At 46.1% G+C, this 67,026-nt stretch overlaps 8 protein-coding genes and 3 pseudogenes across 22 annotated transcripts; 4 read left to right on the top strand and 7 right to left on the bottom strand.

Annotated features, from left to right (window-relative positions):
* Positions 1–5,635: 5,635 nt before the first annotated feature.
* Positions 5,636–12,272, bottom strand: LOC136478348 (uncharacterized). Of its 8 annotated transcripts, none has more exons than XM_066476775.1 (7): positions 11,587–12,264; positions 9,947–10,040; positions 9,045–9,141; positions 7,609–7,718; positions 7,299–7,359; positions 6,025–6,068; positions 5,636–5,680 (listed from the first exon to the last, which is right to left on the bottom strand). In XM_066476775.1, exons 3-7 carry the CDS (start codon positions 9,055–9,057, stop codon positions 5,648–5,650), a joined length of 261 nt encoding a protein of 86 aa, XP_066332872.1. In that variant the 5' UTR covers positions 9,058–9,141; positions 9,947–10,040; positions 11,587–12,264; the 3' UTR covers positions 5,636–5,647. The 8 variants fall into 8 exon arrangements, 6 of the variants coding, with proteins under 6 accessions (XP_066332872.1, XP_066332873.1, XP_066332868.1 ...); XM_066476776.1 differs by having other exon boundaries at positions 9,963–10,040; XR_010764247.1 differs by lacking the exon at positions 9,045–9,141 and having other exon boundaries at positions 9,963–10,040; positions 11,587–12,261.
* A 4,092-nt stretch (positions 12,273–16,364) lies between these two features.
* On the top strand, positions 16,365–22,859 carry LOC136478344 (receptor-like serine/threonine-protein kinase ALE2). 2 transcript variants are annotated; one of them, XM_066476765.1, is made up of 8 exons: positions 16,365–16,927; positions 18,390–18,503; positions 18,592–18,681; positions 18,837–19,211; positions 19,294–19,554; positions 20,082–20,471; positions 20,845–21,085; positions 21,476–22,859. In XM_066476765.1, exons 1-8 carry the CDS (start codon positions 16,837–16,839, stop codon positions 22,143–22,145), a joined length of 2,232 nt encoding a protein of 743 aa, XP_066332862.1. In that variant the 5' UTR covers positions 16,365–16,836; the 3' UTR covers positions 22,146–22,859. The 2 variants fall into 2 exon arrangements, with proteins under 2 accessions (XP_066332862.1, XP_066332863.1); XM_066476766.1 differs by having other exon boundaries at positions 16,368–16,927; positions 18,840–19,211.
* A 1,576-nt stretch (positions 22,860–24,435) lies between these two features.
* LOC136478349 (uncharacterized) lies at positions 24,436–26,612 on the top strand (annotated as a pseudogene).
* A 284-nt stretch (positions 26,613–26,896) lies between these two features.
* LOC136478346 (carboxyl-terminal-processing peptidase 2, chloroplastic-like) lies at positions 26,897–31,960 on the bottom strand. 2 transcript variants are annotated; one of them, XM_066476767.1, is made up of 13 exons: positions 31,737–31,944; positions 31,183–31,525; positions 30,923–31,075; positions 30,423–30,505; positions 30,117–30,325; positions 29,863–29,931; positions 29,641–29,756; positions 29,457–29,532; positions 29,331–29,372; positions 27,866–27,974; positions 27,617–27,714; positions 27,435–27,528; positions 26,897–27,286 (listed from the first exon to the last, which is right to left on the bottom strand). In XM_066476767.1, the coding sequence occupies exons 1-13, from the start codon at positions 31,821–31,823 to the stop codon at positions 27,158–27,160; spliced, it is 1,608 nt and encodes a 535-aa protein (XP_066332864.1). In that variant the 5' UTR covers positions 31,824–31,944; the 3' UTR covers positions 26,897–27,157. The 2 variants fall into 2 exon arrangements, with proteins under 2 accessions (XP_066332864.1, XP_066332865.1); XM_066476768.1 differs by lacking the exons at positions 26,897–27,286; positions 27,435–27,528; positions 27,617–27,714; positions 27,866–27,974 and adding an exon at positions 28,731–29,090 and having other exon boundaries at positions 31,737–31,960.
* A 134-nt stretch (positions 31,961–32,094) lies between these two features.
* LOC136478347 (uncharacterized) lies at positions 32,095–34,837 on the top strand. 2 transcript variants are annotated; one of them, XM_066476770.1, is made up of 2 exons: positions 32,095–33,702; positions 34,576–34,837. In XM_066476770.1, exons 1-2 carry the CDS (start codon positions 32,316–32,318, stop codon positions 34,623–34,625), a joined length of 1,437 nt encoding a protein of 478 aa, XP_066332867.1. In that variant the 5' UTR covers positions 32,095–32,315; the 3' UTR covers positions 34,626–34,837. The 2 variants fall into 2 exon arrangements, with proteins under 2 accessions (XP_066332867.1, XP_066332866.1); XM_066476769.1 differs by having other exon boundaries at positions 34,573–34,837.
* An 890-nt stretch (positions 34,838–35,727) lies between these two features.
* Positions 35,728–40,577, bottom strand: LOC136478341 (alcohol dehydrogenase class-3). 5 transcript variants are annotated; one of them, XM_066476761.1, is made up of 10 exons: positions 40,521–40,569; positions 40,149–40,407; positions 39,872–40,008; positions 39,147–39,193; positions 38,729–39,054; positions 37,852–37,934; positions 37,700–37,775; positions 36,468–36,625; positions 36,179–36,340; positions 35,728–36,092 (listed from the first exon to the last, which is right to left on the bottom strand). In XM_066476761.1, the coding sequence occupies exons 1-10, from the start codon at positions 40,566–40,568 to the stop codon at positions 35,976–35,978; spliced, it is 1,413 nt and encodes a 470-aa protein (XP_066332858.1). In that variant the 5' UTR covers position 40,569; the 3' UTR covers positions 35,728–35,975. The 5 variants fall into 5 exon arrangements, 3 of the variants coding, with proteins under 3 accessions (XP_066332858.1, XP_066332859.1, XP_066332860.1); XM_066476762.1 differs by lacking the exon at positions 40,521–40,569 and having other exon boundaries at positions 40,149–40,334; XR_010764244.1 differs by lacking the exons at positions 35,728–36,092; positions 36,179–36,340 and adding an exon at positions 37,402–37,558 and having other exon boundaries at positions 36,487–36,625; positions 40,521–40,577.
* A 129-nt stretch (positions 40,578–40,706) lies between these two features.
* Positions 40,707–43,533, bottom strand: LOC136478342 (uncharacterized; annotated as a pseudogene).
* A 2,452-nt stretch (positions 43,534–45,985) lies between these two features.
* Positions 45,986–46,839, bottom strand: LOC136475188 (uncharacterized). The gene has a single exon (XM_066472739.1). It carries the CDS (start codon positions 46,625–46,627, stop codon positions 46,139–46,141), a length of 489 nt encoding a protein of 162 aa, XP_066328836.1. The 5' UTR covers positions 46,628–46,839; the 3' UTR covers positions 45,986–46,138.
* A 644-nt stretch (positions 46,840–47,483) lies between these two features.
* Positions 47,484–49,405, bottom strand: LOC136475187 (28 kDa ribonucleoprotein, chloroplastic-like). The gene is made up of 4 exons (XM_066472738.1): positions 48,842–49,405; positions 48,549–48,650; positions 48,167–48,439; positions 47,484–47,809 (listed from the first exon to the last, which is right to left on the bottom strand). The coding sequence occupies exons 1-4, from the start codon at positions 49,304–49,306 to the stop codon at positions 47,759–47,761; spliced, it is 891 nt and encodes a 296-aa protein (XP_066328835.1). The 5' UTR covers positions 49,307–49,405; the 3' UTR covers positions 47,484–47,758.
* A 9,398-nt stretch (positions 49,406–58,803) lies between these two features.
* Positions 58,804–60,647, bottom strand: LOC136470730 (NAC domain-containing protein 35-like). The gene is made up of 2 exons (XM_066468472.1): positions 60,338–60,647; positions 58,804–59,408 (listed from the first exon to the last, which is right to left on the bottom strand). Exons 1-2 carry the CDS (start codon positions 60,645–60,647, stop codon positions 58,804–58,806), a joined length of 915 nt encoding a protein of 304 aa, XP_066324569.1.
* A 13-nt stretch (positions 60,648–60,660) lies between these two features.
* On the top strand, positions 60,661–61,878 carry LOC136470729 (uncharacterized; annotated as a pseudogene).
* The last annotated feature ends 5,148 nt before the right edge of the window (positions 61,879–67,026 follow it).

Raw genomic sequence — 67,026 nt, 5'->3', positions numbered from 1 at the left:
AAGCAATAATCCATTATCCCTATTCTATGGGCTTCTTGGGGATTCTAGGATGGGAAAAGACAATTTAGCTCTTTGCAATATTCCTTCTACATTATCCACATAACCATTTGAAAGGGTGCTTTAGACTTTTATGGTGTACAATCTACTATTAGAAGTGTAATGTAGGAATCCTAATAGATTAGATTATTTACCTCTAAATCTAAAATCACACTACCTGCTATCTAGATTCCTATGATCCCTATAGGAACATGTTTATTTTAGATAGGTACTCCCTTTGTCCCAAATTGTAAGCCGTTAAGGATTTTATAGGTTCGTAACTTTTGCTACGTACGTAGAAAGAACTAACATATATCTAGCTGTGCATAAAGAATTACTTCCTTTGTTTCATAAAAAAAACATTCTCACTTCTCGAGAAGTCAAATATTTTTAACGTCAACCAAATATATATAATATCAATATTTATGATGTATAATTAGTATCATTAGACAAATCATTGAATACATTTTTATAATAAACTTTTTTTGAAGATACAAATGATGTTAATATTTTCTACAAATATAGTTGGACTTAATCGGTGATATATCTAGAAAAGCGACTTCCAGGGCCCCTGTTTGGAACACACGAATATAAAACAAATGAATGTAAAAAATGCAAGAATAGAACATAGCAAAACATAGAAAACTATAGGATTTAAAAAATATAGGAATATAATCTTTAGGGTGTTTGGATTGCAGGAAAACACGAATGTCGCATGTACCCAAGAAGCAAAGTTCCATTCTTCAAAACTTGAGAAAACAATGTAGGAATTTTTCCTTTAGGTTTTTTTGGATGCTTTTTTTTCTTTGTTTTGTAAAGCCAGGCTAGCCTTTCATCTCGAAAGGAATACTGATTTCCTTTTATTCAAACAATAACTTCAGAAAGCTTTCCTAAAGAATCTATTCCTTTGTTTTTTCTTCGGAAGTCCTCAATTCTAAGGCTCCGTTCGGCTTACCCCATATTCGACTTATTTAACTTATTTTTTCTGCTGAAATAGTATTTTTCTCTTATAATAATTTAATCAAAATCGTATTTTTCAGCTAGTTTCAGCTAAGATTCAGCGAGGTAGACCCTCAGTTTGGAATGGAGGAAATAGTAATCAATTTTGAAGACCCAGGTTAGGTAGTCAACCTAGCCTAGGCTTAAATCGAAGGCACGTTGGGGTAGTAGGAACTGGTGGTGCATGCGTGCGGCAGTCGTGAAGGCTCGTTGGGGTAGTAGGAATTTGGCGCGAGAAGCGAGGGGTGGAGACCGCCGGGCCGGACCGGCCGGAATTCCTCCCTGCCTGGCTCCCTGCTTGCGCCGTGGCCCGTGGCTGTGCCGTCGTGTCCCGGGGCCTTGGGATTGGATAGACACACTCCTGCCAGGAGTAGGAGGAGTAGGCCTGCTGCACCTTGTCGGACTGGATTGGCTTTGCCTAGGTCCTGTTTAGTTGCCAAAAAATTTTGTATAGTAACTATCACATCGAATCTTACGGCGGAGTACTAAATGTAAAAAAAAAAACTAATTATACAGTTAGTCGAGAAATCGCGAGACGAAACTTTTAAACCTAATTAATCCATAATTAGACACTAATTACCAAATACAAACGAAATGCTACAGTGAGCCAAAATCCAAAATGTTTTGGATCTAAACGCACCCCTACTCGCACTCTCGGGGCTTGTGCCGTGCGCAAGCGCAAGTAGGAAGAGTACGGAGTAGTAGGAGTACACCGCCGTTAATTAACACAAAAACAGCTCGAAAACATTTTCCACGGACAGGAGTCCAGACCTGTTGATCCCCAGCTAAAGGGCATTTCCTCCGTCCTAAAAAGCATTTAATTCTAAAAAAACAGTATTATATTAAAGTTTGTTAAAATTAGCTAAATTTGAAAAAGTTATTAATATTTATCCTACTATATAAGCTGATATGGTTAGATTCGTCACGGAATATATTTTTATAGTATATTTTTTTTTGAGTCTTACATGTTAATACTATTTTGACCGGCGTTTCAAGACAGAAATAGTATTTATAGTCTATGCAGATAAGAGGATTAAACGGGTGAGTAACTCTTAACTAAATCTCAAGTTGTTGGTTGTTAAACCCAGCTAACAGAGCCAAGTGTTACTGCACGTTTGGTAGGGATTTAGATTTTCAAAATATTTCGGACCCAAATTCTTTGAGGAAATGTTTCGAACGATGAATCAGAATCACTTTATGAAATCACTTAGCTACGTAGGCTAGATTTTAATTTCAAAAAAATATTTTTTTAATAAAAAAGTCATATCAATGAAAATACATTTTGCGGGCGAATCCACTCCTAGGCCATTTCACATGCATAGATAAGAAAAGGAGAATCATTTTAGCTGTTTTTGGACAGAAACATTTAATCTTTTTCTATGTTTGGAAGTGGTTCTGCCATTTCTGGATAGAATCTAAAACGGTTCAACCTTCCAAATGGCCCCTTAGAATGCTGATTTTTTTTATGTTTGGAATTAACACAAGTTAGAGGTGAAACTAGAGCTAGCGCCTTACCTAGCTTGAGTTCTGGTTCGGCCTATGATAAAAAACCACCTATCTTCTATGCCTCGACCTTCTCTCCTCCCCCTCTCTCTCTTCCTCTCACACACACGGAGTCAAAACCACAAGCCCCGTTGCGACCTAGTACACCTTATATGGTCACGTCGTCGTGCCATCATGCTTGCTTCCACTATGGAAGAAAGGAGCGATCGCGAGCTCATGTCGCCCGAGGGAGGATGTAGCCATGAGACTCGTCGTTTTTGTTGGAGCCACACTATCCACGTACATGAGCGAGGACAGCTTTGACCTGCAAGAAACTCGTATCGTAATTTTTAAGGTAAGAGTGTGTTCAGGACATGAAGAGATATTCTCCTTAGAGCATGCCTAATAACAAGGCTCATTGCTAGTTGTATGCGCAACCCCTTGTTAACAGCCCCATGTAGTAGTTGCTCCTATAAAACATGCTTCTTCATTAATATGTAACCCACTTTTAACTTCTCATGAAGTTTCTAAGAGCTTGTATATCAACTGGATATAAACTTAAGCTCGCTTTTCTTCTCTCTGTTTATTTATCTTCCACCTTAGCATAAAGTTTATTTATAGAACCTTAGGTTGTGTTTGGATCATAGGATTTTCAAAGGAATTAGGGTTCCTATAGTTTCAACTCCTGTAGCACGTGTACGTTTTGGAGGAAACAAAAAATGTGCTGCAATCTCATAGTTTCATTTTCCTTTGCGAAGTCCGAGTGAAATTTCATGCGTCAGCAATTTGGCTGCAAGGTCATGAGGTTCTTGGTGCCATGGATGTCCAACCTACAGTATATCTACGAGGGATAAATGTCAAACTAGCCACTGTATTCTTGTGTCTGAAACACTCACTCTTATAAACTTTCTGTGTGTTTTTTTTTCTATTCATATGTTTTGCTATCGTATTCCTATGTGCTTCGTGTATTTTCTTTTGTTATTACGTTTTTTTGTTCCTCTGTTTTGAGCATGTCCTTATTACACACGCGCTTGCTCTCAAGGATCGTCTCTTCCTGCTAACATCGATAATCCCTTAACCAAACACATGTTAAGCTACTCTTAAGCATCTCCAATGGTGAATTATAAGCTAGCTGTAAGCATGTTATTCCATATTTTAATAAAAAAATGATAGAAGAATTATCTTTTGGTAAAAAACTTATCTCATATGCACGCTCTAAGATTGCATGAGATTTGTTATATGAATCCATTTATATTATAAGTTATGTACTAAAAGTTTTCATAAAAAAAGTTATGTACTAAAAAGTTAATTAGCGAAGTTGTTAACTAATCCATACTGTTAAGTGCGCCCTTGGTCCCAGGCTCCCAGGCTCCCAGCCACGTTGCCGCGAACCATCCAAAGTTTCAAACAGGGCCTGAAGAATCCTCGTGTAGCCACCATGAGTCCACGAGCGGCGACACCCCCGTAGCGCACGCACGCCGAGCCCGTCTCGCTGCACGCGCACGCGGGGACCTTTTTTTTTTGTTTGTTTCGTCGTGGGGCTCGATGGAGCCCGCCCCAGCCGGCTGGTCGTGGTCCGTCGGGTCGGCGGCACAGACAGAGGTTGCTTTTCGGCGTGCGGACGCGGACGGACGAGACGACCATGCTGGCGTGGCGCGGCGCGGAGCCTCCCTGGCACTGGGATGGGAACACAGCTACACAAGGGCGGGCCGCAGCCGCAAGCGCGCGCTTTGTTCGACCCGGAGCCCCAACCAAGGCCACAACAAACACCACCCTCTGCCGACGTGCCGCCGGAAACACGGAGGTCGTCCGTCCGCGTGTCGGGGTGAGCGACCGCCTGGCCTGCCGTGACGGCGGCGGCTGCTCTTTTTTTTACTACTGCATCCATCGCCGGCCAGTGCCGTGGCAGAGTCCCCCCCCCCCCCCCCCCCCCCCCCAGTCCCCCCCCCCCCCCCCCCCCCCCCCCCCCCGAACTCTTGTAGTATTCGGCTAACCATATACTCGTACAGTACTACTCCTGTAATAACCACCGTTGCCTATGCGCGGGAACGTGTCTGTTTAGTTTAAATCCAGTGTCAGCTCGCGTTTAGTTTAGAGGCGAACGTAACGTTAGTAGCACGTGTGGGAATTGGGATGGACCTGAAGCAAGAGCGACGGCCCGGATGTTTTTTCCGCATCGAGATCCGTCCGTCCGTGGGTTGGCTCGGCGTGCGCGCGTGTGGCCACGGCCCGTTGGGCCCTCGGGGGACCACGCGACGGTCGCAGGCTGCCCGGCGTGGAAAGGCACGTCATGGCCGCTGCCGCCTCGTGAGCACCCACAGTGCCGACGCGTGCTCGGCCGGATGGCCCCTCCCCCGCCGGCGCCGGGGTCAAGCAGTCTGGGCCGGCGTGCGGCAGCTGCCATGGCCCGATCGGATGGTCCTGTTGTGGTCCCGGGCAAGCAACTGCCCATTTCTCATCGTCATCGTCGTCGTCCTCGTCCTCGTCCTCGTCGCTTGCATGCCATGCATACGACACGTACTGTGGACAAAATCTTTTGCGTGCGCCCTGCGGACCGCGACGCCATGCATGCCGTGGCCGACCGCAAAAGCCCTCTCCGCCAGTCGTCTGCTCGCCTCCGTCACTGCATCGTTTGCCGACGTGCCTGCCCTGTCACTCGCGCGATGGACGGCGCCGCACGCAGAGGCGGCAGGAGCAGGCGTCGGCGTCGGCGCCACGCGCCACGCGCCACGCGCCACGAGACCACATGGCCTCTACGACTCTTTTTTTTTTATAACAACCTCTACGACTTGTCGACTTTTGTACCACCATGGCTGCTGCCAGAGAAGGCAGGCAGCTCCGTATCCGTGGCGTGCAGGTGCAGCTTTTGCTCCGCTCCGCTCCATGTTTTTGTTGATCGACGTGGTCGGGCAGGTCGAGCATACTGCACCGCCCTCGCCGTGCATTGCCAAATCGCCAATCGCATCGCATGCAGACGGATAGGAGAGGAGACGAGACCGACCATGTCCATGTGGGCCTCGCCCTCGCGCGGACCGCGGAGAGGGAGAGCGCTTTTGCGCCTTTTGCCTTTTGCCTGCCTGCCTTGGCAGTCAGACAGTCTCTTCGTATAGAATTATAAATTACTAGTACATCATGCGCGCCATTGCGCGCGCCGGCAAATCACCTGGTTAAGATGCAGGTAAAAAGGATGTTTCATATTTGCATAAAAACAATATTAGGAGTTTAATGTAGATATGTCATGCACAAGAACAGAATGATTGGAGCTATTTTTATATTTAACATGGTAAAACTATTGAGAATTGTAAACATGAAATGATTGATGTGGTAGATGACATTTCGTAGCAAAAAAATAGAAGGCAATGCAATAAACTATTTGAGGTGTTCACACTGCATGAGCAATATTCTAAAGCTTCTGTTTTCACACCGACTATTAAGCATGAGTTTTTTTTTTTCTCTAGAGTCACATAGAGATTAGAAACTGGAAGAAGGACATGGCATTTACCTTACCTGTGTATTTGCGTCTTCGTGGCCTACACCCATGAATTCTGCACCTAAGCAATCAGCCATGAATTTATTGTTAAGTTTTGGTACAGCAGGTGTGGGACAAAACACTTTTTGAATAAAAGTAGCCGATTTGTGAATTGTGCTGAGGCATCTGAAGTTGCTTGGAAACTTTAAATGCTTACAGAAGCAACTAATTAACTATTTCCAGATCTTAACATCCTACCTTCTTCATTTATACAGAACGCTTAATCTCTTGTTAAAATAAATACAATTGTTTCATAATCCACAAGATCGTGCTACCTTCCTGGTAGAAGCTCAGTAACTTCAGAAATCAGGTCAACATACTATAAACAGCGCAAACCACCTTTCTGGCTTGGTTGACAAGGAGAAAGGCTTGGAAAATTGGCTAATCTACTAAAAAAACATGCTAAAATCCCTGGAAAAAATATAAATAAAGGCACATCATCTCTGTTGGAACCATACTCTCTTGTACTGAATGACTTCTGTCATCTAGAATGGTTTTTTTCGCTGTACTAAATGACTTCTATCATCTAATGCTATTTGAGTGGATTCATAAAAGATTGCAATTGGTATCACTCCAGTAAATTTGTTATACATAGGACTGTGGGGTGTTTGGGTACAAAGAATGACTGACTGGCTGCTATAGAATACTACCCAAAAAAACGAGGATTCAGCAATACTACACAAATGGTGCTACGTTACCATAGATCTTTATCGACTAAAACATCTTTTTTTGTGACCTCCAATGCTCAGCGCCCAGATTAGGCCGCGAAAGAAGTTTTTTTTAGTCTGGAAACCAAGTAGGAGACAGGAAAACAAACAAGACAATGCACAACCTGAAATCGATAAGCTGATAGTTTATCTCAACACAAGGTAAGAAATAGTGCTTATGTTGAAACATGGGTAGGAGTCATAATAATCTTAGCCTGTATTTGTGTCAATCAGGTACAAAGCAGGAACACAAATGTGCTTTGATCTGACCGTCTGTACCGAATGTGGAGGTAATGTTAAAATGCTTGTTTATTTCCAAATTTTGCACAATGCTTATGAGAATAGTGCTGTCCAGATATGCAGTTAATTAGGGGGTTGAATATGGCATTGGAAGAGGTACGTATTCTTGGGTAGCAAGCATTTGACAGCAGGCTACGGAACCATACAGGAAACCAAAGACATTATTCTACCTGAAAATAATAACGATATGGGTGCTGAAAATAATAACCATGCAACCACGAAACTAACGATGCTCAGATTATTACCTTGCTGCAGGCAGCCTTGAAACTGAAGCATGACTGAGCTGGTTTTTTCAGCAAGCATGGTCTGATCATGCACCCAAAAAAAGAGTGTGTCTCTGAAGATTAGCTATGTGGGAAATTAATAGCTGTAGTGCATCAAACTATGTCGACGAGATTATTTAAAACACGGATAGATCGATAAGATTGTTTATTGCAGCAAAAAAAAACCGTTAAATATTTATGTCGCTCTGAAAGGTATAAACTGAATATATATCATCAACGGGGGATGATGTATATGTAGAGGCAAAACGTCTTAAGGCACAGGTGGTGGTACCTTGTCATCAAATGTATGGTCCATGAGCCTTATGGTTCTGGCAGGCTGCACCATGTCACCAAAACATATGTACATGTAGATGGCAGTCGTCCACGCATGCAGATGGCAGCCTGCAAAACAATAATAAATGCAATCGGTGCTTAGCATGTAAAACCAAATTCGTGTACTCTGTCGCAGCAGGCCGATGGTAAGAAAATAAGCACAAAAGTAAGCCATGCACGTGTTCGAAAGCAAGACACCAAATTGCATAGTGTGTAAACCTTTAGAATCACATAGTGGGAAAAATTAAGGATGTAATTTATGCACTAAACTTATGCAGCAGGAATGTTTCGATGCAGGATGATTGTTTGTCGAGATTGGGGATTAACCTAAACATGAGGGAGATTGAAAGGAACCTGCGAACTAACGGTATCATCATGCTGAAAGTATTTGTACCTGTAAAAATTATCGCCTCAAAAATTGAAGTAATTTTTGAGAAATTGTACTGTCTCTGCATTATATATGGGAGACGTTGCCTATCAGGAGCAATCTGAATTTTAGATGCTGGCGCCTAATGTGTATATTTTAGGTGGTGGTATGTATAAGTTTAATAAATCAATTTATCACCTAAAGGAAATGAGATATGTGCTTATTTTGTCGATTTTAGATGGCACTTCATATTGGGCAAACCAAAAAATATCTTCTATGATCGGTCTTGGCAATAGTTTAATTCTTTGTACTGTAAAGGTCATATGGTATTTTCAGCAAAGAACAATAAATCATTATATCACCAAAAGCATGAGATCAACTATCTCTGCCGGTGTACATTTCATATGGGAGTTTATATTGGCCAAAGAAATAATATCTTATAAGCACATGTTTGTATGCTGTTTGTTGGCATACGATCATTGGGCCAGAGTGAGTGAATAGCTATGTCTGTATTGTGATTCGAAGAAAAGAAAGACATTAGTCTTGGTATTGTGGGCGTATCACCCCATTACCGAGGTTTTGTCCAGAGTCATAACAACTAGGAAGGTAATGAGTAAGTCATACTAGGAAGGTACGCGCAGGGGAGGGGAAATGGGGAAAAGAAAAACAAAGGGGAAAATGGGAAGGAAAAAACAAAGAAATAAAGATATTAAAATAATTAAAATAATTAAAATTTTAAATTTTGAAAAAATAAAAATAAACAGTGTTGAATAGTAGCTGGAGGCTTGAGAGGCCGGGAATTCCCGGAGCGTTAAAGAGAGCATATATAGTTATCTCAATAATCAAGAAGAGAAAAGAAAGGAAATGCATGGTGTAGCCGAACCAACTATGGCAATGCCCAAAAGCAAGGCCCTGATCCTGTCTACAGTAGGAAATCTGAGTGCAAATTAAACAACCAAGAACAATTTAACACAAAAACCAAAAGATGTACACAGTGTTTTGGGGAGACGATTGTTTGCTCTCTTAACTTTTTGAGGTCATGAGTGATATCTTTTTTGATCTATCATTCTCTCTCTTTGTCGTGCTGTGGTAGTGTGTAGAGCGAGGCCAGTACGTCTGACAGGCCTGATGAGGTCCCTCGCATACATCCATTATGTTTGAAGTAAAATAGCAGATCTTATTATCCAAAGGAAAGAGTTGACAGAGATGAAGAAATACAAACACAACAGCTTCCTGCATTTGGGTTAATGTAATAGGACCAATGCAGGAAGCACATATGGGAAAATATAAAGCCATGTAGGTGTGTAAGCCAAAAAGAATGGATCATGTGGAAGATTTTTTGAAGAAGAGATAATTAAGCCTATGGCAGGCCACATTGGCTCACGACAGTTTGCAGCAATTTAATACAGGACGTTGGAACAAAGATCATGATATTAGAAACCAAAAGCAGCACATTAAAATGTGAAAAAAGCAAGAACGATAAAACAGGCAAGCATGATGCTAACTCAATCGCAATAGAGGCAGAGGTGTGTACTGGTAGATTAAGCCCTAGGATAAACAAAGAACCTGGATGTTGAAATTTTTTTAAAAAAACTCCATGAAGGAAAAGAGGGAAAAAACTAAAATTAGATGGAAATGAAAAGGGAATGAGAGAGGGGGTGGATCAGCCTGTCTGACATATTTTGGTAAGGCAATAACTGTAATAAGTACATAGGTAAACACACGCTTGTATCATGTACCTTGGACAAACCATAGTAACCATACTCATTCATTTGATCTAATACTTTAGTATGGTATAAGGCATAGAAGCACAGTACATCTACATATAACCATATATGATTATTTAATCTTAACATTTATGAAAACAGCACCTCGCTGTAGTCCACAGGATGTATCAGCATTTAGAAACAAAGCAAATAAAAATACATACAGAGGTAAGAGGTTACAAATCTGGCAGGAGATGACACCGTTTTGCTGATAGTGCACGTGGATCAGGCAGGACCTTACATCATCATCATATCAACCTGCCAGGAATAACAATAGACAAAAGGACGTCATGTCGTAATCATTGTAGCATGGAAAAAAACTTATAAGCTAGGGAGCACTGTATTTTGTTGCTTCCTAATCTATTAGCCACACGAAGATTTAGCATATATGGTGTCAACTGCATCCCGAGCCAGAACGCGTAAACATTGCTGACAAATATAATTAACGAAGCTAAGTATTTAGGAAGATTTTGTCACTGTTTTTTTTTTCGCCATAATATGAGGCTTACCAATTGGACTACCTTTTTTTATCTTTAGTTCTAATTTGAAACCATGTGTTAACGTGCAACTTCATGGACTAATTTTCAGTTCACAAAGGAGGTAGCAGCTGTCCTTCTCCATTAGTGCAGCATGCTTTTTATCTGCCTCGATTTCGTTTCAAACAACATGATAGGAAGGTCTAGGTGAGGCCACTGCATCGGCAGTAAGGACTGAATACTAATTAGAGGCAGACGACACGCACTAACATAATAGATGGAAAACAAAGACATGGCCAGCGGCTAAGACCTAAGAAACTGTATATATGTGCAAACCTAACTTACCAATATATGATGCGGTAGACACCAAACATTCCAACCAGTGAAGGTAGACGAAGAAATCTAACGTTGGAGAGGATTAAGGCTGCCATTGACATGGTTACAATATAATGGGTAGACCAAAGTAGCAGATAACCATGGAACCACCATTCTGTCAACTATCCTCTAGGCAGCGCTCAACCATTAAATATGCTTAATGTCTATACTAATTGCAAGTATATGACATATGTATCTATATATAAATGGATCGCAAAAAATATGGCACAAAACTGTATTTTGTAGCTGAAGGACACCTATCACCAGAGAAACAGTTGCAGTGCAAGCCTAGAGATGGCATGTAATCATTGCAATAAAATCTGACATGATTTCCAATTGGGTCAACTACGAATAATCCCAATTATTTTTCTAGCAGGACAGTAAATTTGAACCAACAAAGTAAACTATATTTCACAAACTACCCGATGCTAATAGGGATGGGAGTTTTACCATCAATTTAATATTTTCACTTGCTTCAGCACTCTCTTTGGCAAATTGAAAGGTGATATGGAAGTATTAGTTTGGACTATTTTAGAAATTAGGGATTAAAGCGTATGGTTAGACATTGCAGTAGCTATCTCGAGAACACATGCTGAAGCTGGTCAGGGACCTGGACCAGAGAACCGACATATGTAGCATCTCTTCAAATTTGACTATGAGGATGGAACGCCGAATTCTGAAACTATGACAAAGAGAAAACAAAGAGCACTTGTTTGTCTTGCTTAAGCAGAACAGTTGATGTGATATTTGTAAACTGAAGGACATTTTAGTACTTAAGGTTGATATTTGACATGATCCTAATTAGGCGAGATGGAGAGGAAATCGCAGCGCAAACCTAGAACTAATCAATGCACCACAGGATCACTGCACCACAGGTTATATTTTAGGGCTGAGTAAATTCAGGCAGCGCGGGAAGGAGGGTGAGAAAAAAACCCCTTTATGTCCTTTCCTACCTTTCCTGGCATCGGTGGAGGCCATGTAGCCGGATGTAGTGGAGACGGGGAGGGTCCGCGCTTGATCCGCCTGCTGGCCGCAGATCCATGGCCTCCGCTGCCTGCGCGAGCTCCACGCCGTGCTCCAGCTTCAGATCCACCGTCGGGATGGGATCTGCGGGCGCCCGCTCCAGATCCACCGCCGATGTCGCTGACGTGACCTCCTCATCGTCAGCCGCGGCCAGCATCGTCCGCCGCCAGAGCCCTCCGGCGCGTCAGGGCGTCAGCTGACTGGCGGCGCGGTCGTGGGGAGGACCGGCGACGGAGGCGCCAAACCCTAGGCCGCGCGACCCGCTGCCCTGCGCCAGGACGAGGAAGTGGCGGGGGGGTGGTGGGGGTGGCGGAGGAGGAGGAGGAGGGACGCCGCCGCCGCGCGGAGTTCGGGCCACCGTCGAGGTCGTCCCGCGCCTTCGCCTGAGCCGCTTCGCGAGTGGGGAGCGAGGGAGGGAGAGAGAGAGAGCGAGAGAGCGGAGAGGAAGATGGCGTCGGTGTCGGTGAGACCCGCCGATTTTGTCGTAGCGGGCCCTGGATCTGTAGCGAGCGGTGGAGAGAGCCAGGGCCGTCGATGGGAAGATCGGACGGGTCACGGAAATCGGGGCGACGTGGATGGGCTGAGAGGCGGCCGAACCTCCCTGCTTTGATAGTAAGAAATTATTGTTGATTAGTTTAGTGTGGAAAAAAATATTATTTTAACTGAAAATTTATTATTCTTTACGCCTCAGCGAACAGACTGAGAGTCTTCGGTCCCCACCCTTGGCCTTTCTCTGTCGCCGTCATCTGATGACCTCTGCTAGCTGCGGCCACTAGCAGGCTGCCACGCTCCTACTCTGCAGTCTGCAGTCTGCAGGGGCATAGGGTAGAGCAAGGCACCAGCAGGCAGCAGCACGTCTGCACGAGGGACGAGAGAGACCCGGGCCTTTTCTGCTCGTCTCGTCCCCTGTCCTGTTGCTGATGGCGACGTCTTCTTCATTCATCCATTCCCTCAAAAGGGTGGGCAGGGAACGCCGTTCACGTACAGCAGGGCAAGGCAGCCCCGAGAGGGCGAGCACCTCCCGGCCTCCCGCCGCTTGGTTGGGCCGGGCCGGGCCGGCCCAGCAGAGAAGCTATCCCCACCGATCGCTTCGGCCCCTCGTTGGTGGGAGTGGAAGCTCTCCCGGCCCATCCGTCCTTGGAGATTTGAACGGGCCGCCGCACAACGGGCAGTTGGTTCTTCTTCTTCTCCTTCGTTCACGGGACGGGAGGAGCAGCACGCCAGCACAGCTGCAGGCGCCACGCCAGGCAGACCCAAGCGAGGCAAAGGAGAGGTGCATGGCAGGCGCCAGGCGCCATTGCCATGTCACGGAGTATGTCAGCGACGCGTCCAACGTTGCTGCTGCCCGCACCGCACAGGGGAAGAAGGGGACTCGCCGATTCAGCCAGAGCACGGCAGAATTCAGACACAGCCAGCCATGCGCATGCAGCCTGCTGCCGTCCATTGCTTGGCATGGGCGATGGCCGATGGGTCGGTCGCACGAAAGTCGTCGCTCGTCAGGCGCACAGACATGCAGCCACACGGCCACACACGCCGGCGACGGCCTTCCCTGGAACAGTCCGTGACCTGTGGCTGACTGGCTGACGCACCAGCACCTGGCCTGCCTGACACTGTGCCTAGCCGTCGTAGTCGTAGGGAGGGCCCTCTCGTGCACACCTCCAAACGTAACGTACCATCCCCCCTCCCCTCTTGTGCACATTAGTAGCTTTTTTTAGGTGTTTTATTTATTTATTTATTTATTTTGATTTCACCAAAATTATGGGCATGCTTGGTTACCGGCCTTCACTAGCCACGTCTAAATTTTATGAGAGATGTGCTGGTATTGATTTGGTTCCTAAGATATTGCATATTTTATGCTAGCAACTTATAAAATTCTCGTTATACTAACTCTTACCACTGTTTGTGGCAGACCTTTTCATGCTTGGTCAGTCAACGTGACATTGGATTTTATCATATTAAAAAATAGGACGTGATGAGCTCATCCTTTCCCTACAAATAAAAGGCTGTCAACAAATGCACATTTGAATATCATAGGAAATTTACAATCTTATAAGATATGGCGTGATTTTCTCTATCTCTAAGATACACCATTTATTATAGTAGCTTTAAAACTCGATCTCCTGTCTAATCTTAGCTTTGCTATCTACATTTAGTTAGCATTGGAGTCATATTGCTAAATTGGCAGGTCTCGCTTTCTCCTACCTCTCTTGCCATCAACGAAGCAATACCGATGGTAAATTGGTAATTGAAACGTTAAAAGTCGGAATCATATGTATAATAAAAAGCCACCTAATAACACCTTTACAAATATAGAGGGAGAGAGGGTGTTTGACTTTGATTTGAGATTATGAGGAACCATTCCATTCTAAACAAGGGTACACATCTTGTTCTCGTTCCTTAAATTGTGTGCAATGACTCCATTCCTGGTACCTGTACCAATTATTAACTTACGGAGAATGTGGTGGTGGTGTATCAACCCATTTCATTGTACAAAACCAGACAAAAAAAAAGATGGAGTAATTAGATGATGGGCTTTGGGCTACTTCATTCCTGAAACCAAGCATCTTAATAGTTTTTTGTTTACAGTACATGCACACATAACCTCTCCTACCACAACTAGTTTCTCCTTCGACAGGGCCTCTGTGTTTTTCTCCTCCTTCCCTCTCTAGCAATAGGCATATTACTACTCCTTAGATTTTCTTACGATTATTGATGTATAGACATTGAGAGCACCACATACATAAAAAGATGACCATTAATTGTTCGCTACTTCTACTTGCCTCTAGACTCATTTTGCTCACAAGGAATCATCACCTTGTACCCAAATTGTGATCTTATTAGGTACACGTTCTCCCTCTATCAGCCCAACATTGCAAAAGAAAGAAAAAAAGGAACAAGAAGTAGAGAAAAAGAACAAACACTTTGACCTTATGAGCTACTTAAGTTCATTCTAGGTCCATTTTTTTTATCTAATCCAAACTTCATGAAAAGTTGAAGTACCGAGATAATCACTTTGAAAGTTTATGGACCCAAATGAAAGTTCAGAAAAGTTTAGATATACCCATCGCGCATTTCGCTCTTTCCCATAGCTATAACCCAGTCAAAGTTAGACAAGTTCGACTTAAGGGAAAACTAAAATGACTTACAATTTGAAACAAAGGGAGCAACACATACATATATAGTTGTCGTCTATCATATGTGCATGACAATCTCCCACCACAACCAAACTTTACTTATTTCTTAGGGAACTTGCCTACTAACCAATCCCTTTTGTTTTTGGATCATTCCACATGGACAGAGCCCTACTTTCGGCTCTTGCTATTGAGACACACAACTGCTTTTACCATGTTGTCCCCATTGGTTACTAATTTTAATACTCCTATATAGTTTTATGGGTTTTTACAAAGACAACCAAATACAACTACACCCTGAAGGGAACCAGGACACGAAAACACTCATGCGTTGAGTCGATGGTGAAGCACAGGAACAAGTGTCTAAGTGCCACGGAAAAATTGCCGACTTCATCGCCGCTAGTGAACAGCTCGCCGTTGGTCAAGGTCTACAGTGAGCCAAGTTGGAAGGCCTCACCGAGTGGAGATTGAAGGAGGGCGTGGAAATCTATCGATGAGGAATGTCTTCGCCAAACCAAAGATGTTGTTGGAGTAGTCAACATAGGTTGAAAATCAGCTTCCAACGAACTCGAGGTGGCCTCGCAGGAGATGTTGTCTTGAGGTTGACAAGGACGATGACCTCGAGGTGGCCTTGGTCGGCATTGAAGTTGACAACAAGGACGCCGAAGGAAGAGGGGGCCTTGGTCAGCATTGAAGACACCAAGGCAATGAACCACGGGGCAACATAGGGACTAAACTACACTCGACTTGTATTAAGCTACTAAGCTATAAGAGGATACAAGGGGTTTGACCCACTTCTCCATCACCGCCGTTGAGGACGCTGGAGGAAGAGGGGGAGAAGGCTAGGGAAGCCGACGATGTTAGGGCTTGCTATTTTGAAGAGCTCTCTCAAAGGAAAGAGCGTGGTTCAGTTTCATTAGGTAGTTTAAACTCTTCCACCCTAGTAATAAATGGACGGTTATTAGGCATGTTTTGATCACGACTTGAGAAATCATTACCTCCTACCCGCGTTGACCTAACTAGCCAGGCTCTCTCTCTCTCTTTGAACCCACCCAACCTAGCAAAGAAAACAAAGCGTGTGTTTAGTTGCCTGAAATTTAGAATTTGGGCTACTATAGCACTTTCATTTTTATTTGGCAATTAGTGTCATGCACTAATTAGACTCAAAACGTTCATCTCGCAATTTCCAACCAAATTGTGCAATTAGTTTTTTTTCGTCTACATTTAATGCTACATGCACGTATCGTAAGATTCGATGTGATGGATACTGTAGCACTTTTTGAGAATTTAGGACGAAAACTAAACGGGCGCAGAAATAAAAAAAAAGCCAAACGAAGTAGAGGAAAAGAACAAAACACTTTTGACTCTAGAGCCACCAGTTCGAGGAGCCAAAGTCCAAATAATCCACGCAGGTCTGTCACGCCCGGACGCCAGAAACAGCAAAAAGCTCCAAGGCAACCCAAGCGCGTCGTCCACCGGACCACAACCACTGTTCCGGCCGCGCCAGCCCTGCAATGCCACAGCTGCAGCAAGGACGGACGGGCGGGCCGGGCCCACCGCCTCCCCTTCCCTCCTCGCACGTCCAGCGTGCGTCACTCTCCCCCGCCGCCCTGCTTAGTTCCTCTCTCTCTCTTGCTTGCTTGAATCGCCCGCTGCCGGCTGCCGCCCTCGATTCGAAGGGCCACTCTCACTCATTCACTAACCCCGCGATTAGCTGCTCATTAACTCCACCCCGATCCGAATTGGCAGTGGCAGTAGCGGGGAGTAATCGGCGTCCATCCCATCCGCAGCAGAGCAGCCCACAGCCAGCCAGCAAGATCACCAAACCCAACGACAGAGCAGCCGAGGCAATTTAATGCGTTCCCCACACATCCCCTCCCCGTCCCTCTCTCCCTCTCTGGCTCTCTAGCTACTCTTCTCGCTTCGCCTCGCTGCCAATCTCGTCGCCGATCCCCGCCGCCGCCGCCGGGGCCGGGCCCCCACCGATCCGGCGTCGCCACGAGCTTCCAGATCCGCCGCCCGGGCAATGCTGTAGCGCCCCGCGCAGAGATGGGCGGCGTCGGCGCCGCCTCGCTCGCCCTGCTGCTGTTGCGGCTGCTGCTCATCCTCCTCCTCCGCGCGGAGGCCTCCGCTCTCCACGGTACAACACCTCCGACACTTCCCTTTACTGTCCCGTCCCGTCCCGCTTGCTCCTCTCCTGTGTCCTATCCGTGCCCGCTCCCCCCTCGCATTCCGCGGGGCTGCTCGGTTTGGGGGCGGCGCGCTCGGGCTTCGGGCGTCCGGGTGGGCGGGGATTCCGCGACTCGTGCCGCATTCCGCCGGAAAAGTGCTCCCGACCTTGCCGGGCGCGCTGCTGTTCCTGCTCCGGCCGGCGGCCTCGCTGCCGTCCCGAGCGCGCGCGAGCGTGCGTTGCTGGAGCTTGAACATTTCTGGTGCGCGGCGCAGAATTCGGTTCGGTTGCTTTTTTTTTTTTTTGGGGGGGGGGGGGGGGGGGCGAATTTTTTTTTTTTAGATTGCAGCGCGGGCGCATGGTTTCCGCATTGCGGAAAGGATCTAGCGAGGCGTGAGGTCTACGATACTGTCGGTGGGTTCGGTGGCCACTTCGTCCCCGCCGCACCCCCCCGCGCGCGTGCGGCCACTGGCAAGTGTGCCTGCCTTTTGGAATTTTGGCTGACACCGACCCGTGATCATCCTAGCCAGGAGATGGAGATTTTTTTTTAGATAATGGAATAAGGTTCCAGCCTCTACCATCCGGAAATGGTACACAGCTGAAGGAGATGGAGATGGTGTGGCGTCTGTGGGGTTCTACTTAGAGTGGAACATGCCTTCTCTCAAGGGCATTCATGCTGCAGGCAGACAGAAGCGGTGCTGCTTATTGCAACTGCAACTCGTTCTAACGGCTCAGGGTACATGAAACTGACTGTTGGATGCAAAGGTTGCAATGTACGAGAAATGCGCTTTGGTTTTGTGTAGGGAGTCTGTGGTTGCTAGAATGCTAGCTGAGCTTCTTTACCATGCATGCTTTTTTTTTAGTCTGGCATCAGTTAGACCTTGGGTGTGCCTCTTGCACTCAGCTGCTCCTTCAAGGGGACTTATTTTTGCATCTGTATGGCGTTGTAACAATGGTGAGGCTTGCTATCTGACCCTCCTGACCAGGCATGAAATCTTAGAGTCTACATGGAGTGGTGCATAAAATCGTCAGTACCGTATCCTTTGGTACTTTATTTTGACTTGGGTAGTATTGGAACTTGAATTCTTATTCCATGTTTGGTCTCCAGTTGCCAGGAAGGGGGGAGCAATTTTCGGAGGGTACTCCGAAAACTATAGAAGTATTAAATTTGCAATAAAGTTATGCAAATCTACAACATTTTCAGATGCAATATTATATAAAGTCTATTGGGAATTCAAGCTTTTGAAATAAAGGCTTTATCTTTCCATATCACGTAGGCTTGTTTTATTTAACTCCAACGCGCCACATGCCTTTATGATGTTACAGTTACAATGTATGCGGTGTTTATATTACATGATTGGTACATAATTTTCCTCCACCAGGTTTAACTATTTTTCTCTATTGTAAACCCTGACCCCTCTATATTCTGCAGCTACTATATTGCCTAGCCCAGCACCGAGTCCATCAATCCCCCCTGAAGCGAGATCGTCTGGACCTCGAATTTCCCCTTCGTATCCTCCAAGGGCACTGCCTCCAGGATCTCCTGGTACGTAACCATGGCAACTTAAATACTACAATTTCAAAGCTTAATTTTTTGTATAAGAGCGCTGTTTAATTTCCTTTTATTCTTGCAGGCTTTGCTATGCGCCATCATTTGCACAAGCACCCGCACCACAGAGAGTCAAATCAGGGCCCTTCACCGTTATCATCACCCCCACCTGAAGGTTTGTCAGTGCAACTCGTTTATGCAGTTCACAATTTTATCTCGTCAGGAATCCTTGTATTTGCCTACCAGTTCTGATGCTTTCTGTGGTCTATTTTTGTCTAGTACTGTTGCTATTGAGATTTGAACTACTCTTATGACTCCTTGGATCTTTAGCAGGTTGTTCTAGCTATATTTGCACCGAGCCACTGACGGCAACACCAATTGGTTCCCCTTGTGGCTGTGTCGAGCCTATTAGTGTTATTGTTGATCTGGACTTAGCTCCTTATCTACTGTTCATGAGCATAGCTGAGTTAGAAGTTGAAGTTGCAGCTGGGACATTTCTTAAACAAAGCCAGGTGAAGATCATGGCTGCAGTTGCAAGTATCCAGGATGACCAGAAGACACGGGTGACCATTTATTTGGTGCCACTAAGAGAACAGTTTGATACTTATACGGCATCCCTAATATCTGATAGGTTCAGGGATAAAAAGGTTCAGATAAATTCATCTATATTTGGAGATTACAAAGTTATCAATATCAGCTATCATGGTAAGGCCCTGCACATGGAATACCCCTTTCTTAGGTTATTTGCCTGATTTATGTTTATAGTTATTCATCGTTGTCACTACAGGATTGCAATCCCTGCCATCATCTTTGCCTGGAGGATCGGATCCTTCAGGAACCGAAGATCCTATAACTGCGGAGGTGCCCGGTCAGAAGAAAAAGCACAAGAAATCAGATATTTTGATCATTGTGGTAGTGCTAGTGTCTTCTTTTGGACTTCTGTTGACATGTGCTGTTGTCCTGATCTTACTAGTAAGATGGAAGAAACTTGGCCGGCTTCATGAGGCTATGAGCCCTGCAACTACCCCAGCAGTTAATAGAAGATATGGTATGATGTTTAGTAGTATTACTTATATTGTGCTTTGTTTGTTTATGCTTTGTCAATTACCTGTTGCTTATGGCTGCTTGAGAAATATTTTGAACTAAGGTTGTGATAGGAGTTAGCATCACTCTGTTTTTGTAGAGCATTCATTGTCATTTTCATGTTGCCGAATCTAGACTTTTGTGGTCAACATTGGAAAAACTTAGCACCATTTCCACGGTGGCGGGAGTATCATTCACTATTTATATGCAGTTGAGTTAAATGAAAATTGGTATCTAATGATTTCACTTAGTCTTCCCCTGCAGTAAATGTCTCTTTGTAATCTATGGTAATCTAAGTTTTTAGACTCTGACCAACTTCCTTATGATAAACATGCATTAACAGTTTTTTTATTTCTAAAAACGTTATTAGCATATGGTTGACAACAAAAACTGTTAGGAAAGGTTGCACAAGTTCAACTTCTTGAGTACACTAAATAATTTGATACTCTTAAAATTACTGTGGTTATACTGATAACTTAATGCATGATGCAGGCACTAGATCAACTTTGTCAACCAGCATGGTGAGCTCTGCGTCAGCATCAGTGTTTTCAACAATGGCTACTTGCACAACATCTGTAAAGACATTTTCACTAGCCCAACTTCAGAAGGCCACAGATGGTTTTGATTCGAAAAGAGTTTTGGGTCAAGGGGGCTTCGGGCGTGTCTACCATGGGACGATAGAGGATGGAAACGAAATTGCTGTTAAATTGCTTACAAGGGAGGACAGGAGTGGTGACCGTGAGTTTATTGCAGAGGTGGAAATGCTCAGTCGACTGCACCACCGTAATCTTGTCAAATTGATTGGTATTTGCATTGAGCGGAACAAAAGATGTCTTGTGTATGAGCTCATACGCAACGGAAGTGTGGATTCCCATCTTCATGGTATGCTTGATGACTGCTGAATGGAATGTGTTGACTACAATAATCTCCATAAAATAATCAGATGAGGCTTATTTAATTTGTTAAAAAATGGACTAGCTGAATCAGCTGTCAGTCTAAATATAGAACTTTGAGTTCTTAATTCTGTAGTTCTAAGGAAGCACTTATATATACAGTATCCATTGGTGCTTCCAGTTTAAAACTTGAAAAATTCTCTGATGATGTGTCTCAGTGAAACCACATTACAACAACACTCAGAAACCAAAAAAACAGAAGTCCGTATTTTCATCTGCGATGTTTGTGCCTAGTTTAGGATTTTGTAACTTACCATGATTGTTTTGGGTTGATTCTAGCCTTTGTTTTTTTCCCTGTCTAGGTGCTGACAAGGCTCAGGGTAAGCTGAACTGGGATGTTAGGATGAAAATTGCTCTTGGGGCTGCTCGAGGCTTAGCGTATCTGCATGAAGATTCAAACCCTCATGTCATACACCGTGATTTCAAGGCCAGCAATATACTGTTAGAGGAAGATTTCACTCCCAAAGTTACTGATTTTGGTTTAGCAAGGGAAGCATCCAATGCAACTCAACCTATATCTACCAGGGTAATGGGTACTTTCGGGTAAGATACACTTTGCTTACTCCATCTTATATAATGATGTCAATAACCATGTGATTGTTAGTTGGTGATTTGTACAAACTGCTGCATCTTGTTATGTTAGATTGTAGTAGGATGACTTTGGGTTCTCTTTGTGATTGATTCTAATTACATTATTGATGTACTCCTGGATGTCACAGTCACAGTTGGGGGAAAAATCAGCTAGTATAATTATCTTGATTGAATCCTAGCATTCCCGAGTGTCAAACAATGATAGTGCTTGAAGGGTCGGTCTTTTTATTTTCCTTGCTAAATAGTTCGTGCTATCACAATAATTGTTTTCCTGCTCTTTGTACACCACAGTGCCTTGCTTTTTACTTGACTCAATCTTAATTTTTCTCTTTGACTGCACAGCTATGTTGCTCCAGAATATGCAATGACGGGTCATCTTCTTGTTAAGAGCGATGTCTACAGTTATGGGGTTGTCTTGTTGGAACTTTTATCAGGAAGGAAGCCTGTAAGCATCTCTGAGTCCAAGGATCCTGAGAACCTTGTAACCTGGGCCCGTCCTCTGCTAAGCCATAAGGAAGGCCTGGAGAAGTTAATTGATCCTTCTCTGGATGGAAAGTTCAACTTTGACAATGTAGCTAAGGTGGCATCCATTGCTTCCATGTGTGTGCACACGGATTCATCACAGAGGCCATTCATGGGTGAAGTTGTCCAGGCACTGAAGCTTATCTACAATGATCCAGATGAGGCTTGTGATGATTCCTACAGTCCAAGGAATTCATCTGATCAAGAGGGTGACTACGAAGGATACCTAGTCTTTGAGAGTGGAAGCTGGGGGTTTGAGGCCTCTGGGTGTCTAGACTACCGGAATTCCTTACCGTTTGTTACTATGGACTACAGTTCTAGCCGAATAGAAGGACTGCATGACCCTCGCGCAGCATTGTCAGCGGGACCCCATGTCCAGTCACCAGTGCTGCAGAATAGATCAGGCCCCTTGCGGATGAAGAAAAAGCTGGCCTCCTTTTACCGCTCTAGAGGCAGCATTAGCGAGCATGGGCACCTGCCGCACCATTGACCAGTCAATGAACTAGTGTTAGGCTGTTAGCTTCGGTTGACTTTGGGATTGAGGCTGCGGGGGTTGTCATCACCTCTCGATGATTCATGCCTCATGTTAGTGTACAGTTCGTGGTGACCCTTGGGCATGGTGCCTTGGGTATAGGTGTTTTTTCTTTGCCTTCTGCTTCTTCCCCGGAAGCAATGAGGATGGGGTTGGCAGATGCTCTCTAATTTTCGCAAATTGCGGTTCATTTCTCATGCATCTGATTGGTGTAATCTGGTTTAGGGAAGTTTCTTGCCGGAATTCTGGGCATCATGTTGTTGTCACTAGGTGTTGTACTGGATGCAGTTCGTTTGTAAACAATGTTCGCGTTGGAGAGGTGAACTATACAGCCGGCTCAGTTCCTCAAATGTTAGGTGGTACCTGTGTTAATAATCTTGGTTCTTACTTTGCCTCTTCTCATTGCATCTTTTAGTTTCGTTATAAGTGATGATAGTTATGGTCTTGTGGATGTCGTGGTTCTGTGTTCAATTCATGTTCTCTGGCACGGGCGGCCCTACCTTGGGACAACGTTCTATGGTTGTACACCCAATTTTCTTTAACTACTCCATCCGTTTCAAATTATAAGTCGTTTTGACTTTCTTTGTATCATCTATTTTGCTATGTACCTAGACATATTATTATATTTAAATGCATAGCAAATTAGATGTATAAAAAAAAGTCAAGCGACTTATAATTTGGAACAGAAGAGTATTGTTTATTGGAGCCTTCTAATGCACTTTTTAGACATATTATTATACTTAAATGCATAGTAAATTAGATGTACCAAAAAAAAAAGTCAAAGCGACTTATAATTTGGAATGGATACTTATTGGAGCCTTCTAATGCAATTTTCATGTTAATCATCGCTACACGTGCTAGGAAAAAAACATAAACTATATAAACTTGAAAGATTACAAAGATTTAGTTATTAATTTGATTTGATAGACTCTAATCACCATTGATAATAATAGTTGTTGGACTAGTTATGTTTTCTAAAAACATGTCCACCTCTACTAGAAATAACATAGAATGACATTCTAAATCTGTGTCAAAATTATCCATACAAGCTATTATGAAATGTATAAATCAGCCACTAAATTTACATATAGATTATCCGTTCCACCATCATGATATAATCTAAGTGACCTTTTAAATTTATATCAAAATTACCACGTATGTCGTTATTAAAATTAAAAAATGAAATATCACCTCAAGCCTACATCTAAGTTATCAACGTCAGCTGTTTAAAAAAAAATTGAATACCATAAGTTGTGCCTATATATATTGTCATATAACTATTAAACACGATCATCTAATGCTCATGCTCATTAGCTCATAAGATTCTAGCTCATACAGGAGCATGGATTAGTGTACTAATTTACAAAAAAGTCAATAATAGAGATTCATAACTACGCTATGCATATCTATAATTACTACATCATATGGATATTTTTTAGTTAGAAACTATATAGCATCTACACTTGTCCTCTCCTTTTTACGTCATTTGGTTTGGCCTACCCTACTACACGGGGGTTCTCATTCGCAACCCAATTTTCTCATTCAAATTATGGGTCTGTTTGGTTCCTTTGCTCCTTCTTGCCTCACCTTGCTTAGCTATAGAAAATGGAAACAAATAGCTGTTTGTTTAAGAGGCTAGCTTGTTTTGAGACTTGTGCTAGCAAGGAAATACCTTGCTGTCATGGGAGAGCCAATTTGGCTAGCTCCACCCATCAAGGTAAGGTTGACCGTCGCTAGCAAGGCAAGATAATTCTTGCCTCAGAACCAAACATGCCCTATATCTTGTATGAGTTTGGTTCTTTCCTATTTGTCGCATGTATTTCTTGTTAGACATGAATGCCATTACAAGAATAGTTTTGTTGACTCACCATGAAATGACCACTCTACCCCCATGCAATACGTCGAGAGGCTGAACGAATGCTAGGGCAGTGAGGGAGGGGTAGGGCACAGGCTGAGGCGACAAAGCCATGGGACCCACTCACAAGGTGGAGAGGTGACGTGGCGCCACATTAAACAAAACTATGATTTAACCATTCGATGGTAGACAACAAGCATTTTCATAATATTAAGGGACCATAAACATCTCTGTTTTGTTTTGTTCGAGGGTAGAAAACAAGCGATTTTTATAATATTGAGAGAGCATAAACATCTCTGTGTTTCTAGGGGAGTGGTGAAATTCGGACTATGAGAGGGTAGTGAGGAATGTCAAGAGGACTTTTTCTATCCAAATAATCAACAGAAAAAACAAATGGGCCTGGAAACCCATTGCTCTCAAGTCCATTGGCGACTAGTGTCATTAGGAAGCCCACGTAGTCGAGTGAGGAGGAAGGCAACGAAAACCCTCCTCCCCCGCGTTGCCCCAACCCCAGCCACCAGTTACCAATGGCGGCCACCGCGATGCACCACGACGGCGGCGGCGACGTGGTCACACCAGGGGAGCTCCTCGGCAACTCGTTAACCCTCGCGGCCGGACGCGGCGCCTACGCCGACGGCCGCTCCGTGCGTGCGTCGGTCACCGGGCGCCGCCGCATCGTGCCGCCCGCACCTGGCTCCGACCGACCAGGTAGGGCTAGCTTCGTAGGGTTTACGAGTTCCTTTTGTTGGTGCGTGTGATGAGCTGGTTCGATTGGGCTGCAGAGATCAACGGTGGAGGTGGTGGGGCACAAGGCCCATGGAGCTGTGCCGCAGCCGGGAAGCGTCGTCATCGCCCGAGTAAGATGCTAAGATCCCTCAGCAATACTGAACATCGGTTTACAGAATTGCAATTTGCCTGTTTCTGTGGAAACATTCAATGGTCATGCTCGTGTGAGATTCCAATTGCCACACGCATCCCCTGGTTCAGGTTGGAGGTGGGGTGATGCATGTGTCTGGCAGTCTGAGCCATCGCTTTAGTAGTTTTATAGGGTAATAATGGACACACAGTGGTATTTTTTCAGGCATCTTTGCTGAAGGAAGTTACCCAACATAGATGGGCACAACGGTTTATTTAAAAAGCAGAAGTTTCTAAGCTGCTGATTCCTGAAACCTTTTACTTTTGCAGGTGACAAAGGTTATGGCTAGAATGGCCTCTGCAGATATCATGTGTGTCGACTCAAAGGCTATCAAAGAAAAGTTCACTGGCATGATAAGGTGGTGCCTTCCCCATGATTTTGTTTTGCCTTGTGTCACTTCCATCTTTTATTGTTTCCAGTTGATGTCTTGCACTGCATTTGCTTTAGTTGCTTGCTGAATTCTAAACTTGGATTCATGCTCTTGCTCATCTTAGAGACAATCTATCAGGGAAAGTTTCTCATGTATGTCCCCTCTTTTTCTTGCAGGCAGCAAGATGTTCGTGCAACAGAAATTGACAAGGTGGATATGTACCAGTCATATCGGCCTGGGGACATTGTTAAAGCTAAGGTTGTATCCTTAATTAAGGCAAATGTTGCAGCGCAAATAATCTGTGTTTTCTTCTCTTGTTAAGTTGTTATCATCCTTGGTTAGGTTCACTTACCCTTGGGTTATCCAGATCTACCCACTTCAACTGTCATCATTTTTTTTAATCTTTAAACTTTCGCTTTGAATATCTTCCTTGTTTGGAGTAGTTAATATTTTTGGCTGGCTTTGGATCCTTAAATGATGTCAAAGCTTTCCCTTGGTGATGCAAGGGCATATTACCTTTCCACAGGCGAAGAATGAACTTGGAGTCGTTTCAGCACAAAGTATAGCTGGTACGAAAGGGTGCAAAAGGCAATTTGTTTGTACGAATACAAGGAATTGCTCCCATTATTCTAGATTTTGTTAATGTTGCTTCCCATTTGTTTCTTCAGGCGGTACATTGGTCCCAATCAGCTGGACTGAGATGCAATGTGACTTGACTGGTCAAATTGAGCAAAGGAAAGTTGCGAAGGTGGAATAGATGTGCTGGCCTTCCTGACAAATGGTAAACATGTTAGTAACTTATCTTAAATTGAGTTTTCCCTTGTGTGGGATATATGTAATTATATCTGGACAGTCTGTTTGCCATGTACTATGTAAATGCTGATGATTTGTTGCATGATGTGGACTTCTTATGCTATTCTATAACGCAGTAGAAATTTGACTAACCTTTGTTGGCATTCACCGCTAAATGCTCGCCTGCCTTGCCATTTGGTCTCAGTCACCCATTTATCACAAATTTCTTTGTTCTCACATTACAGGCGGTGATGGTGTACAAAATGTGGACCAGTGACACCAGGTCCTTGGGCGGGCCACCGATTCTTCGATGTTCAACTTCATTACAGCTGCATTGAGCATGATTTTAAAAACCCGGGCTGAGTTTAACTAGACGGTTCACAATGAATCATAGCCATGGGTCCTGTAATCCAACAACCTTGTGATTTGCAACTCGTGAGCTAATGACATCACAGTTTTGCACCTGAGGTTTTTACAAGTTTTGTTTGCTCATTGTTGAGACGTGTTTCCCTGTCTTTCTGGATGATGGTAAATGACTTGAGCTTTGAGGACCGGACCTGTTTCAAACGGGTCTGGTCAGTATTTCATTTATCCATCACCCTAGGCTTTACGAGAGTCCCATGTCTCCAACTCTAGCTTCAACACTGGCTTTCAGCGAAGCTCGTCCAAAATTTCTAAAATTTGTCTGAACCAGCACGAATGGCTTTGTCCAGTGCAGACCCAGCGCAAGGTGCCCAAGCAGTGAGTGATGTATTCGGTAACACTGATGCATAAAATGACCGACAGAGAAAACAATTTGCAGGTTTCCTCAGTGCTTCCATTCAAAATTGTTGCAGTAAGGATCTGTTCAACACGACCGTGACTTCAACCAAAAACAATACTTCCATTTCGGAGGCGATAAAACTGGAACAAAAATCAATGCTAATGAAATGAATTATGGATGCTGAACTACCCACACCACGCACAAGCAGCTCCTAGGAAACACCATGCTTATCAGTACAACCCATAAGACCCAAAATGCTGAGTGAAGGGGCTGGTCAGGATCTTGCAAACAGCTGAGCAGCATTCAGATTGCAAGCAGCCGTCGAATCCTTAAGGCAGCTGCAGAAGCCATCTTCATCTGTAGGGAACGACGCCGGCAGTGGTCGGTCTGGAATCACACCAACCTAAAAAAAACATCATTCACAACTACTCAGAAACAGCTAAAATTATAAGTGATCAGATTCTGTTTTTTAACACAAAGAATTGGTTCGCTTGTCCTCCCCCCCCCCCCCCCCCCCCCCTAACCACCGACTAGCAAATGGCTATGCTTACCTTGTCAATGTCGGTATGCGCAGGAGTTTCATAGCGTGCTACAATTACAGCTAGGCCAGATCCATCAGATAATCCAAAAACTGACTGAATCTTCCTGAATGTCCGCAGGTAATGAGAGTGAGACAACACACATTCAGAATAAGAACAAGGAGATCATGATAGGGGGCAGGGGAAAGCAATACCCTTTTCCATATGTTGGTTCCCCATATACGACTGCCCTTTTATTGTCTTTCAGTGCTCCAGCAAGGATCTCACTTGCACTCGCAGTTCCTTTATTTACCTAACAAGTTTAAAAGTGGTATCATTTGATGTGTACTAACCTAAGAAACTGCAAAATAAGGAAAGCAGAATGACATAAAAATGCAACAATCCAGGTAAAGATTAACTAAATCTATCAGTCACTGTTTTCTTTAAGCAACGCTAGGTCATACCAGCACAACCAAAGGTTCAGATGCAGCAATCGTATCAGCTCCATCTGCCTCATAAATGTCACGAACACCTTGGCTATCACATATATATACAATAACACCCTTGTCCATCCTGGTACAGCAGGAGTAAAAGTTAATATACTTCAATCAGCTTAGATATATCAGTTAAAATTTTAAAAGTTTAATTAACTTATATAGCAGTTGTTATTTATTGCAAGGCTACTGAGTGATGAGTCGCTAGATATATTGCGACAGCATGCACAATCTACACACAGGTGATTGACAGAAGATAAGTTTATATAAGAGCTTTTTTAATCTACTGAATATAGACCATTCACTTCTTCTGATTATGGATTAGATTTGTTAGAACTTTTATGTACCCCGCATGGTGATAAGGAGGAGTATGATCTGTTGGAGGGTGTAATCTTTCAATAAACAAGAAAAAAAAAGAAAGAACAGAATTTCTATGTTTCTAGGAAAGCATTCTTTGGCTTTGCCTCCCTTGATTTTCTCCTTGAACGTCCAAACCAGGAGTAGCCACCGGGAACCAATCAATCCTTCATGGAGAAATTGCTCTAAAAATACCGTGGAGATTGATTTTGCACTTCTGTTGATGAATCTTTTCCAACTTGTGCTTAATACGAACAAGAACGTGGATATCACATTATCTTCTTTTGTCATAATCTACGGTAAGGTGTCGACTCATCGTTGATAAAAAAATTGAACACTTAATTATCAATAACAACTGGAAGTTCCATTCAGTTACTGACACAGGTTTCAATGGAAGGGCAGACCTGGTGCAAGCGGTAGAGTCTTACCGCCTGTGACCGGAAGGTCCCGGGTTCGAGTCGCGGTCTCCTCGCATTGCACAGGCGAGGGTAAGGCTTGCCACTGACACCCTTCCCCAGACCCCGCACAGAGCGGGAGCTCTCTGCACTGGGTACGCCCTTTACACAAGTTTCAATGGACTAATGGAGCCTATCCATCAGAATGATGTAGCACAGCACCATTGCTACCTTCATCAGAGAAGACGTATGGTGACTGAGTTATAGGACCATAGAGTGGCACCCCAAAAGGTCTTGGCATCTTGAAACTTGAGAGTTACTGACTACTGAGTATGCAACAATAGAGACAAACAAGTTTCCAACAATGGCGACAATCAGGAAGAATCAGGGCGAGATTAGGTTGCCAATGGCTAGATCTGAGTGCTCCCCTGTTTAGTAAGCAACTGCATAGGAAAACCTCATAAACAAATTATTCAGGCAAAAGGTACTGGCCTGTAAAGTTCAATGATCAGATCTGGTCTATATTCCAGCCCGTCTGTTCGAGTAGAAGGTACCATTAAAAGTTCTCTTTTAGAAGGCCAATTAGTAATCCAGTGATTTTTCCAGGTGCACAGTTAAGTAGGCCACCAGACATGGATAAAGCTCACATACCATGAAACAATTTGCGGTTTAAACAAGCTTACCATATCTTTGCAATTTGAATTCCTTCAGGAAAAAGGCCACCACTGCATAAGACATAACCACGTTAAAATTTCAATAAAGAAAACATTTAGACATCAACATATATCCCAATTTCTGTAGTCCCAAACCTGTTATTCCGCAGATCCAACACAAAGGATTTAACATTGTTGTCCCTTAATGTCTTAATGGCTTCCTTAACAGATTCTGTAGGACGATAATGAATTGACATAATCGGCACTTCAGCACGACTTAGCATCTGAAAAACATCATGATGCTTCACAATGACATTATAACTTTCACAAAGTGGCAAACCTGCAGCATTTTGGTTAAATGTTGTCAATTTGATGTAACCGATCTTTGAGCTATCTTTGGAACCTGGAATCTCACACATCCTCGACCTCACTGGGTTTAAAGTGACTGTTTGTCTCCTGAAAATAATAAAAAAAGGATGGAATACTTAATGGCTAGTTTTCAGTAAATGGGTTTTACCCTTCTGTTCTCACTAAGTAAAAGGGGATTGTATGATTGGCTTACTTCAGAACGACATGCCTGGTATTGGTCCCACTACGAATAGACAAATCTACTGAACTTCCTTCAGGGCCCCTAGCAAATCAGTTGACAGAAGAACATCACCTCTTATTAAGAAGAGTACTCTATTAAGAATATAAAAAAATATCCACCTAGGGCAACCAAAACTAGGGAATGCAAGTATATAATTATCTGTTTTTTTTGTAACACTGCATTTTAGCCACTGATTATATTTACATAGTAATGATTGTTGGCCTTACTGTAAGCGTTCTGCGGCATCATATATATCCATGTCTTCAGTGCTTCTGTCATCAATTGCCAAAATGATGTCTCCAGGAAGAATGCCCGCCTTTTCTGCAGGACCACCAGGGGTGGCTGTCATGACAGCAACTCCTGAAGGTGATCCATTAATTGCCATTGGGTAACCAATCGACAAACCTACACCCGTGAGTGCGCCTTGCGTACCAGACTTCCTTCAGAAAAGATAATGACCTGCTTTGTGAAGCAGATTACACTAACTAGTTGGATCAAAGGCTTTTGTGGGAATCAATGATCGAGTTTTATACCCGCAAGCTCTTCAATTTCTCAGGTTCCAAGAAACGAGTAAATGGGTCATCCAATGTTGAAAGCATTTTCTTGATTGCTGCATCTGAAATTCAGTATTGATTAAGCAAAATGATCATAGAGAATAAAAATTGTACAGTGTGATGGTTTGCTTTCACACAAATCTGCAATGCACTTGAGTTCTGGATCATAGAATTCCCATAGATAATTAGCAATATACTAGCACTGCAGTTTGGAAATTTAGCTCCTACCAAAGGAGACGCATTGTAGTATCTGTCTGTGGTAGAAAAGCTTGGGGCAATATGCGATGGTGGTTTCCTTTAAACACTTAAACTTGTCCTTGTTGTATGATAAATGTATTTGAAAACACTATGTTAAATGACTGTCGAATGCCTCATGCAGTTGTTCTGACCATGATAGAAGTGTGGTTGTGATGTATGAAAGGCCAGGTTCTGGTTCTAGTTATGAAAGGCAAAGTTGAGGCAATATTCAAGAATCATACATGTCTCTTCCCTTGTGTTCATCGGTTCATTGCGAAGGGCATTTTCACGGTATCTAAACCAACTTTGCCCATTGAAAGATTTGTCATAGTATGCTCGATCAACCGCGCGCCAAGCCTCCAGGAAAAGCAAGTTTTCCTCTGTAAGCGCCGATGCTTGGATCCCCCAACATCCAATCACAGAAAAGGCGTCAGCAGACATAAGAAAGAACCCAGAGAGATGATGAAAAGCCACATGGCTGTACCAATGATGGAACACTTACTCGAAGGTGCTGTATAAGAAGCTGCCGAGATGGACATGACCAGCACCACCCCTAAAACGACGCGCCCGAAACCAGCAGACATGAAGTGCCTGGATGCTCCATCTGGCCGCAGCGCGCTCATGGCCTTGTAGCACCGGCTGAGGTTGCCGTGCAAGGTGATCATCAGTGAAGAGTAACGAGACAGCATTCTCCTTACTGGCCGCGTCAATCTGGACACGGACGGGGATGGTCCACTCGCCAAACACTCGGTGGATCTCCTAGAGCATTGCTTCGTTTGGGCGAAACAGTAGGCAGCCCGCAGTGGTGGGCGGGGCAAGGGTTCCCATAGCGATACGACTTCTACCTGCGGTTCAGTCAGCAATGGTTCAAAGTTCAAACGATGGCTAGTCGCTAGCTAGTCCCCTCACCCAGAAGGCCAGAACCGACCTACACGAACCCCACCCGGGGCCCCAATTGCTTTGATGAATGAAGTATACAAACAGCAGAGCTTGAGAGAAGGAAGGAAGGAAGGAAGGATGGGTGGGTGGCGGAGACAGCAAGCGGGGTGTGATCACCGTGTGAAGGCGGCGAAGGGACGCCCGCGACGGCGAGGCGGAAGACGCGGCGTCGGAGACGAAGAGCGGGCGAGAGCACGTCGCCATCGATCCTCCCCCTTTTCGCTCACCCGTCGATGGCTTTTCGAATGGAATGGAGACTCGAGAGGACGAGGCCTCCAGTTTTCTGGGGTCGCCGCTTTTCCAAGGCCAAATTGGAAAAAATTCTTCTGCGAGGAGAGGAACCGAGGAGTGGATAACGGCCACGGAATTGCCAGGCGCTGAGAGCCTGAGACACCACGAGCTCAGCTGGTAGACGACGACGAGTCGACGGCGACGCTGGATTGGGCTAAGCGGTCTGGCCCACCACTCTGACGAGGCTGCACTTTTTCCGGGCGGGCTGGGTGGATGGGCAGCGGCCACGCCACTCGATAGCGACTCGCGTGTGTAGGCCGGGCCAATGAGGGGGTAACTATTGGGCTGGGCCGTATCTGTCCGAGGCCCACTTGTCTGACATCGCTTCGTCGTCTTGTTTTGCTGAAGAGACACCCGCCGGCGAACTAAACCCTCGTCAGTCTTTCCCACCCGCCGGCCGCCGCCATGGACGCCGGCGACGCCTCCACATCGCTTGCCCTCACGGCGGCGGAGCCATCACCGCCGAGCCCCACCAGGAGGAGCAAGAGGCCGGGCAAACCGCCGAAGCGCTTCGTGCACACCCCGATCCCGCCCTCCATCCTCTCCGACCCGACCCTGGCGGCCGCCGCCACCTCCCTCCTCCCGGCCAGCTACAACTTCGAGCTCCCCAAGACGGCGCACCGCATACGGTCCGCGGCCGCCCGCCGCGTGGCGCTGCAGCTCCCCGAGGGCCTGCTCCTCTTCGCGCTCCCGCTCTCGCACCTCCTCGCGCCCTACCTCGAGCCCGACCCCGCCAACGACGTCCTCGTCCTCGCCGACGCCACCTACGGGGCCTGCTGCCTCGCCGACCGCCCCGCCATGGCGCTCGCCGCCGACGTCCTCGTCCACTACGGCCACTCCTGCCTCGTCCCCGTCACGTCCTCCCTCCTCCCTGTGCTTTACATCTTCGTCGAGATCCGCGTCGACGCCGCTCGCCTCGCCGCTGCCGTCCGCAACGCCTTCCCGGACCCCGCCGCCGCGCCCCGCCTCGCCATCGCCGGGACCGTGCAGTTCATCGCCGCGGTGCACGCCGCGCGCGAGATGCTCACGAAAGAGGGCTACCGCGACATCGTCGTGCCGCAGGCGAAGCCGCTCTCCGCCGGCGAGATTCTGGGGTGCACCGCCCCGACGCTCAAGAAATCGGAGGAGGTGGGCGCGGTGGTGTTCGTCGCCGACGGGAGGTTCCACCTCGAGGCGTTTATGATCGCCAATCCCGGGGTGAAGGCCTACCGTTTCGACCCATTTCTTGGGGTTCTCGTTCTGGAGGAGTATGACCATGTTGGCATGAAGCAGGCGAGGAAAGCTGCGGTGTTGGCGGCGAGGAAGGCCAAGAACTGGGGAGTCATACTCGGGACCCTGGGAAGGCAGGGGAGCACGAAGGTTCTCGACAGAGTGGTGGAGCATTTGGAGGAGAAAGAGTTGGAGCACACAGTGGTGCTCATGTCGGAGCTTTCCCCGGCGAGGATGGAGCTGTTTGGAGATTCGATTGATGCCTGGGTGCAAATTGCTTGTCCACGCTTGTCCATTGATTGGGGGGAGGGTTTCAAGAAGCCAGTGCTGACAACCTTCGAGTTTGATGTCGCACTGGGCTATGTCCCTGGGTGGTGGGAGAAGGGGAGCAGAGAATGTGGTGGTGAATGTGGTAGTGGGTGTTGTTCAGGATCAGGAACTTGTGGAAACTGCAACTGCAGTGGTGGGGATTTTGGTGGTGACTACCCGATGGATTATTATTCGCAAGATGGAGGTGATTGGAATAGCTGCTACATGAAGAAGAAGCCATCTACTGGCGAGAGGAAATTGCGGGTTCGGATTGGTAAGCACTCAAATTCTTAACACTTCTTACACAGCCTCCGTCTGCCGTTTGTCTTTTCTTATCCTGCACATTAGAACTTGGATGATGGTCGTTGTACTTAATGTTCGTTAAGTGATTAATATTTGCATATGTTCAAACAATCACTATAAAATAAAAAACGCATGCATCTTGCTGTCAAACTGTCCTAGTAGCTTATTTTAATTTATCAACTTGAATCAACATTTCTACAAACTCTGGCATCACTGAATCATACTTGTATGACCCAATATGCTATTTCCAACGAGGTTATCTATAAATTTACTACTCTGCGGTTAGACTTAATTTTAAGATACAGGGGAGTGTTTTGTAGCCTCAAGGAAAGAAAAAAAATGAACATTAAGAACTCTTTCAATGTTGTACAAATATGTAGTTGTCTGTTGTTTCATGTTTCAGCCTCTCATCCTAGTTGTGTATGACTGACTGTATGGAAGTGTGTTAGGTCAATGGCAGGGAGAAGTTTCATTTAGTCTAATGTCACAGAAGACTGGGTAACCCTAGTTATGTGTATAATGTTTAGTTTGAGGTATCACCCCATTTAGAAATGGCCATCCTTTGGTAGGATGAACCCATTCTTAGTTATTAAGTTAACCATGTGCTAGTGAGAGATGGGGTGGTAATGGATCAACCTATTCCATTTCTGAAGCCAAACAAAGTTGTTAGTGAAAAGGTGCCTTATACCAAACACCTCCGTAGTGCTCTGCAAACTAGACTGTGATGCAAATTGTCCTGATTTAATTGTGAGGTCATCGTTTCATGACTATACTTAGGTAGCATTGTTTTGATCCCATTTTTCTTGTGCAATGGTTTATGTTCTTTTGCAATTCTAACTAGCAGGCAATGGAGTTCGAGCCGAGGATAAGCGCAGGAATCAGGACTGTTTGTGAGGTAGCCAGATGAATAGAGATACCGAGAACAGCTTCATGGCATTCAGAATAATTTTTGACACCAGGGTTTAGTTTGGTTGTACACAACGCTAGTTCGTTCCCAGAGGCAAATCTTGTGACAGTGTACCTGTATCATTGTACTCCACCCTTCATCATATATTGTAAATTTGTATCGTACAATCTTTCATGGTAATTCCCCTGATCGTTTTAGATGTGGCCAACCGTGTTTTACATGTCTTATTTGGGCTAAGCTAGATAAAATGAGCAATGCTTGATACATTGGGCTAGGAGTATCTTCAACAGATTACTTATCGCATTTCCAATATAAAAAAATATGCAATATAAAGGATTGTGGTTGTTCCAACAGATTACTCATCCAGTCATCCTAGACTCAAAATCCAGCCCCCTTCAAATGTAGATCTACCCCTTTTCCCTATCCACGGTATTGGTAATCTCCACTCTATCCCTTCTTCCCCAAATGTAGGTCTACCTCCTTTCTCCTATACCACTTTAGGCCTTGTTGGGTTCGTATCCAAACTGGGAGATTAGGATTGAAAGGGGTTGAAGGCCTTGTTTTGGGATCGAAGGAAAATGCCCTTAAAGTACTCCCTACCTTCTATATTATATAAGACGTTTTGGTTTTTTAGAATCATAGCTTTTGCTACACACCTAAATAGATATTATGTTCAGATACATATTAAAAGTTATGAATTAGAAATGTCAAACGTCTCATAATTTGGGAAAGAGGAAGTATTAATAATCTCCACTTCAGTTTCAGGATCAAACAAACACGCCCTTGAAGGTATTAGTAATCTCTGCTTTAAAGGCACTAGTATGATCACCTATGTAAACTTATCAAACAAACACTAATAATAATAGATCACCTATGTAAACTTAATATGTTAGATATGCTCTAAGCTACTCCCTCAGTTTCAAATTATAAGTCGCTTTGACTTTTTTTTTTTACATTCATTTTACTATACATCTAGATATAATAATATGTCTAGATACATAGTAAAATGAATGAACCAAAAAAGTCAAAGTAACTTATAATTTACTACAGATGGAGTAGATAAAATGAGCTATGCTTGATACAGTTCAATTATCAATGCAAAGGAAATTTGACACACTTAAAATTATTTTAGAAACAGCACATATTTAAACCGTGATACATATCAACACGTACCACGTCTCTAGCACACAGGAGTAACCATCATCAGCCATCCAACAGAACATATTAATATAACAGTAGGTCTCCATTCTCCAGGCCAAACGAAGCAAAAGAGTTCTAGTTCCAAAGACAAATATGGCCTATCCCGACATACATGCAAACTGTTATACTTAGGAATTTCAAATTTGCATTGCCAGCACGCAGCGCAGGCAGCCACCTTCGTGGAGCAGGTGGAACGCGTCATTGATGTCAGCCAGGTTCATGTTGTGGGTAATGTACTCATCCACCTTAATTTCCTGCGGACAGCACAAATTTTGGTTGAGCGGAGCACAAAAATTTCATCCAACACTTGATTTGGCAAGTGTTCATGATAGTGCAGTACCTTGTTCATGTACTTATCAACAAGCCATGGGACCTGGGTTCGGCTCTTGAAGCCACCAAAAGCTGTTCCCTTCCAGACACGGCCAGTAACGAGCTGGAATGGCCGTGTGGCAATCTCCTGGCCAGAAGCAGCGACACCAACGATGACAGAGGTTCCCCAGCCCTACAGGTGTGCACCCCAAATTTGAATAAGTGAAAGGGAAGGATATAGTACTCTCAAATGGCTGAATAAACAAGATACAATTCAGACATAAGCTGCAACACCCAGATATTGCAATGGGAATGCTTACCTTGTGGCAGCATTCCAGTGCAGCCCTCATAACTGAAACATTTCCAATGCATTCAAAACTGTAATCCAGACCACCATCTGTAAGATCAACTAAGACCTGCTGTATTGGTTTGTCATGGTCTTTTGGGTTAACAAATTCTGTAACTCCAAAGTTCTTTGCTGCAAACAGTGAGACAAAGATTAGAGGAGGCACAAGTAACTGCACATCCTGTACCAAAAGGCAATTTGGACTAAGAAGCTACCCCAACTGCTTGTATCAAGTTTGTACATTTGCACTCATGGATTGTCTTGGGAATTGACAATATCCCCAAAATGTACCTTTGACCATTGGGAATACATTAACACGAGGAATGTTGTAAAAAAAAATACACGAGGAAAGAAAAATCAGCTTCAGGAAATTCAGAACTCAAAAGTCACTCAGATTCAGTAACTACAGTTGTTGCATCAAAGTTTTCCTGCACTTCATAAACAATATGCTTTTGAACTTCTATTAGCTGGGCGGTAGATATACTACTTAGCGCGTGTTTAGTTCCCACCCCAAATTCCCAAAAAGTGCTACAGTAGTCATCACATCGAATCTTGCGATACATGCATGGAGCATTAAATGTAGACGAAAAAAAACTAATTACACAGTTTGGTTGGAAATTACGAGACGAACGTTTTGAGCCTAATTAGTCCATGATTGAACACTATTTGCCAAATAAAAACGAAAGTGCTACAGTAGCCCAAATTCCCAAATTCAGGGAACTAAACACGCGGTTACATGGTAGAAATTATTAGGTTTAGCCTACAAAACATAACTTTGGAGATTTTTCTGTTCCACATTTGATAAAGGTGGCCACTTGTAACAAAAAGCAACAGAACTTAGTAGTCTCAATTTATTAACAGGTTCCACAACTTGCACAAAAAAGGAGACTTGAAAGGATGGAATATACCCAAAGACTTAGCCTTAGATAGGAGTGCTTGGAAAACAGCTATTCACGTGCCTGAACCTTGATTGCTTCTGCTGGGTTTCAACTCTAGCCTACCCCAACTTGTTTGGGACTTAAAGGCTTTGTTGTTGTTGTTGTTGTTGTTGTTGTTGTTCCACAACTTGCACAAGAGAATGAACACTTAAAATACATTGGAAACAAAGGAAATTGGATTTGCCCATTTCACCAGCTGATAAACAAAAACCAACGCAAGAGGAGAATAGAGGGTCGATGAACAGAATTGCAAGGATATAAACCATACCAACGTCAAACTTTTTATTGTCAATGTCAATGCCAATAATTCGAGAAGCACCAGCAGCTTTTGCACCCTCAGCAACCTAAAAGAGAAACTCAGAAGTCAAATCCTATTCACTAACTCAGGTTTATGAGAATGACCTAATAAGAGAAACTTACTGCAAGTCCAACTGTGCCAAGGCCAAAAACAGCAACAATAGAGCCAGCTTCAACCTTTGCAGTATTCCACACTGCTCCAAGACCTGGATGATTGTACTTTGTTAGATGTATGGACAAACTAAATACCACTTATTATTGGAAAACATTTAGAGGATAATGAGAAAATATGTAAAAGTGCTAAGCTGCTAAACATGTTGTAAGTAGTTCAATCAGTGTAGCACTGTAGCAGCAGTATGGTAATTCACAATTAATTCATTTCACAGACTAAAAAATAGGGATTTGCGTCATCACAAACAGAAATGGCGTACAAGTTTCTGCATGGGATCAAAACCACTAACTTTTTGCTAGTTGCATAGATCATAAACAGATGTAAGAACATCTTAGTGATTGAGTATCTTAAGAAAACATTGGTGCTAACTATTGCAGTTTAGGCACAAACAATAAAAAAAGGGCGTACCCAGTGCAGAGAGCTCCCGCTCTGTGCGGGGTCTGGGGAAGGGTGTTAGTGGCAAGCCTTACCCTCGCCTGTGCAATGCGAGGAGACCGCAACTCGAACCCAGGACCTTCCGGTCACAGGCGGTAAGACTCTACCGCTTGCACCAGGCCCGCCCTTCAGTTTAGGCACAAACAATGAGAAAAAAAAACGTTGGTAGTGATACGAGTATACAACAATACACTGAGGCAGACAAATATATAAGTATCACACGAAAAGTTACTTAGCACTAAGCCACACAACAATTTGTATGACAGGATAACTGTCCTGAGGATCAAGGAATCCTCAAAAGAATGCAGTGTGTGAGCAGACAAATATGTAGCCTAAATTAGAAATTTATATCCTAAACATAAAAGCCAGTAAACATATATGAAAAGAACATACCAGTAGGAACACCACAACCGAGCAGGCAGACTTTATCTAGGGGTGCCTGTGGGTTGATCTTTGCAACACTGACATCATGCACCACAGTGTACTGGCTGAATGTTGATGTCCCCATGAAATGGTAAATGGGCTTTCCATTTACAGAGAACCTGCTCTTCATATCATTCATCATGACACCCACGCCAGTGGCACCACGAACCTTACCACAGAGGTTGGTCTTTCCGCTCTTGCAAAACTTGCACTCTTTGCATTCTGCCTGGTAACAAGGAATGACATGATCCCCAGGCTGCACCTCAGTTACTCCTTCGCCGACACTTTCCACAACTCTATTAACACAAGCAAAAGAAAATTTGTCCATCACAGCCCAACAATGAGTTACTTCGTGTATGAAACTGAAGCAAATATATATGCTTATTACCCGGCAGCTTCGTGGCCAAGAATGCAAGGAAAGAGACCCTCGGGATCCTGCATAGAAAATGGAAGTATTAATATCATTCTAGCATTCTGACAGGACCACATGGTCAACTAGGTGTATTTGGTTTAAGGAATCAAATCACTCTAGACGAGCTAGTGAATCATGAGTCCATTCATCAAATTTGGTTGAATGATTCCATTCCTCACACTAGTACTAATCATTAGCTTGTAAGGAATGATGTGATGCATCAACCCATTCTATTCCACAAACCAAACAAAAAAGTGAGGAGTGAAAAGATGATGGACTAACTCATTCCTCAAACCAAACGCCCTATAAATAAATATACCTGCAACTGCACAGCATGCGTCTAACTAACAATACCAAGTTTCAGCAATATTCTTAGGTTACCGCCAATGACACCATCCCCGGTTAGAAAGGGGAAGTAAGAAAAAGTCTTACAGTGCGCCATCAAATCTATTTGTTTAGGAACATTATTTTTTTATCAACCAGTCTATAAAATTCTAGGAACATAACAACAAGATGAAGTGACAAAATAAGAATAATGCCAAATTACATCAGAACAGCGACTGTCCATCAGCGTCAGGATTGCCATTTGCCACTATGGCTACCACACCCATGCGAGTGACTGGTTCATAGAATTCCAAGAACCCTAGATTGGACGAAAAAACCAAGCGAGTATGAGTGAGTTGGAGGAAACAAGACAATACCTTGCCGCTCCAGGTGTAGTGGTCGGTGTGGCAGAGCGCGGTGAAGAGGATCTTGACGCGGACCTCGCCGGCCTGCGGCGGCGCCACCTGCACGTCCTCGATCACGAGCGGCTTGTTCGGCTCGTACGCCACCGCCGCTGCACGCACAGGCCAGCCATGAACCTCCCACGCCAGATCAAATCGAACGCCGTATACGAACAACACCACCACCACTACCAGGAAACTAGTACCACCACCGATGCGAAGAAGCTAGAGAAGACAAGATCAAGAAGGTTACCTTTGCAGGTGATGACCTGGCCCTGGGTGGGGGAAGCCATTGCTTCCTGGGGGAGTAGGGGTTTGGGTGGTAGATGCGATGGAACGGAGCAATGGAGAGGCGCAGTGGAGGAGGATGTGGCTGTGACTATGAGGTCCCCGGGGATAGGGAAGGCAAGAAGAAGAGCGGCCGGCGGAGCAGTAGGAGGATGAACTGGGCTGGGCCCGCTCTGGACTTGGGCTTCCCAAATTATTGGGATTAGCCACCATGGCAGATCAGTCTGAGATTCGTATAGAGAATTTTCTTTATTTTTTACAGTGATATAAAAAAAAGATTCACGCGGAACATAATTAAAGATACGTGGTGCTGAGCTCTGGATTAAAAAATATATACCGTCAACTCTTGTTTCCTGGTTTCTTGTTTTTGAGCTTGCAGATTCATAGGAAAGATCACGCTCTTCCTCGCTAAAAACTATGCAGAATATATCATGCTCTTACTCATTCATTATAATTAATTATGATGGTAAAAACAAAATTTTACAGTTTTGAGTAACAGCATACCACATTCTGAAAGCACAAATTTGAGTACAAGCAGTTCCCTGTTGACCTGTTGTGTTCATTAACAAATTATTCTTCAGTCAATCCCAAGCTGACTTCCATGTTTGCTTCAGGATCTCACCGATTATTCGTAATCACAGACAACTGGCTCTTTATTTTTGTACAGAACATTGCATACACTGCTACACACATGGCTCCAGTGTCAAAAGTATAGCTATTCACATGCCAATTCGCTATGAACTGCCTTATTGGAGCATAGAAAGGCATGGCATGAGGTCCACAACTTCAGCAAGTGTCTGTCAGTTACTCCGATTTGTTCTCAGAGTTAATCTGTTGGGCTAGCAACAGCAGCCCAAAAGCCGCGAATAAGGATAGGCCGGTAGATGTGTAGCCAAGAACAAGCAGTGCGGTCTTGAGCGACTGTTTTTGGAAGAAAAGGGTATGGGAGAAGTTAGCTGGAAGGTCAATAGTAAATCACGAGTTGACTGAACTTTACAAATATTCAGGTTAGCTATGTTTTATTACCTTGGTCAGATGCAATGCACTGTCATTTGCATATTGCATTGTACTGTCAGGAACATTTTGCACGCCTAGTGCTAGTTGCCATGAGATGAATCTGGATCAAGAAATAGTGTCAGATCAGATGTATTTACTTCCTAATATCACAGATGCACTAAACCAGACAGTCGGGCATTCCAATGATAATGTAAAATTGCAAAGTATGTCGAGGTCAATTCTTTAGACAAAGAATGTGACTGGCTGACCAGGGTTTGAACCTCGTTTCCACGCCAGTCGCCAGGGGCGCAATTTTATTTCTACCCTCTACCCCGTGACAAGAAAATAGAAGAAAAAAATGTAGTGTGGTGTGTCTCTACAATCAAGGGTGGTGTTAACTAGTTGCAGATAACTTAGGAGAATCTTGACGAGACGAATCACGAATCATGTTGGCATAAACTATGTAGCCACGTGAAGTGAAGTATCAACATCATACCAAGCGTCCCATAAACTATGTATACTTGAGAATTGACCAATATCAATCTAGTGAAACCCAAATTATACTTTCAGAATAAGAAATTTCGCGGGAGTCTGAATGTTACCCAAAAATTGCCGCTACTGCAGCACCGATATTGGCACTTTCAGCAGTCACTTCGAACTCAAGTTCTCCAAACTGGCAGGAGCAAAACACGAGATTTAAATCATGTTCACAATTCACATAAGGGTCATTAAAGTGCTTAGAAGCTTATTACCTTAAGTCTCCTTTTTTCTTTCATAGCCTGAACATCAGATTGAACCGCTGGGCGTTCGATAGTAGCTTACCATTCTTGATCATTGTTTCAGCAATCTACAGAAGTACTACAAAAGCATGTTACATTTGTACATGCCCTGTGGTTTAATCTCTTGACAATAATCAATACAAGGTAAGTTAGCAATGATGCAGAGAAAAAAAATGCCTTGCTGTAAGTAGTGGACATATTTGTCATGCTAGAATCAACTTTTTTTTATAAAAAAATGTTTATGTGGAACCATTTTTTTAGCAAAACTACGGCAGGTGATTGCTGACCTGAACTTTATATAAATCATATGCTAAGGTCAGAGCATACAAGATTTGTAAAGGTATGTGGAACCATTTTGATCTCTGATCCCACTCATAGCATCGACAAGGAATAAGGTCGTTAGCCAGGAATAAGGTCGACCACAACTGATGGTTAGAGCATGAGCAAGTAGCTAACCTTCTTGAGTTCTCCCTGGCCGTACTGCCCCATTGACTGAAACCTCCTTCCAGCTGACCCCAGCCGCTTGCCAAAGGCTACACTATGTAAAGCAAACAGCAAGGGACGCAACCTTCAATCAATCAATCGAGGACTGAATGTTGACAAGTGGCAACATCATATAGATGGATGCAGTCCATGCCTGATTTGGCGCTACGCGTCAAGTAGGGCTCCATCGACGGCAGCTGCTTGGCGATGCTATTTGATGTTGACGTATCAGCCAACTCCCATGCTTTCGCCAGGTTCAGGAGCAGATCACTCACTTCTTGGCCACACTATGTCTCAGCAAAGAAATGAGCTCTGTAAGCGCGCGCAGTTGCGCCGTTGAACTGAAACCTCTAGCATATATCCAATTGCTGAATGCTGAGTTGTTTGGTGCCTACCTCATCAAGGACTGGCCCATTGGAGAGATCAAACGCGGCATCATTGAGCTTCAACAAAGGAAAAAAACAAGTGCTGTTATAACAAAATATATTTTCCCACCAGATAGTAGGATTTCAGTGTGGGCGTTGTGTGATGCATACCGCTTACTGAAGTATCTATGCTACTAGTGATACTTTCACTAGTAGAGAGCATAATATTCTGAATGGAATTTTTCCACTTTGGACAAATGTGGGAACAAGCATAAGCAGGCGGATGTTAGAACAAAACGATGAGACACTTACGTCGAGACGAAGGTCGCGCGGGAGCTGAGCGAGGAACTTAGGCGGAAGAACCAAGCAATCCTGCAACCAACCAAATTACCAGCCGCATGGCAGGAAACAGTCAAAAGCTACGGCTTTGAACAGATAGCGGCGTCGACTAGACACTGGAGGAAGCACGTCGTCTTACCGCGAGCTCCTGGAGGAGCGGCAGGACAGGCGGCTCCTCCTCGGGGCTGTCGCCGCCGGCGGAAGAGGAGGTGGAGGCGACGGGTTTGGGGGAGTCGGAAGACACCGCGCGCGCAGGAGGCGGGGACCTACGTCGACGGATACGGAACCGGGAGGAGGGCCCGGACGCCCCGGCGCCGCCGGGGAGGAGCGCGGCGAGCAGTGGACGACGGAGCACGGCCGTGGCCATTCGGAAACGGCAGTGTGCGTTTTCCTGTTGATATTTTGCCCGGAAAAAGTCTATATAACCTGCTTGAGGGTGGACTACTTCACCTAAAACTATAAAACCAGATTTTCTTCCTTTAAACTTTTTAAAACCAGTCAAATAACCTCCCAAGCGGTTTGGACGGTGGTTTTGTCTTTTTCTTTTTTATTTATTTCTGCTGAATTTTTGAAAAATCGTAGTAAATCACAGAAAAATCATAAAATAGAAAATCCAATTTTGTTGGACTCTACATGAGTAAATCTACACAGTGAATATATAATATGGTATAATTTGGTATAAAGTTTTTACTGTAGCTTTAGATTTATGCTTTTCTATAATTAATTTAAATAATTCATAGATGCAGCTTTTATGGTTCAATTGTGGTGAATTTTTTATGGTGGGCTAATTATTGTATGATTAAACTGTAGTAAAAATTTCATACTCATTGGATCATGTATAACTTAGTTATAGATTTATTTAGGTTTATTCTTGTTAAATCTATGTTTTATCTATAACTAAGCTATACATAATCAATGAGTATGAAATTCTTACTATAGTTCAAGCATGCAGTAATTAGCCCACCATAAAAATTTCACCACAATTAGACCATAGAAGCTGCAATTATGAATTATTCCAATTAATTACAGAAAAGCATAGATCTAAAGCTACAGCAAAAAATTTGTACTAAAGCATACAATATTATGTGTTCAATGTGTAGATCTATTCATGTGGAGTCCAACAAAATTAGATTTTATATTTTATAATTTTTCTGTGATTTACTATGATTTTTCAAAGATTCAGCAGAAATAAATAAAAAAAAAGACAAAACCATCGTCAATGTAGCGAACCACCGTCCAAAACCGCTGAGGGGATTATTTGACCGGTTTTAAAAAATTTAAGGGGTAGAAAATCTGGTTTTATAGTTTAGAGGGTGAGGTAGTTCATCCTAAATAGTTTGGTTTCCTATTTTGCCTTTGTGGTGTTGGTAATTTCGGAAGGAACCGAACGGAATAGTGTGGCAGTTCAGGTTGGGCCCACGCTATCTCTTCGCTTCCAGTGGAAGCGCGGGCCGTCGTCTCGTCGGCGACAAAACAGATCGCACGCAAGACGGCGACGCAAATCCACCCCACCTCTCTCACTACTGGAATGATCAAGCTCACGCAAGACTATCTGCATCATTGCAAAAATGGAGATGCCCGGGTAAGGTCTCGACGTTGAGGATGCATGAACAAAAACATTCTTCAGACCTCAATGTTACTCCTCTATTACAAATTATAATTTTTATTATACACTCCGACAGATTGATACTCCCGTCTCAAAAAGAATACAATTCTAAAAATCATGTCAGTCAAACAAGTTCAAATTTAGTTAAATTTATAGTGAATAATATTAATATTTATGTCTTTAAATAAATTTATTATAAAAATGCATTCCGTAATTAATTAATGGTACTTATTTTGTGTTATAAATGTTAGTATTTTTTTATAACTCTAGTCAAAATATCATAGATTAGTTGGTTGGGTTCCTTTGTGGTAAAACATGTCCACCCGGGTTCAAGCCCTCGACTTGGCACCGGTGCTCGTATTTTCCTAGATTTATTCCAGGATTTAACGGCGCTATGTGTTTCAGTGGCAGGCGACGTCCCCGTTGACAACGAGGCACCCGTGGTGACTTCGTGAATATCGAGATCTGCCAACTCAGTCCTTCGGAGGTGCTCATAGAAGTAGGATTTGCGTACGTGTGTTCATAGAGGTGAGTGTGCGTGCATGTTATAGGCGTCTACGTTGTACTGTATAATTCTAAAACAACAATTTGTATTTTGGAACAAAAGAGTATCAAATGTCGATTAGCACGTTTAGGGTATGTACAATGCAATGGCGCTTAAATAGAAGCTTAAAATGAAAGAATAAATAAGCATCCATGTAAGAGTCTTAGCTTGCAATGGTTGTTTTTATTCAAACGATGCTTAAATAACTGAGAGCCTCTTTAAACGTGCAAATCACATATTTCATGGACATTTTATACAGTTCAAGCGTCTGGGCGTTTCAAGCCAAGCCAAGCGTCGGACGTTTGCCGGAGCGTCTCAGGCCGCATGCAAGTGCCCCGGCTTGCATGTGCCGCCCTCTACTGTGGCAAACCCATCAATGAAGGATTACAAAACGATATGCGCCTGGTCTTTTTTTCTTCCCGAGCGTCGATGCCAGATGGTCGGTCTCTAAAAATTTTAAAGCACTTTAGCTTACTTTTAAGGTCAAAAATTATAATATGAGATAATCTATTTATTTTAGACCACTTGTTTGGAGACTTTATGTATAAAATTTAGAGCATAAGTTCAGTTTGCCGATACTTGTGTGAGCCAAAAGCGCGACCGTTTGCAATTGGTTTTTTAGGCATTTCTACGATCATAAGTTTGGATTATTCTGTATACTATAATTTTTCCAGTATTCAACAAACAAAGGATCCACAAACTTTTTTTTATTTGCCCAAATCCACACTCTAATTGTTACTAATTTACATTTACACCAAAAAGGTCATCAACAAATTACAGCAGCACCGACAACGAAGCACTAAAGCCCACACGCGTGTTGGGCCAAAAATACAAGGCCCAGCACTACGCTTCGGGCTTCAGGATGCCATTGACCACGGACAGGCCCACGGCGACCCCGAGCGCCTCGGCGCCGGCGACCACCGCGGCCTGCACCAGCCCGTCCCCGGCGATCTCCGCGCCGGCCACCAGCTGCAGGCCCTCGCCGGCGACCTGGCCCGCCTCCTTCTCTGCCTCCTTCACGGCTTCCCCGCCCACCGCCGCAGCCTCCGCCGCCGCCTCCTCCACGGCCTTCTCCACCTCCCGCACCGCCTCGGCCGCCTCCTCCTCCGCGCGCTCCAGCTTCTTGCGGATGCCGAAGAGCCCGATGCCCGCGGCGCTCGCCGGTGGAGCTGTCGCTGCCGATGCCGCTGGAACCGCCGCGGAGAGCAGGAGCAGGGCCGCCGAGCGCCGGTCGAGCCGCGCGGCGGAGGCGGCGGTGATCACGCTCCCGCGGCGGCGAGTGGGCGTGGCAACGTGGAGGCGGATGCTGCTGCCGGCGATGGAGACGGCCATGGTGGATTGCAGAGACCTCTGCTTTGATCTGGTGGTCGCTCAGGCCGTGGGGACTGGGGACTAGGCAGGGGGCGAGTGGCGCGGAGGTTGCCTGCTGCAGGATGTGGTGTGGTGGTGGTTCTTGGCGCCAACGAGATCCGGACATGTCACACGAAGACGCAGCAGCACATGTGGCTCTCCCTTCGCTGTCTCTTTGTGCCCTGACCAAAAATCTCTCACTCTGTCTATGTATGGCTTCCGTTAAATTCCATCGAAATCAAATCTGTTAGCTTGAAAGAACATCCAGTTACTTGACAGTTCGCTGAAACTGAAAGAAATCTGGCCCTAGTCAGGATACAGTCAACGTAGACAGGGGCGGCCTAGGATTTGGATTTTGAAGGATGGGTGTTCAAAATTTGAAGTGCAAAATATTTTTTTCTTTTTTAGGGCCTAAGGAGTAAGGACTAGGTTTTAGCATGTGCAATTGATTATAGCATCACTAAATTAATACTTATTATATAATAAATTGAAGATATAACACAGAATCCAGCGTTATATTCTACAGTAGATTCGTAGGCTTGACCGTAACTTTAACTTACAGAAGTACTAGCTGTTTGGCAAAAATAGCGGGTATTCCACTGAATACCCTTGAAACTTGAATTGAACCAGACCTTCCCCTGAACGCAGAGGTGACATCAAGTTCTGGACTAGTCATTGATTTAAATGGAGAGATAGTAACTGTCAGTGCTGCGATAATCATTTGTACGTATTGTATACCGCTGTTGCTTTCAGACTTGAGGGTTGAGGCTATCAACTCTTTCAGCAACAGCAGTTTCTTTTTTCTTTTTTGATCAGCAACAGCAGTTTCAAATGTGCATGGATCCAACAAAACTTGTGTTCCAATGATCAGAGGAACCAGCACACTAAAACCGTCAGAATCACAATTCACAATGTATGAACCGTCTTTGCTAAATACAGACCAGATGGCAACAAAATTTCCACGCTATGCTAGATTAGAAAGATTTACATTTCGTGCTCCCTGCTCCTGCGATGTGCTCGTAGGCGGCGACGTCTTGGTTGCATTTCAAACCTCGCATTGCGAGGAGACATCCATCACATACCAATTGCAACTTCCTCCCCATCTGAACCCTGTTACTTCTTTCCGAGGGCTAAGTTGACCCTGATCTCCCTGCCTTCCAATTCCTGCATTGTGCAGATTAGCATTCAGCTCGACACCTTCTGCAGATTCATCAATATCCAATGCACCATTTGAACAAAGTAAACGTTGTTCAATCAGCAGAAAGAAAGAGCAGTTAAAATTCAGTCCTTTTCAAGTCTATGTGAACCATAAAAATATTCAGTTATCTGTAGTAACTACTAAGCAAACATATTTCAGCACAACACATTTGTCTGAAGCCATTCCTCTTCTCGTGTTTGGGTAGCATCATTAGTGGGTGCATCTGAACCATGTGCTTAATCAGGCAGCAGGATTTGCAAAAAAATATTTTTTTCAGAGATAGCCGTGTGCAAGTTTGTTCACACATCTCGTATCGTACGTACCATTCCGTTGAGCGAGGAAATAGCCTCGTCCATCTGCTCCCTGGTGGAGTAGCAGACGAAGCCGTAGCCCCGGGAGCGGCCGGTCTCGCCGTCGTAGAGCACCCTCGCGCCGACCACGTTGCCGCAGCGCCCAAACGCCTCGGTGAGCATCTCCGACGTGACCGTCCACGACAGGTTGCCGACGAACAGCTTGTGCTCCGTCTCCGGGTACAGCGGCAGCTTCGGCTTCGGCCGGTCGGCGAAGTTCACCTTCATCGTCCGGCCACCGTACAGCTGGTCGATCGGAGAAATGAGATCGACCGAAACCCGTCATAAACGAATGCAGTAGAGTGGTGCTAGCAGTAATGTTAATGTATGTGGCTGGCATCAGCATTATACTTACGCTGCCGTCGAGGTTCTTGATGACCAACTCGCAGTCTTGAACCGTGGTCATCGTCACGAAGGCGAACCCTCGGCTTCTTCCCGTGATACGATCGTACAACACCTGAGCATGGAAGTTTTAAGATCAAATCAACCAATCTTGAGCAACCTGAATGTGTCACAACTCAAATACTTGTTTGATCTAGTAGGAACAGTTGTCTTAAGACATGAGTCTTTGGCGATGCGAAATAGACTAAGATGCGAGTTTCGAATTAAATGAGTATTCATATTTTGAGCAAACACTGCACCACGTACCTCAACCATCTCCGGGCTGGCGTACTCCTGCACAATGCCGGCTAGGTGCGCGCTGTCGCAGTTGTACGGCAGGTTCCCGAAGTAGAGCTTGGTGGTGGTGGTGGTGCTTGCGGCCACCGACGGGACGCTGTCGTCCGAGCTAGCCTCGACGGCTCCACCTTCCTCCTGCCCTTCGTCTTGCTCTTGCAACTGTCCCTCTCTCTCCGTGAACTCCTCCAACTCCTCGACAGCCATGGCCGCGGCCTCCTCCTGCGACGCCATCACGGTGACCGCGAGCGCGCGCCTCCGATGCACGGGAACCGCGGGCGCGGCGACGAACCGGTGGTGCGCGCGCGCCGGGCGCGGAAACACTGATGACGACGCGTGATGTAGCTGCAGCTGGAGCTGGAGCTGCGCCCCGGAGGCGTCGGCCAGGAGGCGCAGCGCCGAGTGCGCTGCGGCGGTGGAGAGGCAGGAGTTGGCCATGGTTCCCGCTAGCCGGAGGAGCGGGAGGGAGGCGCAGGACAAGGCCACGGCCACGGCCTGGCAACGAGGCAACGGAGCGGGAGCAGCTGGCGTTGTGACGTGGAGGGGCGCAAGGCCAGCCAGTGGGAGGGGATAAGTGGCGGGGTTAACATGAGCCGTTGACACGTGGGCTCGTTTGTGTGGTTCTTGATGTGGGTACGTCATAATAAGATTCTATTTAAAAACTTTTTTTTATTTTGTTCTTTCTAGCATCACAAGTCAAAGTCTCAAAGATTCACATCTTTTTTGGAACGTTATTCAGGCCCTACGCTCATTTTATCGCCTGCTTATTCCAAGCCTAATGTTTTCTCCGCCGTGCCATCTTCACAACCCCTCCTCCGCTCTTTGGAGAAATTTTGATATTTAACTCTCAATACGAATACCTCTCAACATTTGACATCTAATTCGCAAGTTTTTCGGAATTTAACCCTATGTACGTGAATTCTTTTGATCCGAGAGATTTCTTATTTTCTTTACTTTTCAATTTTCAATAGTTTCTCATCATTGCTAAACCCATGGGAAAAGGCCAAAATTACCCTCGCCTCCTACCAGGTAATCCGGATGAACCCCCCACCTCGCCCCTCGGTCCGCGCGACTTCCTTGCGACTGGTGGAAGGGCGGCACTATCGCCCAAATGCTGGTGGAGGGCGAAGGGGGCGACTGTGCAGACACTCTCCCCAAAACCTAGATGTCGGGCAGCTCCGAAGGGACGAGGGAGCTGAGGAGAGGGCTGATGGGGGAGAGAGGTCGATGTCGACCGTCGAGTGGACGGCGACGTGGCGGTGGGTGGTCGGCCGGTGGCAGGCCGAGGCTGGCGCTGGAGAAGACCGTGCGTGGCTCTAAATGGGCATGGGTGCAGAGGAGGGAACCTGCGGCAGTTGAGACGAGTCCGATGAATGCTTTCGAGAATAGACAGGGCAGTTTAGTCTTTTCCCGTGGCCTGAGTGTCGGGTACCGTAGAATCGGGTACCCCGAGCAAACATCAAAGGGGTCACTTGAATCCCATCAAAAAGCAGAGCTAGAAGCTAAGCCGTAGGCTCCTCTCCAGCTACGTCCGAGCCTACCAGGCTCTCCGCCCCACCTCAAGGCTCAGACAGGAAGTCTCGACATCCCGACGCTATCTCCGCCTCGCGAGAGGCCTTATTCAGAAGGCCTCGGCAGGGAGTACAATCTCCGCCTCGCGCGAGGCCTCTCGCGGAAGGCCTCGGCAAGGAGTCCGATCTCCGTCTCGCGTGAGGCCTCATTCTCCGTGTCGCTCGAGGCCGGTTCGTCCGCAGCCCATCGCCCCCCGCCTCGACCGACCCTCCTAACAACATGTCATGTCCCATTAATACGCCAACCACTCCCGCGATCTCAGCTGGACGATGGCTCGACACCGCAGAATGGCCGACGGGACCTGAGGTCGCATCAGCGCCATACCGGCTGGGACAGGGCACGGTGGGGATTACCGGCCACTGTGTTCTGACGCTGTGCCCACGATCAGTGCCCACACTACACTATGTCCCGCGATCCCCGCCTCGAAAACAACATCGCACGGACAACTTGGCCTGGGTCATCACTGCCTCCAAGCCGGCGCGCCAGATCAGCCGCCCTCTCGGGGCCTCGGCACTGTGCACCAAGGTCTCGGCTATCTCGGGGTTCGTGCCCGCCGAGACCCCCCACTGCGGTGTAGCCTCGGCACCGACCAAGCCTCGGCCTCGCGCACAGTCCGTCCACATCGGCTTGCACGTCCACCGCCACACCCACTCCGAGGTAGTCCCGGGGCTCCCACGACGCACAGGATCGGATGGGACTAGCACGCCGCCCCAGTGCTCCAAGGACGGACCACTTCGACGACCACACCGCCATAGGAACAGGCCACAGGGCTCGGACATGCCGCCCCTGTTGGCACGACGCCGTGTAGTTAGCACATGTACTGTCCTTGCCCTCCCTTCAACTATAAAAGGAGAGGACTTGGGCCACTTAGAGGAGTACGAATGAGGAGGAACACTGGGTATAACACACACACACCTCCCCAGCTGCCTGAGAGCAACGTCTCAAGCAGCCCACGCGACACCTCACCGAGACCTAGGATTAGATCCCTCTTTCGCCGTGCTTGTAACCCCGTACCACGAGCACATCGGTGCAAGGAATACAAGATCTATCTCTCAGACTGGATGTAGGGCATCGATTGCCTGAACCAGTATAAACCTTGTGTCTCTTTGCATCACCATCCGGGATTAGGGGCATGCAGTCCACATTTACTGGTTGGTTGAGGACCCCTCGGTCCGAAACACCAACACTGAGTAAAGAGAATATATTGAAAATGGAAAAGGGGAGAAAATTGTAGAAATATCTCGAATCAAAAGAATTCACGTGCACATAGTTAAATTTCAAAAGGCTTTCGAATTGGATGTCAATTGTTGGGATGTGAGAGGCGTGCATATATATTGAGGGTTGGTGGGCCGGTTCCCCTTCCCCTCCCTCTCTCCCTGTAGAGTTTCCCTACTAGAATAAGAGCCCTAGATGGGTGTTTTGAGGACTCTAGTCCTTCTCACATTTGTCTTCTTAGAGGTGGGCGAGACTGCTGCAGTCATGGTGGCTGTCGGGCGTTTCCTCCAAATCGACGAGTGTTTCTGCAGACATGAAAGTGGGGAAGTAGCTTTTGGTGTCTAGATTGACCACCAACTAGAGTTGATGCAGGTCCTCAGATTTGACACTCATGGCTGCGAACCCTTTTTTTAGCCCGGTGGACCCTATTTCTCATCTACGGCTCAGGAAACCATATCCTTAAAGATAGAGGTCGATCAGACAGTCGAGGGAGCACCGGCTATGCTATTGGAGTGTGAGAACGAGGACCCTCGATGTTTTTATCATGACCACTTCTCGTGGGCCCTACGTCCCCGATGGAAACATCACCTATGTCTACACAAACAGATTAGCAGTAGCTTTTACTTACCCTGCTCTGTAATCTAGGAATTCTTTTCCCATGCTGTTGTATTGTGCTTTAACGTAGTATATTAAATGTTGCTGTTGTAAAAAAAATTCAACATTTTTTGCACAGAAATAACTAAAAACAAAAAAGGTAAAACACTATCTATTGCTACATGCACCGGTTTATACACTCTAAGGGGCTGGTAGCTTGGGACCCATGGGTCAACCTGGCCCCACCCGATAGCCACACAGGGCAGGCTAGCAGGGGCCCAGTTTTGACCGGCCAGACTTCGTCGACGTTGAGGTCGACGACAGCGGGGATGGCACCGGCGGGATCGCCCTGGTCTCCCACGTCGGCCTAGGGGTTTCATGGCCCCAATTGAAGTGTCGAGCTAGGGCAGTGGCATGAATGGCGGCCCAGCGGCGCGGGTTCAGGGCGGCGGTGGTGGGTTCATCGTCTCCAGAGAGGAGGATGCTAGCGATGGCTTGCTAGGGTTCCGGGGCGCCTAGGAGACTCTAGTGTATTCGGTCTCTAGCCCCAGGTTGGAGCTCGGATGCAGGGCCGCGGTGAGAGCCGATGGCAGTGAGAGCATGGTGGCAGACATGCTCTGTCCCAGCCTCCTCGTCGGCGGGTTCGGCAAGAAGGCGGCTACTGAAGTTTGAAGGGCCCAAGGCCACTACCGAACGATGGAGATAGCGAGAGAAGGAGCGGTGAGGGAAGCGGTCCACGTGCACGCATGCATCCGGCGGCCATGGCATCCACCGCGTAGAGCATCGACCCAAAGGCTCTTACCTGACGACGAGTGGTGGCACGGCTAGGTCAACAGGGTGGAGAAAACCATGGCGCAGCTGTGGGAGAGGGGAATCAAACGGTGGTGCGGTGGTGTTTCCCCTTTCTCGGTGTGAAGGCAGAGAGGGAGAGCAAGCGAGTGGGAGAGGGAGCGAGGTGTAGGCACAGTGCCGGTTCAGGCTCTCCTCATGCGGGGACTCAAGGCGACGATGGCTAGCGTCGGTATATGGCTGCCACATGATGGTAACAGAGTGTGGCCGGTCGACCACGTTGAGCACGCAAAGGTGTTCAAACGCCTGAAGAAAATGACTGAAATAGACCCCTTCCTCCCCTCCTTTCTCTCGATCCAAGAAGCCACGATTGTAGAGCAAGCAACCAAAATTGTAGAGCTACGTGAGGTTAACAACTTTGCTTAAAATAATCATGGTCTAAAATGGTTTGGTTTGGAAGGTCAAAGGTTTCAAGGTAGTGCACAGGAAACTGAATTTGAGATTCAGAGAAGTTTAGTTAAATGCAGGCAAAACAGTGAACTAGCTATTGCAGATTTAGAGAAGTTCAGCAAAGTGCAGGTAAAACAGATGAAGCATCTCAGATTCAAACAGCACAGCAATCATGGCAATTGAGATTCACCAAAAATTAGAGTCATTTGAGCCATTGCAGGCTACTAGCAAAGAATACGAATATGTCCCCTGCGAGCAAAGAACCTAGGCCCTTTTGGCTATCCAGCATCCTGGGGTGCCGGCGCGTCCACCACCTCCGTCCCCGACTTGGCGGGGGTGACGACCACCTATAGTGCACCTAGGTGGAAGCCGCACCTAGGGCAGTGCATGATGAGGACATCGCCACGCTGGACACACCGATGCCATGGTCTTCCCCAAGTTGTAATTCGTTCCCAACTCAGCTGCCACGTCGCCCTCGGATTCAGCAGACACGTCGTCACTGTTTCGGTCATAACTTTCTCACACGACATTGAAACGAGCCGTTCTTGGATGTGTTGGAAAGGGGACGACAACGCTGTTGTTTTGGATCTGGTCCCAGCTCCAGAAGGTCCATGGATCATTTTGTGTGACCACAGCAAGGTGCTGCATCACCTATTTGGGCCAACTTGGCCATGTATCGTGTCGGGCCTTAAGCCCAAGCTGTGGGCGCTCAACCCCTGGCCGTCCCCAACCCTAGGTTAAGTCTTAGACTATAAACACAGCCGCCGCCGCTGCTACACAATTGGGTTTTTGTTTAGAGTTTAGTTTTCCATCGAGAAACTGAATCGTTCATTGTAACTGTGGTGACAAATCCTTTTACAGTGATCCAGGGCCCCCGTTCTTGATCTCCTCCACTGTGTCGATTAGTCCTTTGGAACCGAGTTCTTGAATCCTCTATTGATATTCACGTCATTCATATTTGCAATTTCAGATTGCGTGTTTTACCTTCTTGCTTGTGCTCTTCGATTCGCTTGCAGAAAAAGCCTTCTTGGCGAGGTCAATCAAGTTGTGCTTGGTTGATAACCAACAGAACAGTGGTGTAACGGTTGCAGGGTTCGAATCGTATCTGATTTGAAGCCAAATCGCCAACGTCAAGATCTCCACAAAATCGAACTTATCGGTTACCTCTCGGAAGATCGGGCATGTACTCATCAATTGGTATCAGATATTTTAGGTTTACCGCGAGGTATAATCTCGTTTGCCTTAGATTCATATTTGTTCATTACCTAGAGTCCACAAAATGCCCAAAAATATTTCAATTTCCGCTGTCCTATCGCCCTTTGTGCCTTTACAATTTCGTTTCAGATTCGTGTTGTTGAGTTTGTGTCCGTGGTCAAGTCTTGTTGCTGGTTTAGGATTGTGTTCATGGTCGTGGTCGTAGTTCAATCGCCCGTTGCTGTGATTTTTGTTTTCCGCCGCTATCCCAGCCACCGTTTCCAAACAACAAGTCGAAGCCACCAAATTACTCGACTTGCCCCGCTAGCCGCCTTGTGTAACTTCTCGCCGCCGCGCAAACCCTAGATATGTTGCCAGCCGCTCTTATTTTGCCTGCATCGCAGCCCTCCTTACATCATTAGGCGAATACCTACTACTGTTAGTCACAGTGACGATCCTGTGATCGGTGTTAGAGTTTAGGGACGCTTTGCCCTAACTGCCGCCGCCGTGTTGTGTCTTCCGGAAAACATACCTTGAGATACCTTCGGTAAAACAGGCATAACTTTTCGCTCATTTATCAGAAAAATCTGAAATTTTTACAGTAGCTTCTTGACACCATTTGGAGCCGACCCAAACTCGGCTACGCACTGTTTGGTTTCATCAGAATTGTCAAAAAAATTCAGGAAAATATAGAAAAAAATTGTCAAAGTTTTTGCACGCTTTTCAGAGAACGTGCTGAATTTCTGTAGACCACATCCCACCTCAGTTGTAGGTGCCAATTTTTGTGGTTGCATCTTTTGCGATCCTTGTTCAGAGAAAAGTATATAAAAAATAGTGAAAAAAATAAAAAAAAAGTTTGTTTCCTACTAGTGCCTTTTGGAAAAATTCGGGAAAAAAATTCAGGAAAAAAGGAGAAGTCCGGGCTATTTGCTTATTCTGTGAGTTCTTTCGATCGTCCTTTGTTTTCACCTTGTTGCACTACGTCTCGACACGTCTTAGCCAGCACCTGTGATTTATACTTTGGATCCGGATTGAACAATCGTTACTCTGCACTCGTTAATTGCTAATCCTTGCTGTCATATTGTGTGCCTACCCATAGCTCCACATATTCTTCTGTTAGCACAGGTTCATCTTGCAACTGTTACCCACGCTCAACAACAGATTGCTTCGCCACTTTGGTTTTGCTCCTGTTTGGCGTTGGTAAGAATACAGGCAAGACGGTGGTAAGCCGCTTGTGATTTTGCATTCCACTTTCACCACCATCACCACCACCACCACTTGTTTCCTTTTAGTTGATAGGGATAATACTTTGGTGTTATCTTTTTCTATCTTCTAACCATGGCAGGAATTCCGATGGACTTCAATGAGTGCGTGTCCAAGGGCAAGCTTACAACGTTCATGACTGAACAGCGCAATCTTATGAGCGAGCTGACGCGCAACGTGAACAATTTGGTCACCCGCATTGAACAACTTGAGCAACACCCTCCACCTTATCGTGCTGATGATAAAGATACGGATGCTTTTGGTGATGAAGATGCGTATGCTGACGGTGGTGCCCATCGCCGCCTCAACTTCAATCGTCGCGGTATGGAAGGTAATAATCATGGTAATAATGATCCTTTTGCTAAAATTAAATTTAGTCTACCTCCTTTTGCTGGTAATGTTGATCCAGAGGCATATTTAGATTGGGAGCTTGCTGTTCAACAAAAATTTGATTCTCATAATGTTCCTGCTGAGCATAGAGTTAGACTTGCTACTTGTGAGTTTACTAATTTTGCTTTGTTCTGGTGGAGTGATCTTTGCAATGCCAATAATGCTGCTGCTGTACCTCAAACTTAGAATGTTTTAAAGCAACGTATGAAATCTCGTTTTGTTCCTCCTTATTACCAATATGATTTACGTTTGAAACTACAAACTTTAAAACAAGATGATAAAGGAGTAGAAGCATACTATCAAGAATTGCTTATTGGTTTAGCACGTTGTGGTATAAATGAAGATGATCATGATGCTAGTGCTAGATTTTTGGTGGTTTAAACCATGATATACAGAACATACTTGATTACAAAGAATGGCGCAATTTTTCCTAATTGTATCATCTTGCTATTAAGGCAGAACGAGAAGTACAGGGACGCAAACAACACCAGCCTTTCAGGTCTAACAATGGGAGGAATTTTCAGCAGCGTTCCGAGCCGGAGACGCCCAAGCTTCCTGTTGCACCACAGCCATCTACACCTCCATTTTCTTCTGGGGTAAGTAAATTATCTAATGTGCAGTTTCCATAGCTGAAGAAAGGTGGCACTCCGGGTGCTTCTACTAGCTCCTCCTCGTCCAGCTCTAAAATCATTTGCCACCGATGCAAAGGCATGGGACATGTCATGAAGGATTGCCCCAGTCGTCGCGCTTTCATTGCTACCGAGGATGGATATGTAAGTGCTAGTGATGTTGAAGATGATTTAGCCCTTGCTGCTAACATTGATGCAGATCCCACCGAGGGCGATCAAGACAAGGAGGCCATCACCATTGACTCCGTGGCTGCTGCCGCGGACTACCCTAGCCTTCTTGTGCAACGTGTGTTGAGTACACGTGTGGGACATGAAGAAGAGATGAAGATCCAATGCCACAATTTGTTCCACATGTATCTCATTGTGCAGGGTTGTCGTATTCTCACTATCATTGATAGCGGGAGTTGCAACAACTTGGTGAGTTCAGATTTGGATGATAAGCTTGGCTTGACCACACGACAACATTCGTATCCATATAAACTTCAATGGTTCAATAATAGCGGTAAGACTAAGGTAACTAAATCAGCACGCATTAGCTTTTTCACAGGCTCTTATCATGATACTGCTGATTTTGATGTTGTCCCTATGCAAGCTTGCTCCATTTTGTTAGGTCGCCCATGAAAATTTGATAATGATGCTTTACACCATGGTAGAACTAATACATACACTATCATACATAAGGACAAAAAAATTATATTGCTGCCTTTGTCTCCTACGGATATTATTAAATATGCTAATGAGATCAAAAATAAACCTCCAACAGACATTGCTAAAAATAATGGGATTAAATTAAAAGGAGGTGCTTTTCTTGCTACAACTTCTACTACTGCTGAGTTATGTGATAATCCTGATGCACCATATTATACTATGTTTTGTCAACCTTTTATATCTGGTGCATTGCCTGCTGTCACTAACCTTTTGCAGGAGTTCGCTGATGATGGGATGGAGTCGAGGACGACTCCAATTCTAGAAGGAGGGGATGATGAGGACATCGCCAAGATGGAGTCGAGGACAACTTCAATTCGAGAAGGGGAGGATGATGAGGACATCGCCACGCTGGACACACCGACGCCATGGTCTTCCCCAAGTTGCAATTCGTTCCCAACTCAGCTGCCACGTCGCCCTCGGATTCAGCAGACACGTCGTCACTGTTTTGGTCATAACTTTCTCATACGACATTGAAATGGGCCGTTCTTGGATGCGTTGGAAAGGGGACGACGACGCCGTCATTTTGGATCTGGTCCCAGCTCCAGAAGGTCCGTGGATTATTCTGTGTGACCACGGCAAGGTGCTGCATCACCTATTTGGGCCAACTTGGCCATGTATCGTGTCGAGCCTTAAGCCCAAGTTGTTGGCGCCCAACCCCTGGCCGTCCCCAACCCTAGGTCGAGTCTTAGACTATAAACACAGCCGCCGCCGCTGCTACACAATTGGGTTTTTGTTTAGAGTTTAGTTTTCCATCAAGAAACTGAATCGTTCATTGTAACTGTGGTGACAAATCCTTTTACAATGATCTAGGGCCCCCGTTCTTAATCTCCTCCACTATGTCAATTAGTCCTTTGGAACCGAGTTCTTGAATCCTCTATTGATATTCGCGTCATTCATATTTGCAATTTCACATTGCGTGTTTTACCTTCTTGCTTGTGCTCTTCGATTCGCTTGCAGGAAAAGCCTTCTTGGCGAGGTCAATCAAGTTGTGCTTGATTGATAACCAACGGAGCAGTGGTGTAACGGTTGTAGGGTTCGAATCGCGTCTGATTTGAAGCCGGATCGCCAACGTTGAGATCTCCACAAAATCGAACTTATCGGTTATCTCTCGGAAGATCGGGCCTGTACTCATCAGTGCAGGTCGACCACCGTTGAGGCTTCGGCGGCCCCCTCCTCCACGACGGGCTTCTTGGTCCTCGCCAACATGTCCTTGGTGTCGATGAACGCATGCTGGGATTGCTCGTTGTGGTCCTCGAACACCGCCCCCTTGGTGTCGACGAACACGCTCTGGGATTGCTCGTCGTGGTCCTCGGACACTGCCCTGTTCTTAAGGGCAGGCGGTGGCATCGATGTGACAACGATAGCGTGGGCTTTCTTGGTAGGCGTCGCCACGCTGGAGGCGGCGGTCTTCCTCTTCCGCGATGAAGCCGCCTCCATGGTGAAAGACGCTTCGGGCATGGGGACGTGGTGCCGCGCACCTTCGGGCACCACGGCATCGTGGTGGCGTGCGGTGTTGGCAGGCACCGCCTCGGTGTCACGGTAGCATGGGCTCCGATACACCTTGCACAGTGCGATGTCCTGCGCGAGCTCCGGGAGGACTTCGGCGTCAAGGCTGTATTCGCTCATAATCCATCCTGTCGGTACGCCGTTGAGCTTGATCGTGAAGTTTTCATGCTTCGTGATCAGCCAGTTTGCTTCGAGGAAGTCGACAATGTGCTTCTTCCTGTTAGATTGATCTATAATCCCAAAATAGGCCCAACGGTCTAGTTGGGCTTTTGATCCGCGCCTTGATCGGGGGTGACCAGCCAACTATGGCTGGAGGGCCCTTGTCACACTATGCTATATATAGAGATGGGGGCCGGCGGCTCTGAGTACGAGGTTTACCATGAGCTGAGCTCCCACCGAAACCTAAACCCTAGTCCCGATCAGAGAGGGGCGCAGCCAGTGACGGGAAGCCACCAGCCACGCCGCCCCGCTCCACTGACGTTGACGACTTCATTGACCTCTTCCCCGAACGTCGCTGCCCGTGCGCAGACTTCATCGACGAACGAGATGGCGGCTTTTGGACCATCTCCCTCTGCGGTGTCAGGTTCAACACGTTCTTCTTCTATTCCTCTCTATCTCTCTACTCTTGATATCGCATTCACAGTAAAGAGAACCTGCTAGACCTAACCCTAGATGATCTTTTTTATCTTAACAATGGCACTAGAGCGGGGTAGCCAGTGTGTAGATCTAGTATGAGGTAGAGAATTGAAAAGAAATCGAAGAGTAACAGAGGATTCGATCCGGTTCGGATTGAAACCCTAACCCTAACCGTGGGGAAGAAACATAAATGCAGAGGGTTCAACCGAACCCAAACCGTCGGGGAAGAAGAACAGTGATGTAACCCAAAACCCTAACCTAACCCCAAATCGGAAGAGCTAGGAAGGGGCTTACCTCGCCGATCTCGAATCAAAACTGAAAGAAAAACGAATCGGGTTAATCCTAACCCTAACAAAACCCTAACCCTAACCCTAATCCCCAATCGGCAAAGAACTGAGAAGAACACAACAAGATCTAAAGACAGAGAAGGGGAAAGGGGAAAGGGCATGGTAGGTGGCTCACCGGAGCTAGACCGACGGCCGCTAGTAGAGAACCCGCTAGTAGATGATCTTTTCGATCTAACACTTCCTGCCCTCGCCGTGCCAGCAGCCGCCGCCCGCCGTGCGGGACTTCTTCTGCCCGCCCGGTTTGGTGCTCTTGGGACGGACAGGGCTGAGAAAGTACCACGCACGGTTCCCCTCGTGCGAAACAACCGGCGCGAACATGGCCGTCAGCTCTTCGGGCGCCGCCGAGTACATGTCTTCGGCGTGGATGTACTCGCCGACGCCGCTTCGGTCGATTTCGCTCGACACGATCCAGGGTTGCAGGAACTCCTTGACTAGCGCTATGTCCGTCGGCTGGGTGTAGAATACAGCCGCCGCCGCGGGCGACATGGAAGCGCGTGACATGGCTGTAGAGGAGGGAGGGAGGAGGTCGGTGGCCGGTGGGTGGTTAGATGGTTGGGTGCACGGCGGCCTGCGGGCGAGAGAATAGAATGCGCGTGGCGAGGCGCGGGTGCCGGCGGTTATAGGCACGGGGTGCTGGGCCCGAGGGACCCACTCCAAGAGGAGAGTCGGTGGCGTTCCGTTACGGCAGTGTGTGTTCCGCCTCCGCCGACCTGCTAATCGCAAGCGCAGCCCATTGCGAATCCGGCGCAATAGCCGCGGTGGCGATGGGCCCGTGCGTGAGCTTCTGCGGCCGCAGGGAAGAACGGGCACCCGCTGGCTGTGTCACGGCCGTGGGCGTGGCAGCGGGCTTCCTCAGCGCCGCGGCCGTCGCGTCGGCGTCCGACGGCGGCGCCGGCGCCCTACACTTGGTCACAACAGGAGGGGTAAGCGCTCGCGCACCGGCAGCTACTACCTGCACTCCATTCCACCCACCGTCGTTTCCTTCCTCAGTCAGGGCGCGTTTAGTTCCGAAAATTTTTGGCTTTTGGCTACTGTAGCATTTTCGTTTGTGTTTGACAAAAATTATCCAATTATGAACTATTTAGGCTTAAAAGATTCGTCTCACGATTTCTCGGCCAACTGTGTAGTTAGTTTTTTTTTCGTCTACATTTAGTACTCCATGTATGTGCCGTAAGATTTGATGTGACGGGGAATTTTGAAAATTTTTGGTTTTTGAGTTGTAACTAAACGGGGCCTCAGTTTGCTGTCTGCGTGTGCTTCGAGTGGGGCGCGGGGCGGGCACAAGGTGTTCGTGCAGCACGATTGCGCGGCGTGCCACTCCGGCCTGCCGTACTCTGGCCTCGCCGACGAGGCCCTGGCAGCCGGAGGCGAGGTGCAAGCCAATGCGGCCGAGATTGTGACGCTCCACGGCGGCGCCTGCCCGCCGGACGACCTCTCCGTCATCACCAAAGTAAGCGCGTCCGTTTTGGTTTCTCATCGCTCGAGCTCTGCTACCGTAATCCGTTGCTGAGACGAGTTGTTGCTCTGTCCTGTGCATGGCAAAAACCAAAACCAGATGCTGGAAGGGCTGCGCCGCGGCGACCTGTACAACGCCGACGAGGTCAAGAAGCGGATGTCACTGCCTTCTCATGTCTGGCTGCAGTTTCTTCAGCCGTACACGAGGACTCCCCAGGCAGCTTCTGCTGCAGTGCCTGTGTTGGGACCATCCTCTTTCTGATTGAAAGAAACCAGTACTACCACATCACTATGCATTGTGGTCTTTTTGCTATGTTGTTGACAGTACTCAAGGTGCAACAATAGATTACGCGAGAAGCATGTTGACGAAGTTTGTAGTTCCCAGTGTAAAACAGGTCAACGCTGTGTTGACTCGGAATCGATGAACGAACCATGAATTCCAGTCTCACTGACACAAAACGTAGTTTCAGAGTAATACATGACCGATAAGTTAAGTTGCTGTATCTCTTATCTGAAAAAAATAAAAAGAATTAAGCTCTGATTCTCGCCTGCTGCAGCAAATGACTTGGGCGACCATTCCATTTCTCACCCTCTCTGTTGTGCTGAATGTGTCCGTTCTTCAGAGAAATAACCTGAATATGATAGTTACCGTTTTGCTCACGTCTATGTGTTTTCTTGGAATCTCTGATTCTTGCTCAACTCAAAGGAGCCGGCGCGTCCACCACCCGAGCTTATTTGGGTTTCAAAGGAAAAAAAAAACTCATCAAACATAAATATGAAACGAGAAGATGTTACATATATATTTATTTTTTATTTTCTATGTAAAATTTAAAAGCTATAAGTTGTTATATAATAATTATGGCATCTATAATATAAGTTAATATTGACCATGATATAACAATGTCTTATTAAATTTGCATCAAATTAAAATACAATCTTAATAGGTTTTTTTCTTCTGTTTTAAACACAAAAATATTTATTTGTCAATATATCATAGCTTTATTTTTCATACTATCTATATGTATTGGTAGTGTTAGTGCCGAGCTGTCTTTCACTATGTAGTCTGTGATGATGAGCAACTTCTCCTTGAAGAGGTAGGTGACGACATGGAGCATGTTTGGGTGGACCATCCCCCCTCCCATCCAACGCCGTTCATCTCCTTCAACCAGTTCACCACAAAGGACGACCCATCCAGTAGAGTCACCTTGTACGGCGTGCTAAAGTTGCCGCTACCTAGCACCACGGCGTGTGCGCAAAGTAGGTCCTCCAACTCGAACTGCACCTGCCTCTCATGGACGAACACCAGCTTCCCTTGGTCGTCGCGTCGCGCCGCCAACCTCGCTTCTCGGCTACGCCACATGGCCTGCGCATCACCTCACTCACCGTCTCGCCGCATGCTACCACCATCGGACCCACTCCCTAGCCGCAGGACCCGCCACATGCTAACTCGTGTTCTAAATTTTTGATGCGGGTGGGGTGAGGGGAAAGAGATAAGGATAAGGAGCAACTTCATATTTTCCCCTCATTTTCCATGGGTTTTGCTTTTTTAAAAATTGTTTATTCCACCCTTAACGGATATCCAAATTAGGGGCAAACCACAAACAGAGGTTTTGTTTCCAAATTGCAAGTGCAAAATCACAAAATTGAAAAAGGAGGCACGCTGCCTTGCCTACATGCCGCCTAGCCCGTGCATCGCCTCATCCGTCGTGGCGCTTGCGCACTACCACCATTAAACCTGCCCCAAGCCGCCTGACCTACCACAAGCTTTGACTCGGGCTATAAATTTCCAATGTGGGTGGGGTGAGGGGGGAGAATTATGGGTAAGGGGGCAACTGCATCATTTCCCCTCCTTTTCCCCATGGTTTTTGCTACTTAAAAAAAAGTTCATTCCACACTTAAGAGACGGTCATCCAAACCGGGCGCAAATAGAGGTTTTGTTTCGAAATTGCAAGGGCAAAATCACAAAATTAAAAAAGGAGGATAAAATTGCTAGATAGGGGCAAGATGGTTGTTCTCCCTAATAAGTTTTATTCATAGATAGATAAAACTACATCGATAATTTAGTGGTGAAAAATATTTATTTATCAGAGAAGAATAAATAAATGGTTTAAAACCGTATTTTATTATTTAATTGTTACGTTTACAAGAAAAAGTTGGAGATAAAGAAAAAGAAAGTTATGGAAGGAGCAGACTGAAACAGAAAATATTAGGGATACAGGTAAATAGATTTTTTTAGAGGAAGCCACACTCTTTATTCATGGAGTTGGTCATAAGAGTTACAAATGTCCGAAGGCGGATCTAACAGCCAGACATGTGCCTGTCTCCAAAGAAATCAAGCTCCTAGCTAGAGCATAAGCATCAACACTGGAATTTCTATTCTCATGAACGAAATCAACAAAAACAAAATCACGCGCTCCCTCCTTGATCTCCTTCCCAACTTGTTTTAGATAAATAGATAGATAGATATGGTCTTCTGGCTTTGGACTTGGGTAGTGACTTGGGGCCAATAGAGCGGACTTGCCAGTCCATGGCACTCCTGGCATGACACGAGTGGACCGACAGAGGGAGATCGATCGACGAGCCAAACAGATCGAGGCCACGTACGCACCCTCCACCGATACCGAAACGATTCGAGATGGAATTGAAACCACGTCAGGAACACATGCAACCACGGGGGATGAAATCGGACTCAGACCAGCTCACCTATAAACCACCGTACCGGCTCCTGCCTCTCTTGCCTTGCCTTGTGTTGGTGCTACCTCTCGAGTCTCCTCAATAGCGTGGTCGTCGGACTAGGTGCTGCCGGCCTCCCGCCTCCCGCCGGCCGACCCGGCGTGCCTCTTCCGCGCCTCCCTGGTCTGCAAGCGCTAGCGTAGCCTTGTCTTGGACCGTGTCTTCCTCCGCCAGTACCGCGTCTTCCATCGGACGGCCCCATGCTGGGCTTCTTCTACGACCAGCAGTGCGGGTACGACGACGACATCTTCGTTCCCCGCTTCGTTCCCACCACCACCATGCAAGCGCCCCCGCCGCTTCCCCAGCCAGCAGCAAGCGTTGGACCCGGCACCGGCAGCGCCGCCAAAGCCAAAAGGTACTCCTGCCGTACCCTAGATTGCCGCCACGGCCACGTGCTCTTCCACACCGTGACCGTGCTGGAACCTTTGTTAGGTTGATCCTCACCAGGTTGGTCTAACGGCCAATTGAGTCTTTATTTGTGTTCGGATTGGGGACGGCTGATGGGCTCCCATCGCGTAGCACTATAAATAGGAGGTGAGGATTGGGGCTCGAAACACGAGGTTGACTGTAACACCTCTGATGTTACGAGCTCACTTAACACTTAGGTTCGACCTAAGAGGAATCAGTCAATAATTTTTGGGTTTTTAAAAACACACATGGAATGACGAGCGAGTCTTATGTGGTTCACTCTGATAGACTAAACTAAATATCTGAGTTAATTCACTTAGTGCGTAAAAGTATTTAAAAATATTCGATAACGATTCTAGCAAGTAAATGACGAATGACTTGTTCGGTTGGATTGAGCATGAAAATAATTTTTATAAACAAAAATAAAATATAACTTGTAATTGGTACTTAAATAAAATTTGAAGTGCAAGTTTAGTAGATGAAATGCAACCGCTGATTTGGTGAATAGATGTTGTTCCATGGTATTTCTGATGGCTCAAAAATTGAATTTAAAATTTAAAAACCATCTTCTCGCGTCAACGCTAAAAATCAGAAATTATATTTTAAAGCGTTGTTTGTGGCGATTTGTTTTGCGCAAAATAATTATATAACACCCTAATATTTTGTTCCATGGCTTGGTAATGTTTATTGGTGGAGTCAATAGGATTTAGATATTTTGGAGATGCCGACAACGTATCGCTTTTCACATCCGCAGCTCCCCCGCGATGCCTTCCCGCGCTGCTCCACCTCCATGCCTCGACCGCCGACCCCGCCACCGTCACGCCCTGCCGTGGCCGCTTCCAACGCCGCCACCGTGCGCGCGAGCGTGCCAAGCCCGCCCGGTGCCGAGGATCCGCCCTTCCGTGCTCCTTTTTCGGCTTCGCTGCACCCCATAGCGCCGCAGCCGCCGCCGGTGCACGCCGCCTGGCTGCCTTGGCCATCATCAGGTCATGGCCACCACTGCCCGGCTCGCACACTCCTCCCCGCGTACGCGTGCCACCGTTTGCGCAGCCACCCGCTCCCGGATGCACCGTGCCGCCACCCGCCTAGCCGGTGCTGCCGCAGCTGGCGTGCTCGCCACCACGGCTCGCACATGCAAGCTGTTGGGGGCTGGCTCAGGTCTTGCCGCGGCCAGCCCGAGTCACGCGGGCTCCTGTGCACTCACCGGCGGGTTTTCCGCCGCCGCCGTGCGTTCCCGGCCGGGATTGACCGCCGGCCGGTGCTCCTCTGCTCCGTGCTATGCTTTTGGGAGGGAGAGAAGGTGAGAAAATAGAATATAACTTTTCCCATGGTTCTTATTGTAAAATATGTGCTCTCATGAATAGTGTTGTTGTACCACGGGTTAATTTGAGGAATACTCGGGGGCCTCATCACAAATGTACCGTCGTCCCTTGCCCTAGCCGCATATATATATCCTATGAGTCTTACCAGCATCCTGGGGTGCCGGCGCGTCCACCACCTCCGTCCCCGACTTGGCGGGGGTGACGACCCACCTATAGTGCACCTAGGTGGAAGCCCGCACCTAGGGCAGTGCATGATGAGGACATCGCCACGCTGGACACACCGATGCCATGGTCTTCCCCAAGTTGTAATTCGTTCCCAACTCAGCTGCCACGTCGCCCTCGGATTCAGCAGACACGTCGTCACTGTTTCGGTCATAACTTTCTCACACGACATTGAAACGAGCCGTTCTTGGATGTGTTGGAAAGGGGACGACAACGCTGTTGTTTTGGATCTGGTCCCAGCTCCAGAAGGTCCATGGATCATTTTGTGTGACCACAGCAAGGTGCTGCATCACCTATTTGGGCCAACTTGGCCATGTATCGTGTCGGGCCTTAAGCCCAAGCTGTGGGCGCTCAACCCCTGGCCGTCCCCAACCCTAGGTTAAGTCTTAGACTATAAACACAGCCGCCGCCGCTGCTACACAATTGGGTTTTTTGTTTAGAGTTTAGTTTTCCATCGAGAAACTGAATCGTTCATTGTAACTGTGGTGACAAATCCTTTTACAGTGATCCAGGGCCCCCCGTTCTTGATCTCCTCCACTGTGTCGATTAGTCCTTTGGAACCGAGTTCTTGAATCCTCTATTGATATTCACGTCATTCATATTTGCAATTTCAGATTGCGTGTTTTACCTTCTTGCTTGTGCTCTTCGATTCGCTTGCAGAAAAAGCCTTCTTGGCGAGGTCAATCAAGTTGTGCTTGGTTGATAACCAACAGAACAGTGGTGTA

This window comes from Miscanthus floridulus, chromosome 8, assembly GCF_019320115.1.
Source record: "Miscanthus floridulus cultivar M001 chromosome 8, ASM1932011v1, whole genome shotgun sequence".
NCBI lineage: Eukaryota > Viridiplantae > Streptophyta > Magnoliopsida > Poales > Poaceae > Miscanthus > Miscanthus floridulus.
Note: the sequence above shows the minus strand (reverse complement) of the source record. Positions and strands in the feature narration are given on the sequence as shown.

What these genes read in the sequence shown, in the direction of transcription:
- LOC136478348 (XM_066476771.1), bottom strand. Translation starts at nt 9,312, where the DNA reads ATGGCTTTATATTTTCCCATATGTGCTTCCTGCATTGGTCCTATTACA. An exon ending in ATCACTCATGACCTCAAAAA is followed by an intron (nt 7,719 to 9,044) that starts GTTAAGAGAGCA and finishes ATTGTTTTGCAG; the next exon opens with GCTGCCATCTGCATGCGTGG. An exon ending in ACCATACATTTGATGACAAG is followed by an intron (nt 7,360 to 7,608) that starts GTACCACCACCT and finishes GTGCATGATCAG; the next exon opens with ACCATGCTTGCTGAAAAAAC.
- LOC136478344 (XM_066476765.1), top strand. Translation starts at nt 16,837, where the DNA reads ATGGGCGGCGTCGGCGCCGCCTCGCTCGCCCTGCTGCTGTTGCGGCTG. An exon ending in ATCATCACCCCCACCTGAAG is followed by an intron (nt 18,682 to 18,836) that starts GTTTGTCAGTGC and finishes TTGGATCTTTAG; the next exon opens with CAGGTTGTTCTAGCTATATT. An exon ending in TGTGGATTCCCATCTTCATG is followed by an intron (nt 20,472 to 20,844) that starts GTATGCTTGATG and finishes TTCCCTGTCTAG; the next exon opens with GTGCTGACAAGGCTCAGGGT.
- LOC136478346 (XM_066476767.1), bottom strand. Translation starts at nt 31,823, where the DNA reads ATGGCGACGTGCTCTCGCCCGCTCTTCGTCTCCGACGCCGCGTCTTCC. An exon ending in AGAAATTGAAGAGCTTGCGG is followed by an intron (nt 30,326 to 30,422) that starts GTATAAAACTCG and finishes TTCTGAAGGAAG; the next exon opens with TCTGGTACGCAAGGCGCACT. An exon ending in ACCAGGCATGTCGTTCTGAA is followed by an intron (nt 29,757 to 29,862) that starts GTAAGCCAATCA and finishes TATTATTTTCAG; the next exon opens with GAGACAAACAGTCACTTTAA.
- LOC136478347 (XM_066476769.1), top strand. Translation starts at nt 32,316, where the DNA reads ATGGACGCCGGCGACGCCTCCACATCGCTTGCCCTCACGGCGGCGGAG. An exon ending in GAAATTGCGGGTTCGGATTG is followed by an intron (nt 33,703 to 34,572) that starts GTAAGCACTCAA and finishes AATTCTAACTAG; the next exon opens with CAGGCAATGGAGTTCGAGCC.
- LOC136478341 (XM_066476761.1), bottom strand. Translation starts at nt 40,568, where the DNA reads ATGAATCTGCAAGCTCAAAAACAAGAAACCAGGAAACAAGAGTTGACG. An exon ending in CCAGGAAACAAGAGTTGACG is followed by an intron (nt 40,408 to 40,520) that starts GTATATATTTTT and finishes TACGAATCTCAG; the next exon opens with ACTGATCTGCCATGGTGGCT. An exon ending in TTGGCACAGTTGGACTTGCA is followed by an intron (nt 37,776 to 37,851) that starts GTAAGTTTCTCT and finishes TTTCTCTTTTAG; the next exon opens with GTTGCTGAGGGTGCAAAAGC.
- LOC136475188 (XM_066472739.1), bottom strand. Translation starts at nt 46,627, where the DNA reads ATGGCCGTCTCCATCGCCGGCAGCAGCATCCGCCTCCACGTTGCCACG.
- LOC136475187 (XM_066472738.1), bottom strand. Translation starts at nt 49,306, where the DNA reads ATGGCCAACTCCTGCCTCTCCACCGCCGCAGCGCACTCGGCGCTGCGC. An exon ending in TCAAGAACCTCGACGGCAGC is followed by an intron (nt 48,440 to 48,548) that starts GTAAGTATAATG and finishes CCGATCGACCAG; the next exon opens with CTGTACGGTGGCCGGACGAT. An exon ending in TTTCCTCGCTCAACGGAATG is followed by an intron (nt 47,810 to 48,166) that starts GTACGTACGATA and finishes TGCACAATGCAG; the next exon opens with GAATTGGAAGGCAGGGAGAT.
- LOC136470730 (XM_066468472.1), bottom strand. Translation starts at nt 60,647, where the DNA reads ATGTCGCCCGCGGCGGCGGCTGTATTCTACACCCAGCCGACGGACATA. An exon ending in GCACGGCGAGGGCAGGAAGT is followed by an intron (nt 59,409 to 60,337) that starts GTTAGATCGAAA and finishes TTGGGATTATAG; the next exon opens with ATCAATCTAACAGGAAGAAG.